This window comes from Lytechinus pictus, chromosome 13, assembly GCF_037042905.1.
Source record: "Lytechinus pictus isolate F3 Inbred chromosome 13, Lp3.0, whole genome shotgun sequence".
In the NCBI taxonomy this organism is placed as follows: Eukaryota; Metazoa; Echinodermata; class Echinoidea; order Temnopleuroida; family Toxopneustidae; genus Lytechinus; species Lytechinus pictus.
In genome coordinates, this window is record NC_087257.1 from 24,920,165 (window position 1) to 24,978,455 (window position 58,291).

Here is a 58,291-nt window from a genome sequence, read left to right on the forward strand (position 1 = left end):
TGTCAGAGTCAATTAGAAGAATAGTTTTAATGAGTTAGAATGATTTGAATAGAAATATTGAAATGTGATAATTGTAATAAGGACTCATAATCAACACTGCTTAATGAATGATGAAGGCACAGATTGTCAAACACAACTGCGACTGTCTGAAAAGTCTAAAAAGTTTCTAGCGAGTGGATGACATTTGATGGGCATGACGGGTAAAAGCTGACTTGTTCCAATGATGCTATTGAAACTAGGTCAATTCGATTAGAGGTTGTATCATATCATTCATAATCATCAAAGGAGATTTCATCAAAAACTTGTCAAACCCTGATTATATGGTTATCACATCTCTCTCTCTCCCCCTATCTTTCTCTCTGTATCTGTCTCTGTTTTTGCCCCCTTCTCTGTCTACCCCTCTCACCCCTCTCCTTCTCACTTCTTTCTTCGCTTTCTCTTTCAAGCTCGATTCTCAGCTCTCTGATCCCTCCTCTCTCTTTCTCTCTCTATTTATTTATTTATTTATTTATTCATTTATCTATCTACCAATCTTTCTATCTGTCTGTATGTCTGTCTGTCTGTCTATCTATCTATCTATCTATCTATCTATCTATCTATCTATCTATCTATCTATCTATCTATCTATCTATCTATCTATCTATCTATCTATCTATCTATCTATCTATCTATCTATCTATCTATATATCTATCTATCTATCTATCTATCTATCTATCTATATCTATCTATATCTATCTATCTATCTATCTATATATCTATCTATCTGTCTATATATCTATCTATCTATCTATATATCTATCTATCTATCTATATAGTTATCTATATATCTATCTATCTATCTATATATCTATCTATCTATCTATCTATATCTATCTATATATATCTATCTATCTATCTATCTATCTATCTATCTATCTATCTATCTATCTATCTATCTATCTATCTATCTATCTATCTATCTATCTATCTATATATCTATCTATCTATCTATCTATCTATATATCTATCTATCTATCTATATAGTTATCTATATATCTATCTATCTATCTATTTATATAATACATCCCATTCCCTTTTCAATCTATCGTCTCTTGTTTATGTTCCTCACTCACAAATATAAGGAGCTTGAATCATATTGTTTTGGCGCGCTTAGTAATTCTCTTTAATCCTCTTTATGAAGGCATTGGAACAATACCACCAACAACAATAATAAAGCCACAGTCACACAAACCAAGCTGATTCCAGACCGCCCAAAGCTGTTATGTTTTTTTTCAATGACTAACCATCGGTCGGTTTGGAATCGGCTTCATTGATGTGACTGTATAACACAGCGTGCCAACTTGGGCCCAATCAGGGATCAACGCTTATTGGTGCTATTCAAGTAAGTGACGTCATCAAGCACATCAAGAACAGAGAATTATAATTTAATCATTTAATAAACTTACCTTCACACCTATTATCATGAAATTTTCCCCCAGTAGATTATGAAATTAATATTAATGATCGAATGACGCAAATCCTCACCCTTCTTTTTTTTTAAATCTCAATGGGCTCCAAGAATGCGATGTCATTATCAAAAAGTCTTAGTTATTATTATATTTAACGATTTTTGATGTTTTTCTTGTGTAGTTGTTGATGTTTTTTTTCTTCTTTTATTATTTTCTCTCTTTTATTTTTCTATATAATCGGCAGCAATGAGAATGTTAGTTAGACATGTAGACAATGACAAGCCAATAGGATAAACCGTGATATCAATTTAGATAATATTTTGTTTGTATACTTTCTTTAGCAATAATTATATATTCCTATTGATTTTTTTTATGGGACATTGGTGTCGATACACTTGTTTCTGTGTATGAAAGTGATTTAATTTTTTGAAAATAATATAATCTATTAAAAGTTCACTTGATAAATTTTCTAGAAATTTCTTATAATACAGAAATCAAATTGACAAAATTATGAGCCATCCCACCCCCATGTGGAGCCGTGATATGTGCAAACGCCGGGATATGTGCAAACAACGGTATATGTGCAAAAATTCGCCGGGATTTGTGCAAACAACGGAATTTGTGCAAACGCCACGCCGGGAAATGTGCAAATCTGTCAAAATTTATCAACGGCATCTGTGCAAACGTGGCGACGGGATATGTGCAAATGAACAATTTTCACGGGAAAAGTGCAAACCTCCGGGATATGTGCAAATCACCGTTTTTGTCTCACCTGCATAGCAGAGTGAGACTATAGGCGCCGCTTTTCCGACGGCGGCGGCGACGGCGACGGCGGCGGCGACGGCGGCGGCGGCGTCAACACCAAATCTTAACCTGAGGTTAAGTTTTTGTAATGACAGCATAACTTAGAAAGTATATGGACCTAGTTCATGAAACTTGGCCATAAGGTTAATCAAGTATTACTGAACATCCTGCCTGAGTTTCATGTCACATGACCAAGGTCAAAGGTCATTTAGGGTCAATGAACTTAGACCATGTTGGGGGAATCAACATCAAAATCTTAACTTAAGGTTAAGTTTTTGAAATGTCATCATAACTTAGAAAATATATGGACCTAGTTCATGAAACTTATACATAAGGTTAATCAAGTATCACTGAACATCCTGCATAAGTTTCACGTCACATGACCAAGGTCAAAGGTCATTTAGGGTCAATGAACTTTGGCCGAATTGGGGGTATCTGTTGAATTACCATCATAACTTTGAAAGTTTATGGATCTGATTCATGAAACTTGGACATAATAGTGATCAAGTATTACTGAACATCCTGTGCAAGTTTCAGGTCACATGATCAAGGTCAAAGGTCATTTAGGGTCAATGAACTTTGACAAAATTGGGGTATTTGTTGAATTACAGCCATAAATTTGAAAGTGTGTTGGTCTAGTTCATAAAACTTGGACATAATAGTAATCAAGTATCACTGAACATCCTGTGCGAGTTTCAGGTCACATGATCAAGGTCAAAGGTCATGTAAGGTCAAAGAACTTTGGCCACGTTGGGGGTATTTGTTGAATTGCCATCATATCTCTATAAGTGTATTGGTCTAGTTCATAAAACGTGGAAATAAGAGTAACCAAGTATCACTGAACATCTTGTGCGAGTTATAGTAGTTTTCAAAATCAGCACTGCTGCTATATTGAATCGCGTGATGCAGGTGAGACGGCCAGAGGCATTCCACTTGTTATCCATATCAAGGATATTTCTCATGAAATGTTTCATAACATTATTGTTAAAATGAGAAACATGCCTGCATAAGGGAGAAGCTACAGCTAGTGTCATCGGCAATGAAACGCTTTTCAGAGAGACAGTGGGGGGGGGGGGGGCACCAGGCTTAGTGGACATTTGCTCCGGCGACAATTGCTCCGATGGAAAATCTAAACATTAAGCGAAACATAAAAGCTAACCTCCAAAACTAAATACACCCTAATCGTAATCATGACAATATTCTCAACCAAAAACTTTATCGCAATCCTAACACTAATCCTATGCCTTCTGAGATATTAATTGTCGCATGAGTATATGTCGTGTCACCTTAAAGGGACATGTAGTACTGTTTCGAACACTGCATGTGGCAATTCATTAAAGGGGGTGGGAGAGGCAAGCATGATTTCCACTGATACACACATTGAACTTGATCTGTTGATTTCATTTCCAGATTTCATCTGAAGTTGTCGAATTTCTTTAAAATTTAATTATGAACCCAAAGGCCCGTATTCTGATAGCGTGGTTGAACTTAACCCTGGTCTAAGTGTGGTAATAAACTGCCATATTTAAACCTAGGTCTTGATTACTATGGTATTTGATATTAATTTTTATGAATCTATGAACATTCAAACAAGACATTGTTTCCTATTTCTTTTAACACACCCAAAGTGATGTACCGACGCCAGCTTGTGTAATATCAGCCACATGTGTAAAAACACTGTACCCACTAACGTATATAAAAATATTTCCCACACAATCATGTCATACTAGCGCACTTTACCAACAAGAGGCATTAATTTTGAACTATATACCCACAAATGCGATGCACTTTACTCTCTAAATGCAATATTTTTAGGTTGCACCTCCTCGATTTTACAACGAATGTTCCATATGATATGAATGCAGGGGCTGCGATCCCGGGGGGGGGGGGGGGGCAGGGGTTTCACAGTGCCCCCACTTTTTGAAGCAATATACAGTTTTCCCTTTTAATCCAAGAACTTTGCCCCTTTCATCTTAGAAGGACCCGTTTTATGTGTTAAAGTGTGCCCCTTTACCTTTTTTATGAATATAAGTGCCCATTCTCGTATCAGCTAGTTTCCATTCCTTAAAACCGCTCTTTTCATGCCCTATCATTGCCCGTTTTCCTTATTTCGCAATCTTATCCCTTCTAAAAGTGCATATTTAAATGATAAAAATCCTTTTAAAATGTTCCTCTCGCCCCTTTAACCCTATCTAGCCCCCCTCTCAACGAGTCGTGCGATATTTTCGTCGCGCAAATTTTTCTTGACCGCGCTGCTCGCTGACTTTTACTTTCAAGTCTTGCACAACTTTTGAGACTAATTTTTTCAACCAAAAATCATAAATGTATGATTATTTTTAGTTTTGCTGGCCTAAATGTATGTATTGTATGCTGTTTATGATCTTAGCAGAGTCCCCAACGAATTTCCTTGAAAAAAACATTGAAAAACAAAAGGTCCAAAAAACAGAGAAATACATAAAAAATTGCAAAAAACAATATAATAAATAAGAAATTGATCTGATATCACATTTTTTTTAATGTAAACTTGCTAAGAACATCACAAAAGGTTTCTATGCCAAAAATTAGAAAATTTTGAGCTTTATTTATGGAGTTAGAAGAAAAGGTATGATTTCGCATACTAATTACGCATAAACTAGCATAATTACGTAATAACGATTTGCATGAAATAAATTACTATACAATTTTGTAGATTATATCCCAGACAACATGCGTGCCAATTTTCGGTGCGATCGCGCGGTTGACGGCCGAGATCTCAAGGGGGGGGGGGGGGGCTGGGAGGCCCTCCCCCCGGCCACATGAACTCAAAAAATACCCTGGCCTCGTTAGGGTTATGTTGCCCATTTTCAGAGTGAAATTCTTCTTCTGTAGTGTGTTCATTTTCACCTTTGATCAAGTGCCCCATATGAATATTCTGATAAATGCCCCTTCTCTTCTGGTTTGTTCAAATGTCCAATTTGCTAATATAAGGTAAATGTATTTGCAATTAGCGTCCTTTCTTTTATACAGGGGGATCTGAGCCGAGGGAGGGGGGGCACTTGTCCCATTAAGAAATGGACCTCGTTCCATGGACCCCAAAAGTTTTCAAGACCAAGAAAAAGACAAGTCAGAAGAAAAGGAAAGAAAAGTGGTGAAATATGATAGTGCTTTCTATGTCAAAATCTATCACAATTTTTTTTTTCATTAAAAGTTTCAAAATCTTGCTCGCTCGCTCGCAGCTTTAAAAAAATGTTGCCCCATACGCCATGTTTGCCCCCCTCAATCATTTTGCTCATTACCCTACTAGGGTACTTATGCTATTTTGTTTTTATAAAAGTTTTTTTTATATTTCAAGTGCCCTTTTCAAAAGAGGAAGTGCCCTTTTCGCTGTGCCCTCCATTCCCCCTATCAATTTTGCTCTGCCGACCCATGCTGGTAGTCTCCTTTTCCAGACTCAATGCGACCTTACCCTACAAGATGAAGGCTATTAGTCTACTTTTTAATACTCAGTCTTGGCCATATATTCTTCCAAAACAACAGGATTAACGCCATACCTGGACTAGCTAAGCGTAGTCTTTTCTCCAAACCCGGTGGTTAAAAAGAGAAATAAACTTTAAAAATTAGACCTCACCATCTTCTAAACCATTGCCATGTAATCAAGCATATGGATATAGAGTTATTATTTTCTCCAGACCCAGTCATTTAAAATAAAAAAAATCAAGAATCTTCAAAACTTCAATCCTGTCATCTTTAATACTAAGACCCTGTAATGTAGCCCATGGGTATACAGCGTAATTATACAGTGGGTGTACAGTGTAGTTGTTTTAATAAATGGGTATGGAGTAAAGACTATGCTATAGGTACCCGTGCTTTATTATAGACTATTAGTTTGGAAGATGATGGGTCTTAGTATTCAAGTTTTGTAATCACCAGGTTTGGAGTAAAGACTCTATATCAATTTTTCCCACAGAGATGAGACAGTGGGGTCGTCAAATTGAAGATCTCCTATTTTTTATAACAGCGTATGGGGTAAAGACTATGCTCTTATATCCATGCTTTCTTACAGGGTCTTATTTTTGAAGATTATAACATAATTTTTAACGGGTCTGGAGTAAAGACTACGATATGTACCCTTGGTTTATAACGGAGTCTTAGTCTTGGGTCTTAATTCTGAAGGTTTTTTAATCAAAGGTCTGGAGAAAAGACAACGCTGTATATCCATCTTTTTTTCACAGGAACGAGACTGTGGGGTCTTGAAAAATTGTTAAAATAAACGGGTCTGGGCCGTATAAGCTAAAACAACAACAACAACAACGTATTCCATAGGAATTAGACGGTGAGGTATTAAATTAATTTTTTTTTAATTGATACAACAAGGTCTAGGGTAAAGACTACATTCTATATTCATTTCTACAATGTCTTAATTTGGTATAGACGGTGAGGTGTTGCAGTTTTTTAAATAAATGGCTATGCTCCTTATGTATGCTTTAGTACAGGATCTTAGTTCAGAAGGATCTTCAAAATATTAAATGACCGGGTCTGGAGCATTAAAAGACTACACTCTACATCCATGTTATTCTAAACGATATTGGGTCTTCAATTTAAGGTTGGTGCCCCCCCCCCCCCTGCCTCTCTGAAAAGCGTTTCATTGCCGATGTCACTGTAGCTTCTCCCTTATGCAGGCATGTTTCACATTTTTAACAGTAATTTTATGAAACATTTCATGAGAAATAGATTTTATATGGATAAATGCAGTGATTTGCACATATCCCGGAGGTTTGCACTTTTCCCGTGAAAATTGTTCATTTGCACATATCCCGTCGTCACGTTTGCAAAGATGCCGTTGATAAATTTTGACAGATTTGCACATTTCCCGGCGTGGCGTTTGCACAAATTCCGTTGTTTGCACAAATCCCGGCGAAATTTTGCACATATACCGTTGTTTGCACATATCCCGGCGTTTGCACATATCACGGCTCCACACCCCATCCACACACAAAGAAAGTACTTCGTAAGTATAATTGATATAATTTGCCAGAACAAAACAATTGTAATTCACCGGGACTTTGTTTTAAATAATGACGGATTACACGGGATATTTTTCAAAAGCCTGAATCATTTCCGATTGTCTTCGAGAAAGTGTCATGTTGATCTGGATTATTAAATCTGTTTGATGACTGTCCTATTTTATAAATAATATCAAGCTACGAAAGACGCTACAAGCGGCGGGCATAATGTTAGCGAAACTTGCCTTGCAATAATTATTCTGAATTGTATAAGCTTGATTTGAAATTTGCAGATGTACTTAGCGTGATATTTAGAACAAATTATTAAAACAAAATACATTTTTAGCCAAGCTAAAAATACTGTCGAACTTTGTTAAAATTGTCAGGAAAATTTTTAATTCTATTACAGGTTTGTTTGTTTGTTATGGGGGAGGTGTTAAAAATCTAAGTATCATTGGTATACATAACCAATCTTCTTGCTCGACCGCTACGTTCCCTCGCGGTCACACACCGCCGCGGCGGTCCCTTCAATGCAATGTTATTAATTTTGATATAATTTAATGGTCATAGAGTAGAAATATCAAGCTTCATTAGTTAAAGCAATTAATTTCCTCACTCATCGCTAATTAATCACTTTACAGTGACAGCATCTTATTGGATCCTAATATGCTGTCACAGTCCTCCATTCATAACTTCACGAATAGTTTTGTAAAAGCGGACCTTGGTTATGAATGATCTCTGACCAGTCAGGTTGATTCTGACAAAGATAAAAACCAGCGGTGATAGAATGAGAAACTGGCGTATGATGAGTCACTTTTTGGCGGGAGGGGTGCGCATGCGAAAAAAGTAGGTGAAAATAAAGGAATGATTATTCATGTATAAAAACATACAAAATAGAGGAGGTTTCAGCAGGTATGAATTCAATTTTTTAATTCAATTTTAGTTTTGGCAGGGAAGGCTAGAACTAAACTTTCATGATGATTTAGGTTTGTGATTTTTTGTCACATGACAAGGGCCATTTGAATAGCCATTTGTTGAATATGAATGGAAAGTATTTTCCCCACTGACTGTTCAGTTTCCATTCACTTCACCCAAAACGTATAAATAAGAGAGGTCTGTACCTAAGGTCCCTCATTAGGTCGTGTGTGATGTCCGGGTAAAGTCAATGAAAAGCTGAGGAGTCGCTCTTTGACATCCGGTAAATCTAAATTTTGATTACCAATAATTTGAGACACACCGTAGTGAATGACAAGCGAAATTTGTACCACCCACCAAACTACTACTTTAAAATAGATAATGAGATTTCATATACTTGAAACCCAATATTCAATATGTATCCGTTATTTTGCAAATCATGATAGCTTTTAATCTGAATTTAAATCGCAATCCGCTAATCCATTCTTCTCTTATCCTTCCTCTTCCTCTTCGTCTTAATTTCAGTCTTGTTCTTATTCTCATTGTTGTTCTCCTTGTTCTTTTTTTGTAGTTCTTGTTGTTGTTGTTGTTCTTCTTCTTCTTCTCCTACTCCTCCTTCTCCTCCACCTCCTCCTTCTTCTTCTTCTTCTTCTTCTTCATCTTCTTCTTCATCTTCTTCTTCTTCTTCATCTTCTTCTTCATCATCATCTTCTTCTTCTTCTTCATCATCTTCTTCTTTTTTAATTGCTTGCTTCCTCTCTTATATTCTTCTCCCCTGATCCTCTTCATTCTATTTTCTATTTCTTCTTGTTGCTTTACTTCAAAATCACCCTGAAGTTGATATGCAGTCTACATACCAAAATAGTAAGACGAATGGATGGGACCCAAAATGATTAACATGACTATCGTAATAAATATGAAATTGACTGGTGTAATGTAAAATTGAAAAATCATGCCTGTAGTTACATTTCGTCTACCACATTTAGCAAATTCCTTCGTTTTTTTTGGTTTTGGAGGGAAGTCTTGTAAATTTCTTCAAGATGGAAGTGATGTTTTAACCTTCTCGGGAATTTCCGATCTGATTATCTATTCCGATCTCCAGCCACGAACAGACCAGAAGGGGTTGTACAGGCTGTGCCAGCAAAATGTTTATTCTAATATTGCGTATTATAATGTTTCTCAAAATTACATAGGTACTTATATGTTTTCTATCATTTCAAACTAATGATGGTAAGGTAACGCGCATTACACTCTTAAAAAGTTTACCCAATATTGGGTAAAATTTCGAACATGCATGTTTGTTGAGTAAAAAGATACCAATTGGGGGAAAATTTACCCAGTAAACATGCATGTTCCCTTCTTACCCAATATTGGGTAAATGTTTATTCTTTGTTTTTAGAGTGTAATCGAGGGGAAAGGAGTGGCACACCTGGGGGCCGTTTCATAAAGCTGTTCGTAAGTTAAAAGCGACTTTAAGAAGACTGGTGATCCTTTCTTACGCGCTTAGCCATCGCCAATGAATATACCATTTACCACAAGAAAGGATCACCAGTCAAAGTCGCTCTCAACTTACGAACAACTTTATGAAACACCCACCTGGAGTAGGCCGGGACCCTATCAGATTACTATTTATCATGACATTGTTTTTTTTTCTCTCTCTCTTTTTTTTTAATCAGAATATAAGTTCAAGGTTCCTGATCTAATGAAATAGTGCATGTAATGTGTCGCAGTTAGCTCAATTCATAGGGCGGGGCAAGGAGATTATGATGGACAATTGTGATCTATAATATATCAGTGTATGATCGTATCAAAATGACCAAATTCCATGACAGTTTATTTCGAGCCAATGAAGAAGAGAAACTGTATTTCATGTAAGTCCGATGAGAATTTTTGTCCGTTTTTATTTATTTTGCGTTTGTTTGTGTGTGAATTTCCGGGATATAACTTACTCACACTGTGCTGAATAAGTAGCAATACCCGTTTCATATGCTGTTAAAGTATAGCAGTACCCCGTGTTAAACTCAATTTGGCAAAGAAATTGAATTTTGTTTTTCTTATTCATATACTCATATGTAAGTCTATATGTTACACCATCAAAGTGTAATATGCAGTATATTCGTTCGGAGGTCTTTTTTATGAAACACTTTATACCCATCCCCGAAAAGGAAACCACCATTGATCAAACTATCTATTTAAGACACAATACTGGCACCATTTTTGTCTCGCAGTTACATGAAACGACATAATTCTAATTTTTCTATCACATCACAAGTGTTCTCTCATAATCAATTTTGATAGCATGCACTTCTGTGTCACATGACAATAAAGATATTGCGGTTAGGTGGTAATTGAAGAGTAGATATGAATGTTAGCATAATATTGTGTAAGCTTGGTAGAATGGAGGGGAAGGAAGACCATGAGAAAGAAAGAAAGATATAAAAGAAAGAAAGGGAGAAAGAAAGAAAGAAAAAGACAAAGGAATAGGAGGAGGAGAAGAAGAAGAAGAAGAAAAAGAAGAAAAGAAAAAGAAGAAGAAGAAGAAAGAGGAAGAAGAAGAAGGGAGAAGAAGGAGGAGAAGAGGAAATGAGCGGAGACAAGGCTAAAGTGTACTTAAAAAGAAAAGAAGTTTAAACAAATAATGAAATGGAGAAATTTTAATCTCCATACTTCTTCCAGAAATTAAAACAAGACATATTTTGTACTGATCGACAGATGGCGCTATGCAAACATGATATTCGGTTAGATTACTTTGTCATATTTATTCGGTTCAACTGTCCAAATTATTTGACGGGTGCAACTTGCTTTGAAGTAGGAACGTTGGCACTACAGCATGTACAGGGAGGCAGGGGGCATAAAGGCCCTTTTAGGGTGACCACCCCCTATGATTCTTTAAGTATGTGGCAAGGGGGGGGGGGTAAGGGGAAAAAGAAGAACACTAAAAAAGAAAGGATAAATACTAGTAGGTCTGCATCCCTGTGTCTCTCTGTTCATTTCATATTGAAACAAATGTTATACTCCGAGGCACATGAGAAAAATCATTTAACCGTTGGCTCAGTTCCATTGTCTTCAGACAATAACAGGTCTGCCATTCTTAATTTACAACCTTCACTTCATAATTATTTACAAAAAATCTGTATTGACACATTATTCTAAATATTTGGACTTCAATTTCCAATAACACAAAAACCATCCCCAATCTGATTCCAATACGATTTTTTTATTACATTACATCCACATATACACTGCAAAAAATCCGGTGTTGATTTAACAGCAGCCCGGAATCTATGTCCACACCAGAGAAGTGTTAAACAACACCAGTTTCGTTTTGGTCTAACACCAGAAAGGTGTTTATACAACACCTATTAGTATTTAAGCAGCATCGATTTGAATGCTTCTCTGGTGTGGATATATATAGATTCCGGGCTGGTGTTAAATCAACACCGGAGTTTTTGCAGTATAGTTACTTATCGGATTCATTATTCAACACATTATCATGATAATCAGAAAAATGAAATATCTGTTTACCACCTGACAAATTGAATTCGTAGAAATCATATTTGATAACTATTCCATTATCATTATACTACTCATAACAGTTCGTACTTTGATGAACAACCTACTTTATTAACTTATTATGCTTATTGTGGCGTTCAACGCATACTCTAACAGAATGATGTCCTCATTCCGTATAAGAGCTCTACAATAACTTTAAGTTTGATTATCATTTAATATCGTTTTGTAATTATATTCTTATCATTTTTTAAGCTACACGTATACATATTCGACCACTTCACAAAATACTCCTGTCTCACATTCTATAACAAACGTTACTTCTTTGGGTTGTTAAAAGAACCCTCCCAGACATTTGAAATGACATCAATGAAATGTTTTTTTATGATGAATTGCAGGAAACTGTGATTGTTGTAAATAATGCATCATTTTGCCTAACCTTTTCCTTCTGTTGCATAATAAATGATAATTAACGGGATATTTTACTTTAAAAACCATAATACATAAATATCAATCTAAATTGTATATCAAATCCACCGACAGCTCATTCTGATGTGTGAAGTACTCATACACATGGGACTCGACCAGGTTTTACGTTTAGCCCAATGTGTTGTTTTCGACAATGTTTAGTAATCAATAATCTTTAGAAGACCTATATCCTAAGAACTAAGCACGTCAGCCACGATTTTCCACGGTTGACATGAGAACAACGAAAACCAATTACCATTGAGGAAGAATCTCGGCGTTTGAACGTCGCGTCGTTCTGGAGAGCTTTTCATGAAATGACTTGTCGGACGTTTTATTCGACAGTTACCATAGTAACTGTGCCTCTCAGCCAATCAAAGAAAGTTGTTAGATCTGACAACTTGCAAGATGAAAAATGTCGATGAAATGCTCCCCTGTTCACAAAATCAACGCTTCTTTTTATAAAGAATGTCATAAAAATCGGGAAGGGAATGCGGTATGTGCCCGCATGCGCGTAAAGGGATTATCCCACTGGGATTAAATGCGTAATTCTCAGACCTAAATATCCAAAAATACCCTCGTACATCGATCCATTCTGTCCTTTATGTCAGCGTCAAAACGGCGGTGGTAACGGTCTGATCTTGATCTCGACGAACTTGAGCGAGTAGCTATACCCTTTCCAGGTATTCCAGACAACCCCCGTGGCGTAGTCACTCGTTGGTCCACCCAGGTAGAGGCCGTTAAGATTGACTGTGTGGCAGCTGGTGTACCACCAAGCGCCGGAGTATTCGGACGCACAGTTGCCGCTCCATCGGTCGTTGTCTGCGTCGAAGGTAGAGAACTGGGCGCCGTTGTGGGGACTCAAAGCGTCACCTGAAAAAAACAAAAAAAAAAAGAAATTGGAGCGTTGGTGAAAATGATGATGGCTTCTCTCTTTTTTTCTCAGATTGGTTTATCCTATGACTGCAGTTGTTGTCAAGCAATTCAAATAAATCGTGCATGGGTAATGTACTGACGTGTTTTGATTTGTTTTTTTAAGAAAGAAAATTATTCACAAATTTCGAAACTCCCTATGAAAGTGAAAAGTTGCCATACCGTATCGATTTTCTCACATCACAGTGATAACCAATTCATGCTTTCTTCTTTTTACATTTTGCTTTCCCTATTCTTCTTCTTTTCTCCCTTCTTTCACTTCTTGCAAAATCATAGGGGCGATCGCACCCTGACCTCCTGTACCCCAGCCCCTGTTTTCCCAGTTATAATCAAATCGATCGCATTTTACCTGCGGTTGACGATGGGTCGTACCGCCGTACGGTCAGCGAGTAATTCTTAGCCGCGTCGGACACCGATATGAAGCGGTATACCGCGTGTGCCTCTTCGTACTGGAAATCCTGCAGGTCTATCCGGACTTCTGTTGGTCCCTGGTGGGTAAGTAGGTGAATCCATTCCAAGCCAAGCCAGAACTCCCCATCCAAGAAACCGAAGCCTTTGGTGTAATCCTGCCAACCGCGGTAGAAGTTGAGGTTACCGTTAAACCGGCGTTGAATTACCTGGGATATGCCGGTTGAAAAAGATGACATGAAATGATTGCCTAAATTAATTTTCATATAATTTTAGTTGATTATAACAGTTACAAAGAGGGATGGGGAGGTCTGTCCACAAGGTATTTTGGAGAAATAAGTTTCGATTAGAGTTGCCAAGAAACACCTTGAGAGAAATTTGTAGTTCTTCTCATCACCATGATCATGCGTGACCATTTTTTTTTACATATAAGAATTTGTTGTGTTTACTTGTTTCGTTGGCATGATCATGGGGCTCAAAACACTATCCCCTCCTAGACCATGAAGACGAGTAGCTCCAGGGAGTAAGAGATAATGAGAATGACTTTCTAGTCCTTGCATTTTTCGAATTTGGAAATAGGCAGATCTGTTTCCCGTCTTATTAGGGAGATGCCAAACAGGAAGAGACATCTTCCTGGTCTTACGAATCGCGATGGATCTAAACTTGTAGTTTAGAGATTTGAATTTTATATCATTCGAAATATAATTTCGATATGAATCAAAGCAACTCTTTGTAAGACGGAGACCAGGTATTCGGTTTGGAGTCGGCTACGTTGGTGTGACCGAAGAATGAATTGCCGGTCCGGTCTTACCGTCCATCCTCCGCCGTCCCTCTGTTGGTCGCAGTAGACCTCTCTCTTGCTACAGCTCTCAAGGTCAGAGACATAGACAGTGTACACACCATCTCGACCGCCGCCAAATTCCAATATGTCCTTACAGTTCTTGGCTAATGGTACGGGCACTGCATGCAAAAAGGAATAAAATATTAAAGGGGGAACTAAATTTGATCATGATAATTTGGCATTAAACGTCCGGTCAGATCTTATAAAGATAAATAATAAATTGTACAACCCCAACTATATTCTAATGTTTTGCAATTCCTAATGTCTTCCACTTACCACCCCTCTCTCTATCTCTCGCTTCTCTGGAACTCTCACCCCCGTGAAAAAAAGCTCAGCCCTTCCCTTTTTTTAATATTTAGTACGACCATGACGACACTGATTGTTACTAAGATTCTATCGATCTTGACTAGAAGTGTCGATGCCCGTCTGACCCTCTAACTAGTCAAATATAATAATAATAGTGATGATAATATGCATTTATAAAGCGCCATCTATCTAGAAATATTCTATTCCGAGGCGCGTTGTTACCCCGGTTTTAGCTCGAGCTGCCTTTCAGCGCTCATGAATTCAAGGAAATGATCCTGCCAGGTACCCATTCACCTCACCTGGGTTGAGTGCAGAACTCATAACTAGATGTAAAAAAGTCAAATATGTGGATTGAGTTATTTAGGACGTTATGACATGATGCAGTATAATAGGGGAGGGATGGGGTACGGGGCGTTATCCGGTGCCCGTGGGCTGCACATGACTGGTTCATATGACCTGCTTGAGACGTTTATAGAGTTATAGTAATTGAACCTTTAGGGATGTATCTAATTTTGACACACATTTTAATACCTGTGGAAATGGTGGAAGCTAGCATAAACAGCATCTGAACATGGAAAGTATTAATTATGTTAATGACCAGAAGAAACCGATTATTGTCTCACACTGAAGTTCTTCGTTTATATATCAACTCAAAATAAAAATATAGCGGTTGCTTCAACGATAATAAAATGACGCCTCACAGAATTTTTCAGATATGAACGAATGACGGAAAGGTAATGTAATTAGATTATGGAATTTTGGGAGATATTTTGAGGTCAAGTCAATCTTGACGTTCATATGCCATAATAATCAATATAATGATTGTGGGCATTAACGGAAAGACAAGACAAGATATCGAGGAAGATATTTTCAAATTGAGATAAAAAGGAGATGTTGTATATGAAATCAAAGTCAAAGTCAATTTCAGATATTAACTAAATCAATCGAAAATCAGACTTGATTTGCAGTGGAGGGGGGATCAACCCTTTTATCTGCTGACAATAAATAGATAAAAATGTGAATCAAATCTGAATTTGTAATTGCTTTAGTTAAAATCTGACATTGAATTCGAATTAAAATGTGAATTTGGATTTAAATTTGAAAAAAAAGAGTTAGAATTTATTTTTTTTCAATTTCAATTTGAATACGAACATAATAGGACTACTCGCTTCGAGACAAAAAAAAATCTTGGAAGTTCTTGAGATTGACAATGTTTTAAACTTTTAATTCCATCTTTCGTCCCGTCTCATTATGAGCTGAAGAGGGTGACGAAGATAATTGATATGGCAGGAAACCTGTGTTTGGTCTGATATCCTAAGAGAGAGAGAGAGGGAGATGGGGGGGATAGTAGTCTGCTGTGCAAACCCTTCACTCGAGTAAAGGGTCTGAATTGCAGCCTACTCATGCCTTGTGTACTGAAGGCCCTCTAAACAGCAAGTTTTGTATGTGCTAGTCTTTGCATGGAGACACACTTGTTGATCAAAGTTTCAATCAGGGTCTGTGCCTGCAGACTAGGGAGATAGGGGGGGGGTATTATAGGAAGGGAGAGGGTGGATGGGTGTGAGAAAATAAGAAAAGGTTGGAGACAGGGGTACATAGGGAAAGACAGGTAGAGAGAGAAAGACAAACAGACATACGAGGAGAGAGACCAAGAGAGAATGAGAAATGGTGAAATGAGAGAAGGGTAAAGAGGTTGAAGGAGAGAGGGGTATACAGGTGTAGGGGTGATAAAACATCTCCAAAACAACTTTTTGCAATTTTTTTTCATTAAATTTCTAACCTCTTACCGGGATGTGGTGGTTTCGCCCATGGGCGTCAGCGCAAGGGATTATCTTTTGTTCATAGGGGGGACATCTATTGTTGCGTCCCCCCTAAACACAAAAGATAATCTCCTGCACTGACGCCCATGGTTTCGCCCATTGAAGAATCGGACGGGGGTGGGGTGGTTGGTTGGGGGATGGTGATATAATACCAGAAGTTGAATGACATGACATTCGAAGAATTTATTACATACACAAGAAAAGTAGTAGGACGAGGGAAATGACGAGGATTTCCTTACAATGAAATCATTGTTGATTCAAATCTGTAAGACTGAGATGCAGAAAGCTGATTCACGAATATTTTTTCTCATCCAACTTATTTATAATAAATTTGATGTGTAAAAACTATTGAGGGGGAAAACACTGGTGCAAAGTGTGATTCTTTAAAGTATATCTTTTAAAGAAAATCGTAGCTTATCATTATGTATATAAAATAAAAATGAACAAAAACTTGTTTAAAGGCTAAATAATGAAACAACCATCTAAAAAGTTTAATTTTACCTGAACTGCCGCCGTAGCTCACCGTTTGTCTGCAACACAAATCCGTTCGTTTCGGGGGCGCCCTGGGTCCGAAGCCCGTGGTGGTACCCCGCCAGTATGGTCCCGTACCCCGTCCTCCTGATATACCCCATTGCCCCGCCGCTCTGCTGAGGCAAGCAAGTACTGTTGCTACAAAAATGTTCAATTTCACCATATTCACCAATGTTAAAACTATAAGCTCTAGTCATTCATATAATATACATAACTTTTGAGAAAAAAGGTCATATTAGACTAACAGCTGACTCGCGGAATAAAACTTGTGTACTCTCTGATCAACCAAACTGGAGCTTCCCAACATACCTAAGGTATCTTGAATCCTAGTGCGTTTGTGGTGTGACTCAGCACAAGGGGGATATTCTAAATTACCCCTACGACAGAGAAGGATTGGGCCGAACGATATAGAAATAAACTTAGTATTACTTGTTTATATCATCCAGTTCAAACAATTACAGGAAAACATAATTAAACAACCTGTATTCTACAGGGCAGGCCTATTGAGCATAGTCCTTTACAAGAGCGACCACAAACATTAAAACAGGTCATATTCATTTTTCTTAACAATGAATTTTTAAACATTTGTTTAAACGTTTAAACCACAGAATCAGTTTTGATTTATCCTTCTTTTGGGGACATTGTGTTTTTTTCCAAATAGTTATACACAAAAAAGTGTCTTTTCCATAAACGCTTTCTTTCTTGGTCTTCCCTTCTTCTTAAATTCTCTCAATTTTCTTATTACTTGTGAAAAAAAATCTAAGGAGGGGAAGGTGTCGACCCTTTTCCCCATAGCCTTGCCTATTAAAGAGGGAGAAAGAGAGGGAGAGAGAAGAAGATGAAAAAGATGAAGAAGAAGAAGAAGAACGAAAGAAAGAAAAAGAAGAAGAGAGGGATGCAAATTATGTCATTGTTTAGAAAGACAGATATTAAATCTCAATATAGAATTTAATTGAGATAAGTGAGGAGATTCTTTTCGTTAAAAGAAATCGACAAAAAGAGCCCGAAAAGAGTCGAGACAAATAAACAAGTGGAATGCCTCTGGCCGTCTCACCTGCATCACGCGATTCAATATAGCAGCAGTGCTGATTTTGAAAACTACTATAACTCGCACAAGATGTTCAGTGATACTTGGTTACTCTTATTTCCACGTTTTATGAACTAGACCAATACACTTATAGAGATATGATGGCAATTCAACAAATACCCCCAACGTGGCCAAAGTTCTTTGACCTTACATGACCTTTGACCTTGATCATGTGACCTGAAACTCGCACAGGATGTTCAGTGATACTTGATTACTATTATGTCCAAGTTTTATGAACTAGACCAACACACTTTCAAATTTATGGCTGTAATTCAACAAATACCCCAATTTGGCCAAAGTTCATTGACCCTAAATGACCTTTGACCTTGATCATGTGACCTGAAACTTGCACAGGATGTTCAGTAATACTTGATTACTATTATGTCCAAGTTTCATGAATCAGATCCATAAACTTTCAAAGTTATGATGGTAATTCAACAGATACCCCCAATTCGGCCAAAGTTCATTGACCCTAAATGACCTTTGACCTTGGTCATGTGACGTGAAACTCATGCAGGATGTTCAGTGATACTTGATTAACCTTATGTATAAGTTTCATGAACTAGGTCCATATATTTTCTAAGTTATGATGACATTTCAAAAACTTAACCTTAGGTTAAGATTTTGATGTTGATTCCCCCAACATGGTCTAAGTTCATTGACCCTAAATGACCTTTGACCTTGGTCATGTGACATGAAACTCAGGCAGGATGTTCAGTAATACTTGATTAACCTTATGGCCAAGTTTCATGAACTAGGTCCATATACTTTCTAAGTTATGCTGTGATTTCATGTCGTTTACAACGCCGCCGCCGCCGCCGTCGCCGTCGGAAAAGCGGCGCCTATAGTCTCACTCTGCTATGCAGGTGAGACAAAAACCTATATATTCAACTGTTGTTTTTTAGGCTTAATTTGAATGCTTTGTAACAAAGAAAATTCACTCTATTGAGTACATTTTTACTGTTTGATCTCAAGCAATGACAATTATATAACGTTTTTTAATGTTTATGTTCATTCTCATTGATCATATAATTGATTGCATTTTTTTATTTATTGTTATTCAATAAAGAGAACCACGTGGAAGGGGGAAAATTACCAAAGACTTATTAAAACCTATATTATCTATGATATTCATTCATATAGGATTAGCGAGGATAATAATGCAGACAACGTGCAAAAAAGAAAAATATCTTTCAAATAGTGGGGCGTGTGGCAATTAAACTTGATCTAGATGACAGGTTTCTTAAGCCTTGCCTTAATTAGATAGAACTATCAAGCAATAGAGTACCATAACGCTGAAAGATCGCACGGCGCAGATTGTGATACAAAATTGTACGAAGCGGCATTTTCATCTGTTTATTTCTATCTTTTATCATACTTTTCAAAAATATTATAGGGATGAAAACTTTTTAACGTTGTAAACGACTTTATATATATTCAATCACGGGGAAGCTATTGTAAATAAGCTGTGGGAATGTGAAACATATTCGACTATTATTCAACCATTTGTAATCTTATCGGTGTATAGTGACCGCTTCATCACTTTGAATAACAAATGAGTTCTGTATGAATACCCCGCTCTCTTTCTTCGACTCTCTCCTATCTTGGGCTCCTCTTTTCGTTTCTTCCACTCCTCCTTCCCATCTTTCTCTCCCCTCTCCCCATATCTATTTGTCTATCTATCTATCTATCTATTTATATATCTATCTCTTCCCTCTCTCTTCCAATCTCTCATTCTGCATATCCCTGCTCTTTATCCTTCTTTCATTCCCCCTCACCCACTCTTCGCCCTTTCTCCATGTTCTCTCCCCCCCTCTCTCTCTTTCTATGTCTCATTATCCATTTTCTTCGCTCATGCCCCAGTCACAATTAATGGACCTACGAGGTACATGATACCGACCAAGGGTATGTCATTAGGAATAACGTAATTAGATTTGGTCGATCTGATGCGGTTTCCTCGTTGTGACTGTGGTACCCGTACCTCTAACTGTCTTCACATTCAATTTGCCCTCCATCCTTCTAATTTTTGTCTTGGAAGCAAGTTATAATGGACATGTTCCTAATTAATTACGTGTCATCAATTCACCAATTTTGCTCCCAGACGTCCAGCCATTAGATGGGTGTCATGACCTGAGATGAACGTACATACAATTTTCTTCACAAAAATTGAATTTCTTTGTTCGCTCCAGGACACACGACGGATTCAACAGCAAAGAAAATGTATTGTCTGATGCTCTTCATGAGAGCGAACAACCAACAAGTTTTTTTTTTTTATAGAAAATTGGTGAGTCAAATCAGCAGTTTCGTCCTGGACTCTGGACAAACGACATATTTTGCTTTTTTTTGTCAGCTCCGAGGACGAAACTGCTGTTCCGGTTCACACATTTTCAACAAAGTCCTCCCAACTGGTCTTAGTCTTTTGACGGACATTTTCAATACATTTACTGTGTTCTTGAATTCTTCCCCATTGTAGTTGCAAAAACTATCTGAGAATGGTAACATTTTATCACTTGTTTTAAACCGCCAATGAGACGGGGATCAATATCTGACTACAAACATTAAATGGTAGATGTGTTGTGGCTCAGTGGATAAGTCTCGGGACTTTGAATCACAAGGTCCGGGGTTCAAACCCCACCACAGCACTCGCGTCCTTTGCAAGGCGTTTATCTACATTTGCCACTCTCCACCCAGGTGTAGTAAATGGGTACCCGGTAGAAAGGAATTCCTTGAATGCTCGAGCGTCCGAGCAGGATAGCCGTGATATTTACAGCCGGGGTAATGGTATGCAGCGCTTAGAAACATTTGGTTTAAGCGCTATACAAATGTTATTATAATTTATGTTTTATTAAAATATTTGTATTGGCTTTATTTTATCAGATTATTATTACGATAATGACCATTATTATGTTTATTATTATCATTATGATAAGCATTATCATTGCATTGACGCCCAATGGCGACAATGCATTGTTCTTGTTCCGTATTCCTATTCCGTCGTCTTCTTCTTCTTCTTCCACAAAATCCCATTTGTTTAACACATGGTTTTTGTTAGCTCTACCCTGGCTCCGTCCCTCATCCAAATTCATCCAAACTTTGTAGACATGTTGTCCAGCATCCCTAGTTGTGCACCTCGTCTTCTTTTTTCCTAAATCACTCATGCATGACCATCCAGGCGCCATTTTGTAAATTTCAAGCCATTTGCATACCATTACTAATCTCGTCCTAACTCCCGCATCCTGCATGCTACAGACTTCTAACAAATTGCTATAGATAGTCAAAGAGTTGCTCGATCATCTGTGACGTGTAACTTGACCTTCAAAATGCCATCTTCATGCCCTAAATTCAAATCCGAAATAGCCTTCCTTCAAAAACGTCATATTTATTGAAATGTAAAGTCAAAAAATCGTAAAATGGCCATAACTTTCTTGTTTTTATTCTTTTCGAGCTCATATTTTCAGGAATTGATACTGGTACCATATCATACATAGGAATCAGTTTTTACGCATCACTGAATTTCCGTTACTGAAATAGCGCCCTCTAAAGTTTCAAAAACGCTTATCTTTGAATGCTCCTCATTGCGTCATGCATGGCCAAACCCGTACCCTTTTTTAGATTTAGGGTGTTCAAGATATGCCCTTTCATGCCATTTAGAAAAAAATATACCTTACCACTGACGAAATATCTGAAAAATGCTCCCGAAAATCAGCAAAATACGCAAAAATGCACTATAATGCCAGCACAACTTCAACTTGCTCTTATTTCCTTATTATTGAAGCTTATCCTTTCTAACTTGGCAGATATGAGTATTGATATATACTTCAACCGTTCGTCAACCTTTTGTAACAGAAACTGACAAAAATCTGACGTCAGCTTAAAATTATTGTGCAAAACCTTCATTTTTCATGTCTTTCTTTATATGGCATTTACTTCCGGTCTATTGCTTGCGCACAAATAAAAGTGGTATCAATGTCACCGCATTGGAATGCTCTTTCCAGTGATACCAAATACGACATAGGTTACAACAGAAAATTTCAAGATAAATCAATCTGAACACATGGTATACTGCTCACAATGCACACATTATCAACAACAGAATTGTACACAATGTCTATGAGATCGGTTTCACGCAAAAACGAACTTAACCTATGGGGTGCAATGTGGTCTAAAATGGTTGACTCGAGAGTGTAGCTTCCTATGGAGTGCAAAATCTGCCAAAATCCAATTTGATTAACATGTAATTTTTGTTAGTCCTCCCCTGCCTCCGCTCCTCATCCAAATTCATTCCGATTTGGTAGACATGTTGTCCATGATGCATTATTGTGTACCTCTTATTTCATTTTCTAAAATCATTCATGCATGACAGTGCATGCACCATTTTGAGTGAGTGACATCATCATCTCTCTCATTTGGATGTAACTGGCTCGTTCATATAACTATTTTGTTAAAAATAAGCGAAACTTTGAAATGTCATAACTTTCTTATTTTACATCCGATTTTGATGAAATTTTCAGCATTGTGCTTGTCTGATTTTTCCCTATTGATTCTAATCAAGATTTTTCTGAGGTAAACTTGACCTTTCAATCAGACGCGTCAATGCATGCACATCGTTCGGAAACGATTGCAGTTCTAGTTATAACTACTACTGTTACCATTAAACATATCGCAATTTGTATTGTTACTATTATTACATTTTTGTTATTAGTTTTAACATCATCATAATTATCATTTCGACTGTTATTATCATTATTATTGTGACCATCATTACGATGATTATTTGGATCTGGATAATTACTATGATAAGGATCTTGATTAATGATTATTGTTATTATCATGATTATAATCAATATTGTGACAATGATTATGATTATAATCGTTGATATCATTTGCCTCTGCTTGTTTTATCACACTCCCTTTACTCATCATGTTATTCCATTTTCCAAATCATCTCCAAAACTACATGATAAAAAAGATGCAAAAAGAATGATATATTGCCGGTGACATTGTTTACGAACAAAATGATTTATAGATATACTTAATTCAATTGGCTGGAAGTCTTGGTCATGTTGGTTGAGAAATGAAATCCAAGTTTCAACTCCGTCGGAGCTTGTGTTTGTATAAACTCACGCAATTTACAAGATAATTGTCTGTAAAGTTCTTCCTTAACTCAGGTAACGAAAGTACGTAGATCATGTAGATTAAAACGTAATGACATAATCACTCTAATATCCTTTGAGGTTTCTGGATGAGAAACTTTAACTGTAGGTTTTTTTTTTTGTAAGTCAGGTGGGTCTCATTCCCATTGTGTGGGGTTATTTTGGCGATGTTATTAGGAAGGACTTCATTTTGATTTGACCAGAGGCATGGAAATCTATATTTTGTCGCAAATTCTGAGTGCGTGAGTGTGTGTGTGTGGGGGGGGGGGGCTGAAAAATGTGATGAGCCCGGACCTCCAACTATATCCTTTTAGAAAGTTTGGCAACATCTTGTCCCTATATCAAGGTTGTCGTAATAGAAAGTACATTACTGAAGCTCAAATCTCGAAATGGTTTTGAAATACAGGATTATGTACTTTTTTGAAATGTTATTTGTAAGACGAAAACGCCCACACCCTAATCAACTAACCCCTAGTTATTTGGAAATATATACTAAAAAAACCTCCAAGAAATGTCCAAGAAAATCAAGAGCCTGCAACAGAAAAGATTGTTTGTCGGCAATGTTAGGCCTTTATTGACACTCTATAATACTAACTTTCAAAATTATTTTATTTCTCTTGCCTCGATCTCATTCTCTTTGCATGTTTTCTTGCATCATCGAGATAATAAAATAGATTTAAATCAGGTAACAATAATCATTTTTATTGACACTCTATAATGCTAACTTTCAAAATTATTTTATTTCTCTTGCCTCGATCTCATTCTCTTTACATGTTTTCTTGCATCATCGAGATAATAAAATAGATTTAAATCAGGTAACAATAATAATTTTTATTTTGCAATTTCGTTTATTATTGGTGGATTTTTTTCTTAGAGATCAGACCAAGTTAATACATTCATCTTTTCTTTCTCTCTATTTTTAGATCAATACTCTTTGTTAATTCACCATTCTCTCAGCACACCCTGAATCATATCCACAACCTATAGGATTGGTATATCCAGACGATATTGTCACGGATGTTTGGGGGAAGTTTCGGTTTAAGAGGGTGTCCTTAGGTTACCGTTATTATCTCTACAAAAGAAAATGTTAATGAAAATATGACGATTCAGAAGAATATTGAACACTGGTTATATAGCTTTATTATTTTTCCTGCACTTTCATAAGAATAATGACAATATGATTTTACGCGCATGAGTTTCATTCCAATGCACTGTGTATTAAACTTGCAATATGGCTCGTAAGCTTTCCAAGGATATAAGCTGTCCTATATGCATTCATTTCTGTGCTCAAGGGGCCACAAGGACCCACAACTCAACGAGATGGCAATGTACCTTGAAGTGGTAGCGATAACTTGAAGTAGTTTTCTGTGGTCGCGACTCATCGTCGCGGCTTTTCCACGATGTTTTTGCGATGTTCATATGTTTCTTTTTTTACATTCCAACAGAATGTAAAAAATCAAACCCCGCGAATCGTCACAGAAAAAAGTTTAAATTCAGGTTCAAGTGCGAATTCAAGAAAATGACTATAATAAATAGCCCTACATAATGAATGAAATATTATTGAGAAGTGGCCGAAAATGTATGGAACCTTGTAAAAGGCTGCATGACCTTGCATCTCCGCGACCAGAGGGGACTCGATAAGTCGCCAACAAGTGGTAACCTGATTATAGTTACCTCCGGTCTCCAGGTTGCTGGGATCTCCATGACACAAACTCCGATAAACTAAGTAAGTTAAAAAGAGTTTAAAGTCTGGTCGGAGTCGTTTTCTTTTCAGTGGGAATAGATGGGATGAATATTCTTATATCCTCAATGTCCTGTTCATTTATTTACATTTCCGTCACACAACAGGTAGTCCCACCTCTTCAACTAAAGTCTTCCTCAGTTCGTACCGCATCCGCAGATTACTAGCTATATCATCGGACGAATCTTCATCTCCACGTACGGAAAGAACGCCTGGCGTCCGTCGCGGTTCCACACAACCCCTGCGGTTCGCCTTTTCGGTCCAATCCCCACGAAGCGGTAGCGCATGTTTAGATTAGACGTGAAACAGTCGTTTCCGTGGTACCACCAGCCACCGCCGTTTTGCCGTGCACAGTTCGTAGCCAGCATGCCGTCGTTATCACGATCGTATGTCGAGAAGGGCATGTTGTTGTGTTCACTGAGACCGTCACCTATTTATCAGGATTTAAAATGACATATATTTTTATGGTATTTGAAAAGGATATTTGGTATTAAAAAAATCGCCAATAGGAACACATAATACAGAATGCAGCGAGAGGAAGAGCAACAAACGACTTGAGAAAAAAGATTGATTTAGCTCTGGGGAGCATTTAAAAAAAACTTGCTTGTCAGATATTTTACTCGACAAAGTATGTCTTACAACAGTTACAATAGAAACTGTGCTTCTCAGATAATCAAAATGCCCCCTCCTTCTGATTGATTGTTAGAAGATAACAGTATTTTTATGATCAAATAAAGCATTCGTACGCGTATAATAAAATCAATATAATATGAATTAATAAAAAAATGACATATCTTAGATATTGCTTCATATTAAATATTTGGACCCCTCCTTTACAATCCCACCCAGCCCTCTCTATATACCTACAAATCAATTTTCCGTTTTCTGTCTCAGTTATAATGCGGTTTTTTTTTCAGTAAACCAATTAATGACAATAATCAACATCGTGAAAAAAATTGAATAGAAAATTGAAATGAGTTACCTCCGTTCGAATTTGGATCCATATCACTGATTTTCATCGTATAATTCCCGATCTCATCGCTGAGCGTGAAAGTCCAATATCTATACAAAAACAAAATATGGTGATGGTAGTAATTATAACCATTCAAAAACATAATGCACATTTAAAGAAAACAAACAATGGACAAAGAAAACATCAAAGAATAGTTTTTTATTGTAATGGTCCTTTTGTTAAATGTTTTTTTTTAAACTTCCGGATGAGATGATGGAGGAGAGGAGGAGCGATGGGGTTCGGATGTAGAGTGATAATGATGTTATGTAAGTAATAACGTAAATACCGACATAGCACCACATCTGACCCATTGCAATGTATTACCCATTTATTTTGTAATGACCCGCCCCCTTATGCCTAAAATCATTTAAGACATAATGTTCCGCTTTTATAGCGAATATAATCACATTTAATAAAGTTATATAACTGTATAATTATACAAAACCAAATGTTGATGATAGTATCATGCTAAAAAAGAAAAAACAATACGAGGGGGGGGGGGTATCAGTCCCTAACCTCCCCCACCAGTACATAACATATCCTCTGGGCTACTTACTTTGTGAATATTTCTGTCCACTGTGAGTCCCTCAGTTCGATCCTCATTTCGTGTCTCCTCTGCATTGAGATCCGGTATATCCAATCCAAGCCTAAGAAGAACTCCCCCTGAAGATTGCCAAAACCTCTTACGTAATCGGTCCATGGTCGATTGAAGTTCTCTCGTCCTCCCCACCTCCTTTGGACTACCTGCGTATTTAATTGTCAAACCATATCATACCGCTTGAAAGACTGAATATTTTTATTTTGCTAATCATTAATTGAATATTTGATACATTTTGGTAGGCTTGTGTATGACTTATTTTGAATATTTATATTTTTTTGTTATACTTCTATCAAATGAAAAAAATATTCAAATCTATGTTATTGCATGCGGAGAACGAATGCTTGTGGTCTTAAACAGGCAAAAATATCTAAAATCTTGATTTTTTTAAATTGACTAGTGATTAAAAAGGCAGTGCCATAAGGGCAGTGACGGATGTGCACCCCTTTTATTTTTAATGTGAATATGTCTTTCATACACAATTTTGCCCTCCCCCCCCCTTGAGAGTCACAGCAAATATTTTTAATGGGAATATGCCGTTCATGCACAAGTGATGACGTTTCTTTTTTTTTTTTTTTTTTTGCTTGTCAAATTTTCCTTAGGAAAATGTGCCCCCTTTTCGAAAATCCTGGATCCGCCCCTGCATACGGGGCAGACCAGGAGCCACTTCAATGAAGGAAAGGGGAAAAGGGTAAATATAACGATTTCAATGCTTGTAACAATATATTTTTCTTTTATATCGGGTTGTATTTCACATTAGCAAATTTTATTTATACACGGTCAAAGTGGAATCATGACAAAACAGACAAAGAAAATAAATAAATACAAACAATGTTAATTTGTATCTTCGTACCGTCCATCCACCCCCCTCTTGCTGTTGTTCACAGAAGACATCTTTTCTCCCACACTTGTTGATATCAGATACGAATATGGTGTAGACCGCATCTTGCCCGCCGCCGAATTCTCGAATATCAAAACAGGTCTTGGGAAGGGGCAAAGGAGCTTCAAATAAGAATAGAAGAGAGGAGTAGTTGAAGCACATCAATTGATTTTAGTAGTGAGAAACTTTTTTTATGCGAGAGAGTTTATATTTATCTATTTATTTATCAAAACATCATTTTAAGGTTACACTTTACTTTTTTTTTTTGTATCATAACGTTTAGTGTATTGGCAAGCCTTGTATTCATTGAATTTCTATATAAAAGAAAAACCATCAATCAAATTACATACAACACATGCAAAGAAATAACGACGTATTGTTTTCGAAAACCTGCCATTTCAATCGTTTCTTTGTAATCACTTTGTAAATTTGTTGAAAGTTTGAAATGAAATTTAATTCTCATATGTCATTGTCGGTAACTCGGTATAATCAAAGTTCTTTCCCACAATTCTAGCAACTCTTTTTTGTAATCTTAACAAAATATTCCTATTATTTATATTATGTTTCTGGCTGGTATGTCGAAAGAGTTGAAGAAATATGAGATCCTTGGAAATATTTTTTTAAATAGTATGTCTAATATTAATAACCAAGATAAAAAAATAATGCCCGAGCATCGCATCACTGACTCGACACAAAAAATTATGTGTTTGATTGAATAAGATCACTTACTTGTGCCCGAGACACCTCCGAAGCCGCTGGTTCCACAGCACGGATCATCAACGGGCGACCCTACCAACTCATCGCCCAGTAGCCATACTCCTTCGCAACTTGTCCAAAACAGAACCAGAAAAACACAAACAACATTCCAAACAAACATTTTCCAAACAAACATTTCCACTTCATACGATGGGTGCGCGAGATAGAGTGGCGAGCAATGTATGGTGACGTGAAAATGTCTGATCAAAAGCAGAAAATTTCCCGGCGCATATGAACTTGTGGAAGAATGCATAGTTCATGATATTCGTTCCATTAAAAGGGGGAAGAGGTAATTAGAGTGCGCGTTAGTCTTTGCAATATTCAACATCCTCACATTCGATGCGTTACGTGGTCTACCTGATAGATTGTAAAACACAGGTCTCAGGGGTGGCGGAACGTATTTTCGTTGGGGGGGGGGGCACTGAGCCAAAAAAGAGCATTCATATGTCAAAATCGGCATTTTGGTGCAAACGGATATTTTCACCATGAGATTATCATCTGCGTGAAGTAGTTGTGTGTTTTGTAGTGATTAAGTTGAGCAAAGCCTTTTTGAAGTAATTTCTGATTGATAAAATAGATATTTAGGCTTTATTTGAGTGGCGAGCAATGTATGGTGACGTGAAAATGTCTGATCAAAAGCAGAAAATTTCCCGGCGCATATGAACTTGTGGAAGAATGCATAGTTCATGATATTCGTTCCATTAAAAGGGGGAAGAGGTAATTAGAGTGCGCGTTAGTCTTTGCAATATTCAACATCCTCACATTCGATGCGTTACGTGGTCTACATGTACCTGATAGATTGTAAAACACAGGTCTCAGGGGTGGCGGAACGTATTTTCGTTTGGGGGGGGGGGCACTGAGCCAAAAAAGAGCATTCATATGTCAAAATCGGCATTTTGGTGCAAACGGATATTTTCACCATGAGATTATCATCTGCGTGAAGTAGTTGTGTGTTTTGTAGTGATTAAGTTGAGCAAAGCCTTTTTGAAGTAATTTCTGATTGATAAAATAGATATTTAGGCTTTATTTTTTCCGCGAGCGAGTGTAGCGAGCCAGCGGTTAAAAAAAATAAAAGTTGTGAAACTCGCTTTTTGTCAATTATGCGCTAATTGCTGTTAAAAGGACATCCTCGCGAGATGTTGCGAGCGCGAATCGCAAGCTCAGACTTTTGGACATTTCATTTAATAAGACATGAAAATGACTGATAATAGGATACATATCTCACCAATCGAATAATGCAAACGCGAAGCGCGAGCTGAAAATTCGGATTTTCCAACCTGAAAACTTGACATTCTAAGTACTTTTTGTAACCAAGAACAAAATTAGTACCTTATTAAACAATGATTGATGCAAGCGCAAAACGCGAGCAAAGAATTTGTGATTTTCTAACTTAAGATGTATTGTGTTTTGCTTCAAAAAGGGTTTTTCATTTTGAAAAAAGGCACATTTTATTTTGAAAAAAAGGGCACTTTCCATTTTGAAAAAAGGGCATTTTTCCTACGAGGAATGGAGGGGGGGGGGGAGTGCCACCCGGTTCCGCCGCTCCTGACAAATCTGATACAGAATTGATAAAATTCGAGGGCGGGGAACCTAAACACTACAATTGTCACGACCCAGACAACAACAAAGAAGAGAAGGAGTAGGAAAGGAAAAAGTGTGACTATATTTTTTTTAATAATGCCCCATATAGTTTTATGTTCTGCTCCTCATTTACAATTACATCTGTATACATCAATATCTATAATCAAAAGCAATATCCATGTACATCAATATCTACATCTATCTATATTAATATTTTTGCATATATTAAAAGTCTGTTTGACCTTGATCCAGTACATCCTTGCATTGTTTGTTTGTACTTACACTATTATGCCTTTGAGGTATGATATCTATTGATAGTATTGTATCGATAATAATAATAATGTTCAGTTTTTGTATAGCACATAACACATAACAAATAGTCTCTATGCGCTTGGGAAAACAAAGGAGAGGAAGAGAGGTGTTGGTGAGTTCATTTTGTTGAGGCTAGGTACAATTTGAATAAGTATGTTTTAAGAGCTGTTGTGAATTTGTTAACTGAATCGATTGTTTTAAGGGAATTTGGGAGTTTGATCCATAAAACAGGGGCTGCATGAGTAAACGAACGTTCGCCATATGATTTTGTTGATATTTGAGGTACGACTAATTTATTCATGCTTTGTGAAACTAAATTACGTGTTGGCTAAATACACATTAATTTACATTAATATCTACTTCAATATATACATGTATATCAACACCAATATCAATGTACATAAATATCTATATATGAATATTCTTGCATAATATCATGAATATATTAAAAGGCTGTTTTACCTTGATCCAGACAGTACATCCTTTTATTTATCTACATCAACATCTACTTGTACATCAACATCAACTGTACATCAATATCCACATCTATTTATATCAAGATTTTTGCATCTAGTACATCCTTCTATTGGTTGTTTGTTCTTTATGATTTTGAGGTATGATATTTATCGATAGTTGTATTTACATCTACATTAATATCTACATGTATATATCAACACCAATATCCATGTACATCAATATCCACATCAATCTATATCAATCTTTTCTATTTTTGCATCTAATGGGTGTTTGACCTTGATCAAGTACATGTTTGTGCTAGCGCTCTATAAATTTTATATATTATTATTGTTTTGTAAGACATTTTGCCTGGATGAGTGTGATTTTCCTTGGTGATATGGTAATTAAGTTCGAGGTCTTTAGGATCAAGAATGACCAAGAGTATGTGCGCCAATGGCGGGAAAGGCAGTCATATACTATGTAAAGGAGATCATTAAGCCCAGGACATTTAGACACTGTGTGAAGCTACCGTCTTAGCCCTATTATTACCTTACTTTATAGGCCTATGTACTTGTGAAATATTGCTTAATTGATGATAACTTTTGAATATATTTTTGTTGATATTAGTGTACTCTACCTTTTGAACATTAGGAAAGGACAATTCCCAAACAGAAATTAAAAGTTGAACCAAAAATTACAATGTCTGTACTATACTATTAGGCTATTTTATTGTTCAATTAATTTCTTTCATTTCAAAATAGCGACAACTACTCTCAGGCAAATCGGATGTTGGCATATCATCCAATACATCCTCTGGTATCCCATCATTCAATTCGCAGAGGCCAGAATCGGGGTGAAAGTTGAACGATATGCAGTCGTTGATGCCTGTGCACATCATCGCGCACTGAAGCGAAGTCTTCACACGCGCGGTGGAAATCACGTGATCCCTCACACAGACGTTGACACCGAGTGCGAAGCGTTTTGAGTTCATAATCGGCGATATCAATGGGTCCGTGATCGGTTCGTCAGTGGTTATCGATTGAGTAGTGGTTACTGAGTTAACGAAAGATGATGATAATGATGATGATGATGATGTTGATGATGATGATGATGATGATGATGAAAAGTCTGTGATTGATTCCGCAGTGGTTGTGGACTGAGTGGTTGTTGCTGAGTTTGCAGTCAGCCGCGGCGTTGTCGATTCCGTGGTCAAATGATCAATGGTTGATGGTGTCGTGATTGAGGACGTGGTTGTTGCGGAATCTGGGTTTTATTGAAAATAAAAGAAAGAAAATTAAAAGAAATCCGAAAGATGGAATTTGGCAAAATGGACCTACAACAAGTTTACACATATCTTTAAAAGAAACTATAGAAGATAAATATTCTTTCAATACTTTTTACGTTTTTTATCATGCCATTAACATGATTAAGAAAAAATACAATCGCTTTAATTTGGAAACCGCCTACAGATAATATATATTGTTATTTTCTTTCAGTTACACTATATATAGTCTCATGAAATATGTCACATTTTATATCTTACCTTCAAATGGTATGTTCACCACTTCATTTTGGAAGGAAATCAACATGTTCATCTCGTTACGCGATGTCATTCATCGTTTGAAACAATAAAACAGTCCTAATTATTCCGCCAGTAAATGAGTGCAAAAAGATACGTGACATTTTCTTCACCATTCATATGGCCATGCAGGGACGTGATAGGGAGATATGGAAAAAGGTGGTTCAGTGATTACCCTCCCTACAGTCAATGTTAGAGGGAGAATTATATGCACACACATTGTCAATCAGCTATCTTTGAAATGGGTTGGGTAAAATGATTACCTTTGCATTCTTTTTGATAGATAGACTAGACCCATTCTGGAAAAAGAGGCCTATATAAACTTTAAGAAGCATTTTGGGGTAAAAGTTGGAAACCGGACTATATCACACAATTCAAATATGCTGAATCTGATAAGATCGGTTCCCAAGCGAATTTCTCATGTTTTGACCACCTAATTTGCATAAATAAAATGGCTGCCAAATTGACAATTCAGAATCTTATTTCGACAATGTTCTTTAATTATATTCGCTTTCACAGACATGAATACTGCAAAATCCTGCATACATACGTGTACCTTTCGGGAAAATTTGTTATTTTTGTTTGCGGCTAATTAATTATGCAAATTTATGCATATTTTGGATCATTGTGCTATAATTTGATAATTTCAGCTCAAATGTTTATATTTTTGGTACAAATAGCATTTACATCATTATAAATAATTGTACAGCCCTTAGAATATAATATCACAGTGAATAATAATGTATTTTATTGTTTTTGAATTTCTTATGTATTTCTTTGTATTTTGTACCTTTTGTTTTGTACATTATTGATTATCAATGGCAGAAAATAATTAGCTTCAATGATTTAATTATGTAATCACTTTTTTATTCGCATATATCCATGGGCATAAACAGATGCACCAACTCCCACACCCACATCTGCATACAAAGGTAAACTCTTACGCGGAGGGCCTTCCCATTTAAAAACACACTGGTGGAGATCCAACGAGTTTCATGAACCTATCTGTATTCAAGCGAATGTCACTATTAATTGCTTATATTTTTATTATAAAATGGTATCTTGAATTATGATATCAATCAATTCATCATACAATTTTAGATGATGAGTTATTAAATTTGAATCATAACAGTACTGTAATTCTCAACTCCTAATAGTCAATCAGTTGCATTTAATATCCTTTGGAGTAGTTATGTTCCCGACCAACAGAATCTGATCACACATACATGTATATATATTTAGTGTGTTTTTCTTCAGCAAAAGGAAGTGAAAACCGTCTGCTGAAAATGAGATGTCCTGTGTTTTTCTCCATTACGCTCGTCAAATTGTCCCAATATTGAAAAAAAAATTATCAGAACTGAACCCACATATAATCCATCTAATCCCTCATTTTGTCTATCAATAAGACCGTTTTCCGTGTTTTAAAAGCCAGACTGTGATGTTCTAAAGTCCCACAACGAATAAGTCACTGCATATCCTTTTAATAATTTTTTTTTATCATTGGACTTCATTAACGGATTACATGTGCATCTCCATAATATATCTTTTCCAATGCAGTACTGCACCTGTCCTATCAATGATTGCCGCTTCATCCAACTTAGAGGCATCCAGCTTCCCCAGCTTGATATACACCTTTACCTTCGGGGTGTTGAATGATCAAATTCAAATTCAAATTCAAATTCAAATTTATTTATTTCACTTCCATCAATTGTACATACATTAATTGTATACCATATATAAACATAAATATTTGTATACGTTGCAAAAAAAAAGAAAATAATGATACATATGTTGTGAAAAAAAAAAAAAAACACTTAGACAATTTGGGCAACACATTGTAGGTTTTAAATAAGTATACTATTTTTCAATAGAAATTAAATTAAGATGGAAATGGAGGGACCCACTAAAAAGCAATGCTTGTACAATGTGGGCCCCTAAAAAAATAGATAACACAACAAATAACAAAATAGCAAAGTATAAATACAGATAATCAAATGAGAAAAAAATCAATAACTGAGAGGGAAATACTCACAAAATAAATACAAAGTTATCAAAAATATACAGTAAGATAAAGGACAAAACAACCCGTCCTAAAAATATCCACCCTTCCCCACCCCACCCCCCCCCCCCCAGAAAAAGAGAAGGGGAAAAAAAATAAAAAAAAATAAAAAAGGGGAGAATGCCCTGAGAAGATGGATGGGTGTTGCTGTATGTAGATAGAACACATGCCGTCGTGGACTCAAGCAAACTGGATTCAATGATGTGTATAAAAGGAGAAAAAGTATATAAAATAACCTGGAAAGAATATAATGCACGAAAAATGTGATTGATGCCGTAAACAAATAACCGGTAGGAAGCGGATAAGCGGACAGGAGAGGAGAAAATAGAGGAGAGGATAGACACAATAATGTATGAGGTTCAATAATGAGCACATCGGAGAAGGACTTGTGTCAGATTTTTTTTTAATAAAAAAAGGATAATAATTAATGTCAGTTATCATCGATTTGGTGTTCCATTGGATGGCTTGATTGATAGGGCAGCCTCATATTATAAAAGTCATCTCTAATTGTTGAAATCAAACCAATTAGTACAAGTATTCTGCAGAGGCAGTTCGTATCGAAGTCATCGTGTTTGTGTTCTTGAGATATGTCCGATTCTCATGTCACAGATCCATAGAGAAAACCTTAACTTTTGTCTTGAGAGAGAATCTGCTGTCTAACCAGATCTTGTTTCAGGTGTTGAAATGCTCGGAGTGCACCTTTTCAATACCGCAGTGAATTGTGTAATGTCTTCAAGGTCATTTATCGAACTTCTAATATTCACACATCTTCATATCTTCATAAGATAGACTATTTCAAATTGATAACGAAGATATCTTTCAGAGGATGGTGGGTTCCTGGCATGTTTGGCGTTCCTGTAGGTGATTATTAATCCACTTATTTTGATCGGTTTTAAACCCAACAGCATCCAATAGCTTACCCAGCTCTGATAGGCTGCATGCGAGTCTGAGATATCACCATCAAAGTCTAGGTCGAGAATTTCTTCGATTGTAGAGCCAGGATTTCTCTTTCTATGAGGAAAGCAGTTGCCTAATAAAGTTATGTTTGACTTGTCAACCGGTTTTGATACCAGTGAACATGTCATTCTTCTTGGGAGACTGACAGTCTGTGGAATTGATGATTCTGCACTCCAATGGCAGGTTTCCTCTTACCTTGCCAACAGAGCTGTATGAAGCTGTATTCATCACTGGCATGCAGTCTCCTGTGAATAACCTTTGATATGGAGTTCCTTGGGAGTCTGTCCTTGTCCCTTGTTCTTCAAACTGTACATCACTCCTCTTGGCTCTGTAATGTGCCCGGTAATGTGGCAACATGGTCTTGGTATACACTTCTATGCTGATGACATCCAGCTGTATACCTCACTTTTGATCCAAAAGGTAAATATACAGAGGTTCGTGCAGCTGCTGTTGTCGGTGCTGCCAATGAGGATTCGATTTTGGGATGAGGGTCAACTTCCTGGAGCTTAACAATAAAAAGCGAAGTATCTTGTTCCGTCATCTCCATATATGCGTAATTATTATGACTACAATTCCAGTCTTAATAGGTGAGGAAGCTATATATCTCTAGTATGCAAGGCTAGATCTCTTGGCGTAGTCTTTGATAGAACAATGAGCATGAAGAAACACACATCACATGTCTGCCAATCTGCATATTACATGCTCCACAGAATTGCTGAGATCAGACATTGTCTTACATTAGGTGGTGCAGAAAATATCATCCATGACCGGATAACCTCTAGACTGGACTTCTGCAACTGTCTCCATGCTGGTTTACCTTCAACAGGCATCTCTAGCACTTTTTAACCATAGGACACACTGTGAGAATTTGTTATGCATTGGGCAGTGACTGGGCTGGAAACCTTGTTTTGCCCATGTTTTAACCATGGAGCTAATCTGTGTTTAGCCCCATGTTTTTATTTCCTCTTCTGTATTTAGTATCGTTCGTCAAAGAATCTTCCAAGGCAAGGATTGGATAAAAGCTGTGGTTTTCAGTTATCACTTTTATGCTTTTCACACTGCATTTCCTTGACCCCATACTATCCTTAACCCCGGACTATCCTTAACCCATACTATCTTTTTTTTTTCGATTCACACTGTCTTTCTTAACCCCGTACTATTGCTTAGCCGGGGTTAACGCCTTAACCCCGGGCAATCACACAGCTCATAAATATTGATGATTTTACCATACAGAGCGCGATTAACGTGCAATTTCGACTTCTGTGATTGGCTAATGCTTAGCCCTGTTTCGTTTCACACTGCATCTCTTAGCACCGCAATTGTGGTGCTAGCACCACAATAAGCCGGCTAACTCTGCTTTTTTGCAGGGCCAGATAGTACGGTACTATTTACCGTGCTAGCCCACTTTGCTAAAACGTAGTGTGAAAACGAAGTGGGCTAAGCTTAACCCCGGGAAATTGGTGGGGCTAAGACCCCCCCCCCCCCCTTAGCCCCACCAATTTAGGACAAAAAGTGCAGTGTGAAAAGCATATTTGATGGTTGACTTGGGGAAAATGTATCGTTGCCAAATAAATAAATAAATCGGTAATGACCAAAAAAAAATAGTAAGTGATCCAGTAATACAGACCCTTTGCATTTATTACAAATTGTTTTTTGGTTAATTGCCATGATTGCAGTTCTGATGTAGCTGAATCAAAAGATATAATTTTGCTACAAGGATAATAACAATGTACTGATACTTATATCCGATTGATAAACTACACTGCGTAAATCATACGTTTAATTGATTATTTGATCTGTTATCAAACATTTTAATATATCTATTTTAAGAAATTTAAGTTCAGCATGATTACAGGTTTTCCAACTTCTAAACTCTTCTTTTTCTTACGGGTTCATTGAATTTGGTAATTGTCATGATTATAGGATCAGCATCAATGTCTACTATACCTTGCAAGTATATTACTTTCTATATACAGGTGTGGGTGTGGGAGCATGTGTGTGTATTTGTTCCTGAGTACAATTAACAGTTGTGGCAAAAGAAGTTTATCAAATGATTCAATCATTGAAGCTTAATATTTGTCTGCCATTGAAATGAGTTTTTTAAAGATCTCATATCAAACATATATACAAAGCAAATGGCAGAAAATACAAGAACACAAAAGAAATATCAAAGAACAATAAAATATATATAAAAATTGACTTGAGTATTATATTTAAGGGCTAAACAATTATCATACTGATACAAATGCTATTTGTACCCAAAATAATAAACATTTTAGGTGTAATTATCAAATTATAGCATAATATTGCAAAATATGCATAAATTTGCATAATTAATTAGTCGCAAACAGAATTAACAAATTTTCCCAAATGGTACATGTTAAGTATGCAGGATTTTGCAGTATCCATATCGGTGAAAGCGAATATTATAAAAGAATATTGTAGAAATAAGATTATAAATTGTCAATTTGGCAGCCATTTTGTTTATGCAAATTAGGTGGTCAAAACATGAAAAATTGGCTTGGGAACCGGTCTTATCAGATTCAGCACATTCAAATTAGGTGAAATAGACCGGTTTCCAACTTTTACCCCAAAATGCTCCTTGAACTCAAGTTCTCCCCATATTGGTCTTGTCTATAGAAGGTGTGTGTAGAATTGTGTTTCGGCTAGAAATAACTTGGTGGGTACCTCGAAGAGCTGTCCGTAAGTTACGAGCGACTTTATACGAACGACTGGTGATCCTTTCTTGAATATTATGCGCACCGGCAATTTCATTAGTTTGGATTTTGCTCATAAGAAGGTCGCTCGTAAATCGTAACTTAGTTACGAACAGGTTTGTGAAACACCAACCTGGTGGGTGTTTCATAAAGTTGTTGGTAAGATAAGAACGACTGGTGATCCTTTCTTTTGGTAAATGGTATACACTATAGGCGATAATTTAGCGGGTAAGAAAGAATCACCAGTCGTTTTTAAAGTCGCTTTTAACTTACGACCCGGGACTTACGAACAGCTTCATGAAGTGGCCCCCTGGAACGAGCGTTTCCTAGGATAATTATTTTGTTTCTACCTCTACCTCTCTACCTGAAATAAACAAGATCAATCTAGGTGCATCTGGTAGCGCCGGGGACGACGTGGGTGTCTTAACTTGTGTAGCCATCGGTTCTGTAGCACTCGGTTTCAACCGGAATAGTAACCCCGTTGAAAATTCCGTGAAGTGAATTGCATCCTGTTCTCCTCGTAGGGCTATTCCATACGGATCAAATGAAGTTAGATCTTTGACATGGGTCACGTGAATGCGACGATCAGATCCATCAAGATACACCGATTCAATCCGCTGAAGAGCCCGGTCGCCCCAATATACACGCTCCTCTGTGGGTGAAAGTCAGCAATTATAATCGACAAAGAATTGTTTTTTTTTTTCGAAGTATAGCAAGCCAGTGATTGCGTTCATGAAATCAAACATACCCTTATAGTATGGGAGCGAGCAGCTTCTGCCTAGCCGAGAAGGTTACCAATTTTCATCTTCATTGCAATATAGAGTAAGGAAATGCGCGTCTTGCTTGTCGTAGATGGTGGGTGTAGTCAGGAGGGGTTTGAAAAGGACCCCCCAAAACTAGGCTAGCCTAGCTGAAAAAAAACCTCATTAAATTGGTGGGATATTGTCTTGCTTGGCATCAGGGTCATTGAAAAAAATAGTCCCAGACATTTTTGGTGGTGGGGTGTAGCCGCCAGACGAAACAATAGAATTTATCAATCTTACGGGGTCTGATTTGTACACTAGCGTAACGTCAAACTAAAATAGCAATGTATTATCTCTACGTGTGTAGTCTCACCATTCAAACCCTTAATATTTTGTTTGTTCTGAAACCCTTATGCACCAAAACTTTTGAATGCAGATGCAGAAAAGGGGTTATTGGGTGGTGGTGGTGGAGGGGGATGGTTGAGGGGAAGCGGCGACGGAGGAAGAAAACATAGGAAACGGTTTATCTAGCTTGGGGAGAGGGTCCTTAAAAAGGACAAAAGCAACCCCCCCCCCCAAAAAAAAAAAAAAAAAAAAAGATCGTCACAATAAGTAAGTTAACATGGTTCTAGACTTCTACCGGGGGCCTAAGAACTTTCTACCGTGGCAATTCAGTACGATGAAAATGACGTACAACGTAGACAGCATGTGGGTACTATGCCGACCATGCAGCTGGGAATTGGTGTCTCATCCCGTCTCCCCTGCTCCTGCAAAAAAAAAAAACTTGAGAATTTTTTTTTTCATAATCATTTCATCTCTATGTAAACATCGATCAGGGTATGTGATTTCACTTCACGATCGCGATCGCGATAAGTAGGACAAGACTCGTGGTATTGCTCATGTGAGAGCAGCTTTTCAGGATGAGCCCTATTCAGAGCTTGCGCATATCCATAGTTAGTCCAGATTGGACCTTGGTGTTTGGAAGTTCCCTTTCCCACAGCTAACATAGAGGCCAATCTCTCATCAGCGCCAGTCCAATCATCTTCTTCTGGGGAGGGAAGATGAGTGGAATGGCGCTGATTAGAGATTGTGAGACATGAGCCCTCTATGTTAGCTTTGGGAAAGGGAACTTCCAAACACCAAGGTCCAATGTGGACTAATCCATAGTGAGATCCTCGAAGTGTTTATTCGGCCCCGTTGTACAAAGAGTTACGATTGATCCGATCAATCGTAACTCTATGGAAATCCATCAGTGTCATAATTTTTTCTACAGGAAATTTGCAAAATGTCTTTTGTAATCAAAGGAGAACACCCCAAATTGTCAAGAAATCAATGAATTTATGGATATGCATTCATATCTAGAATTTGTTTTGAACAAACATGCATTTCGTATGTTGACTTTGCTGGCTTGCCATAGTTACGATTGATCGGATCAATCGTAACTCTTTGTACAACGGGGCCCCCAGGCCTGGGTGATATCGGGCCAGGAGTAGGAGAGAGCACCAAGATTGAGTTGGTGCACACAAGTGCGAGAATCTCGTTCTTTTACTAGTGAATAAAACAGTTGATCGTTCTGCTCATGGGCTTCCTCAATTCTTGATAGGAGATCACTCCTGCAGACATGGCAGAAGGTCCCTCCCCTTAAATTAATTCTAGTCTAGAACCACGCTTAGGGCTATGCATGCCGTTTTTAGGCCGTTTCCTAATGATGACGATCTTTCAGCCCTTTCTCTCTTTTTTTAGTTTTGCTTGTGTCATTCTTAAGGACCCCGGCCCCTCCCTCCCCAAGCTAGATAAACCTTTTCCCTTGTGTTCTTCCTCCCCCACCCCTCCCCTTCAACCATCCAATTTACCACCCCATCCCAACCTCACCAAACCACCACCCATTGATTAGCCCCTTTCTGCATCTTCATGCAGTAGTTTCTGTGCATCAGGCTTACAGCACAAACAAAATATTATCTGAAGTGTGAGATTAAACACATGGATATAATATATTGACAATATCCCACAGCTTTCATGAGGTTTTTTTCAGCTAGGCTAGCCTAATTTTGGGGGTCCTTTTCAATCCCCTCCTGACCACACCCACCACTTACGACAAGCCAGACGCGCATACATAATATACATTGCTATATGAAGATGAAAATTGGTAACCTTCTCAGCTAGGCAGATGCCCCTGGCTCCCGTATACCCAGTTGTTGTGTATCCGGACGATCAACTTTAGAAAGTCATTTGGGAAAATTTACAAGCGAAGTTTCATCAATTTTTAGTACAAATTGTCAGGAAATATTATAGAGAACAAAATAGAAGATGATTACAAGTATAGAATCCATATTTTTAGTGTAATCCAAAGGAAAAAAGGAAGGCTTCAAAAATATAAAGTGTCCGGACACTCGATCCCCCCATCCTACTATTAAACTGGGGCCGTTTCGATTATGAAACTACTTACAAATTTTCTATTTAATATTTACTATAGTCAGATACCTATGCTTCTCAGCCAATCAAAACTTTTTATATCATGGCAACTTGCCAGACGATCAAGACAAGTGTCCCATGTTCAGGGAATTTCAATGCGATATTCTAAAGTTACACTTATTTATTTATTTTTGTTTTATTTAGACAGGGTGGTCTCTTCCGTACATAGAAACTGCTTTTGGAGAGATCCCTGTTAATATGAAATGACAAAATCGCATTCGCATTTGAATATCGAAATAATTTTTATGACGGTATTTTGACTGGAGCTTTGTCTGAAGGACTGTATTTATTCAAAGTAAAAAAAAAAATGTGTATTGTTACTGAACTCTAAAGTTTGATTTCAATTATCATCTAAACAGGGTTAAGCAAAAGACGATATTAAATATTATTCAGTTTGAATAATTTTCTTCCAAAACATGCTTTTAAAAGAAATAGGTTCTTAAAGATGATTTGTCAGAATTGTTTATGGGTCGCTGAATGCGTATCCGACGAAATATTTGGCTCAAACTTACATGAAAATAGTGTTATGCTGATCAAACTTGATCAATGTTTTGTCCGGACGCATTTTCATCAGCAAACGTCATTACCGTAGTGGGTGTGGTTGAGTCTGCAGGCAAGACTACACATTGAATGAAAACGATCACTCATTGCTCATCATCCTGTCTAAAGATTTCAACTACAACACCGTACCATAGTTAAAACATGGACCTGTTGTAGGTCCATGGTTAAAACAAATGAATGTTTACCCTTGTAGTCGAGCGCCAAACTCATCATGTTGGCGATACCACTCACGATGACGACCCGTCCTGACCCGTTTGAATATGACCGTTCAATCGTTTTCATGCCGGTATCACACCAAATGACAACGCTATATGCAAGAAGGAAATCCAAAGAATGAATATTAATACATTTTAGTGCTTGGTTTTATTTTCCGACCTGATCTGCGCGATCAAGCCCGATCGAGTGTTTTGACCGGTGACACGACAGTTGCTCCGGGCTTAATTTCGTCTATACGGTATAGTAGGTTTAGGGTTGCTGTAGGGTTTTGTGTAAGGTTAAGGGTAATGATTAGGGCAGGCTATTGTGTTAAACCCAGGGTTGAAGTTGACCATTCCATTAGTGTGTGGAATTTAGAACGGAGCAAATGTCATGGGACCATTTTGACCCGCTCGGTATAGCTCCGCAAATAAATCGGCGTCATTCGGCAATCATCGGCATCAGTTTAACTTAATCGACATAGCTCTGGTTATCGTTTCTGATATTTTAAATACATGTTCAAAATATTCGAGAAGAGAACCAGTGGTCATCAACTTGATTACTCCCCGATCAAAGTAGATTGACCCTCTATATACCCCTTATTATTCAGGTGAGAAATAATAACGTCATAATTTGGGCCGCGAAGCCCCCATGGTTACCCCATTGCCACATTGGCACCACCCCTCAGTGTAGAATTTTAATTCTTGCAGTATCTCAATAAAACGTGGAATCTAAAATTAGAATGACATGAATGACGTCATGATATGGAAAGCGTTGTTTTTACATTAAAAAAAATTGTCTTAATCATCTGATTTATGTAGATGATATTAATGCAAGATGTGAAATTTAAGAAACTGTCATTCTTTTACGGTAAAGATGATGCTCCGTCCGTATATAGGACCGCGTTTTACAAAGGGCATGGGTTAATTGATTACGCGACCGCACCAATCCCGAGAACGAGATGAGATCAGAGCCCCGTAACACAAAGGTTAGCGATTACTCGCTAAATGAAATGGCCTATCAGGATCGCCGTTGCATGCGCAATTTGATCAGTAGACTGACTGAGAACCAATAAGAATCTTTCGAATTAGCGACTAATCGCTAAACTTTGTGTTACGGAGCCCAGATTGGTTAGAAAGCAGCCGAGAGAAATATTAACCATATAGGAACCAGAAAGGAGAACGGATGCACTTTATTTAATTACCCATTTTTGTTGGACACAACGACGTCGTTTGGTAAATCGATACCGATGCCGACCAACACCCCTCGATTTGTACCATCGAAGTCGACGAACTCGATCTCTTTTTTGCCTTTGTCACACCAGAAGACTCGGTTGTTTACGGTATCAATAGCGATTCCTCGTGGAGCTGAGATTAAGTTATAATTTTGATGATGATGGTAATAATGATATAATGATAGTGAGAATAATACTAAGAATAAATGTAATACACTGTCAACTTACTATTTCATATTCTATAGGCTGTATCTCATGTATATTCATTGTATTACCATGGAGCTATTCACAGTGGAATGCATCTTGACAATGAGAGTGCACTTTGAATAAACCACTTCATCTTCAGTTTTCATACTACCAAGTCATGTGTACCTGTCTCTCTCATTAACATGAATATTATAGTATCTGGAAGTGTTTGACTATTAAAATAGTTTGTTCAGTATACAATGATAATAATAATAATAATAGTGATAATAATGATAACAATAATGATGATAAAACCATCTCTACTACTAGTAGTATAGGATGCACGCTGAGAGTCCGTTTGAGGAGCAATTATTGAGGATATATCGCGGGGAAAAAAATAGAATAATCCCCCGAGAACAATAAAGAGGGAAATTCCAAACAATAAGTGAGGAGGATGGTACATCGATGAAGATCAATGTAAGAAGACGGTCTTTTCGCACGTTTTCTTTGTTTGCGATGAGATCAACTAACCAAGGAAGAAAAAATGGAATATTTGCATAGTGCTCTCCCTGAGAAGTATAAAAATTAATTTTCAGTAACAATTTACTGAATGCATGTTTAATCCTTTCATAATGGCGCCAACTTCGAAATCGAATCGGAATACCACCGATGAGGCCATTGAAAAAATAATGACCAGTGAACGATTGACCAAAGCTATCAGAAGGGATGTCAAAGAAGCGACCAGTGAAGAATTCGCCAAACTAATTGGTCAACTTGAGAAGCAAGAAAGCAGAATTATGAAATTTGAAACTACTCGGGACTCGTAACAAAAGGAGATCAAAGAGTTAAAAGAGGCAATTGGTGAATACCAATCCCGCTTCTAACGCTTAGAAAAGGAGACATACGATCTAGAACAGTACAAACGGAATTGCTTACTCTTCTTCGGGTTCCCGGAGACAAAAGGAGAGGGCACCACCGAAGTAGTGTGCAAAATTGCGAGGGAAAAACTACGCGTTGATCTGCACCGAACACATCGTCTCCGACGTCGTAAACAAGGCGACGCGTCTGATGGGGCGCCAGCTAGATGATTTAGACTCATCTTGCTCTTATTTCTTACAAACATCAGCAGCTGCAGGACAAGGTCAAGGAATTACACAAATATCAAGCAAAGTGGGACTCAACATCCATAAAGGAAAAACAAAGCTTCTGAAAGCCAACAGCAACTCCATTACACCAGTTATTATTGAAGGAGAGGCCCTAGAAGAGGTAGAATCTTTCAGGTACCTAGGAAGCATTGTTGACAAACTGGGAGGGACAGATGAAGATATAAGAACTAGAATCGGTAAAGCGAGGGCAGCATTCATACAACTCAAGAACATTTGAAGTTCCAAGGAGATCAGTAGAGCAACCAAACTGTCTGTATTGCTCTGTGGCGCAGAAACTTGGAGGACCACCAAAACTATTCTGCACAAGATTCAGACATTTGTCAAAACATGTCTGAGAAGAATTCTCAGGATTCATTTGCCAGAGACAATCTCCAACGCAGATCTCTGGCAACAAACAAATCAAAGACAATTGAGATCCTGAGAAGAAGATGCGGGTGGCTTGGCCACACACTGAGGAAATCATACAACAACATAATAAAGCAGGACATAACCTGGAATCCTCAGGGGAAGTGATGTCGCAGCAGACCCAGGAATACCTGGTGGGTGTTTCATAAAGCTGTTCGTAAAGTTACGAACGACTTTAGGAACGACTGGAACATGTTCTTAGGTCATAACTCAATTACATAGGGATATCACATAGCACAAGAAAGGATCACCAGTCGTGAGTAAAGTCATTCGTATCTTACGAACAGCTTTATGAAACACCCACCTGGAGAAGGGATCTTGATGCCAACATCAAAGAGCTTGTAATGGGGTGGCAAACCGTGATGAACGCAGCCTAGGACCGAAGACGCTGGCGTGCTGTCGTCAATAGTAGTGACGGGCAATAAGTGAGTAAGTAAGTATGTTAAGCAGGGCCCGCTGGTAGAACAGTTTCAGAACTTAAGTGGCTACCCTGGGTAAGATATGACGTTATTATTATTATGAAGTTCTCCTTCCGACAAAACACGCCCCACCACGTTTTCATGGGCATTCTTCTTTTCATCTCTTTCATTTTGAGTTCTCGTCCGAAAGTCATGGTGGATGACGTCATAATTATTTTTGGTTTGAAAAGAATCCGATTTGTATTGCACATGTTGCATAACCGGCTGCAGTGGTGGACCGTGACCCGAAGGAGACAAATAAAATTATTGGAGAGGCACTGTATTCTTTGTGAACAATGCTGTGCCCCTCCAATGCTTTGTCTCCTCTGGGTCACGGTCCGCCACTGACCGGCTGCATGTCATCGCGTGCCAGGAAAATCAATGTGTCATTATATTATTTTTACAAACATCTTATATTCTTCCCTTTTCTGACGTTAAAATATCTATCTTTCTTTCTTAGAAAGTGTTTTAATGATTACTATATTTAGAATCTATATCTCACTCAATGAACGAATATATTACTACAATTATTTTCATCTCGAATCGAATCTTTTCACCTTTTGACTCTTTATCGAATTTTACATTTACATCTAACTAAAATGCACAAATCTATTACTATCATTCCATTTCGAATCAAAATCTATTATTTTTTTTACTCTTTATCATCAAGTTTTATACAACTCACCAAACGATAATTTCTATACACTTTTTGACTTTCTACAATCAAGGTTTAAATTCGCATCTCAAACCATCAACTTAAACAATCTCAAACCTAATCGAAACCAGCCATGTAACTACATGTAATAGGAATTTTTAAAATCATGTTTGAATAGATATCGGTCAATCAATATAAATGGATGTGTGCGTTTATTTCTCTTGCTATGTATAAATTGGGATGAAATCATCGCACAATCGTAATTTTACCCGCCCTTCTTTTTGCGAAAATGTAATGGCAAGAGAGTAGCTTTCAACGTGAAAGCCAAAGATGTGCTTCAGTGTGTTCATTACTCTATCGGTCAGAACGATCAATATCCATAGATACAATCCATGATCACTATTAAGTGTGATATCTTAAAAGCAATTCAGTATTGATTTTACTCGCTATTGTGCAGAAAAATCAGCAAATATACAACATGAGAAGATGACCTGAATAGCTTCACCGATTTTATTACTCCTCAAAGAAGGGTATGACATCATCTCCCCCTGCATCTGAGAGGACTTTCCAGTTTTGCAGACTTGTAAGTTCTGACAATATGCAATCCTTGTTCGAGACCAAGTAAATTAATCAATAATGCCCAGTCATGTTAACTCTTCATGCGTAGCAACCTTAAACACGAATTCATAAATTGTTACTAAAAAATATTTTTTCGGATACTTCTCAGGGTGACCACTATATATGCAAATATATTTTTTCTTCATCGCAAACAAAGTACACGTGCGGAAAGACATTGATCTTCGTCGATGTATACCATCCTCCTCACCTATTGTTTGACATTTCCCTCTTCATTGTTCTTGGTGGATTATTCTATTGTTTTTCACCGCCAAACTGCTCCTCAAACGGACTCTCAGCGTATATCCTACAGTACAAATACTACTATATACTACTACTACTACTTCTACTACTACTACTACTACTACTACTACTACTACTACTACACTATACTGCTGATGCTGCTGCTGCTGCTGCTGCTGCTACTGCTGCTACTACTACTAGTAGTAGTAGTAAAAATAACAATAATGATTTTAATAATAATAATAGTAGTAATAAATGATAATAATGATAATAATAATAATTATAATACACAAAGTTTGGAAAGCGCTTTATACATTTATTTTCAAAGCCCATTAAAGAAAAAAAAATTTGAGATAGTACAAGAGTTAAGAAAGTAAAAAAACGAATATGAATGCAAGACATAATTAAAACAGCTAATTAAATAAAGTATAGAACTAATTTTAAGCTTAAAAACAAAGGATCGATGTTTATTCAATTATAAATCACTTCAAAACTAAACAACCGAGGAAGGTGAAAATAATCATGCCAATTGAAACCCTCTTTATATTCAAAACCAGTTCTATATAATCAACACGTAATATTTCAAAAGTCCCATTTCGGTCGAATAAAAGTGTAATAGTAGAAGACGCCCCCGTGCAGTTAGCGGAATACACACGCACGTTTTAGTTCATTACGTCCGAAAAGGATTAAATAAGTGTATATACATGTAGCATTTACACAGTAGAGTCTCTGAGTTCCACTCATCAACTATTCAATTCGTTACTTTCAGATTTTTTTCTCCCCCCCCCCCCTAGGTTTCGTATTGTAATCATGTAAATCATTTATAAATATTTCGATCTCTCAAGATTTGTTTTACTAAAAACTTTTAAAAAAATAGTCATTCATTGATACGATCATAAAAGCTCTATGATACGATAGACTTACCACTCGAATCATTAATTAGTACGCTGTGTTCTGACCCATCCAGCTTGGACCGGCTAACTTCGAACGCTATTCGATCAGTCCAGTATAAGAATCCGAATCGATAATCGAATGCCATGGCAAACGGATAAGCGGTAAAGGGTATCGGCATTAGGGTAAACGTTGCTTCGTTGTATTCGGTTTCACCCGGTTCCGCCTGGTAAATGCCATTGTTCGGCTTTGCGGTCATCAACATCAATTCTTGAACGGGCGAAATGAAAACATGTGAAATTTTAAAGAAATATGAATTGAAATAATATTGTCAAAAGTTTTTATTTCTTTCTTCCATGGGCGGATATCCCAGGAGGGGGGACACAATATCAAATGTCCCCCTACTAATTTTGGTCATCATTCAAAATCGAAATAAAACATGTATTTTGGACGAGATGACCTTACTCTTGGTCCACCCTACCTTTGGCATGTTTGGGGAGAGATTTCCGCCCCGTGCTTTCTTTCTCCCTCTCTTGGCGGGGAGGGGCTCTATGGATCCACACAGGATTGACATGGTTGGCCTGGGCCTCGTCACACAAATGTTAGCGATGTATCGCTAATTTTAAAGAACAATTTTGATTGGTTCCTGGTCAGTCTGATCAGCAAATGCGCACGCAACGATATTTGGCCGTTTCATATAGCGATTAATCGCTAATCTTTGTATTACGGGGCCAAGGTGGGTGTTTCATAAAGTTGTTCGTAAGATAATTATGAATGACTGGTGATCCTTTCTTGTGCTATATGTGATATCCCTGTATAATTGAGTTATGACCCAAGAACATGTTCCAGTCGTGCGTTAAGCGTGCGTAACTTTACATACAGCCTTATGAAACACGCACCATAAGAGAGAGGGGCCACTTGGAAAAAAAATAGAAGCAAGAAAGAAAGTCAGCCCCTTGGACATGTTGGATCCGCGCCAGTTTGATGTTACTAGAATAATGACACAGTAACAGTTCCCCGAGACGGCGGCCGTACAGCGAGTCGAAAATAGCCGTTTTATTCCTTTTTATTCAAACCACCGGCCTGTATCTGGCACAAAACTGTTGTTTTCGACTCGACTTACGGCCGTCATCGGGGAAATGTGACTGCGCCATAATTCACCATCAAACATAATTATCATTCAGCACCTTCAAAGAATACGCACAACTAATTAGTCTGAAAACAAAATTGTAGAAAGGTAAAACCTCACCTCCAAGAGCAGGAGAAAAGAGGATTATGAAGGTGAACCGTAATCCTTCGAGATTCATCACTGGTTGTTGTGGTATAGAAGTTCATTCATTAGACACCTATTCTAAGGTTCTTCGGTTCGAATTGCAGTTTGACGGTACTGTTACTGCTATTTGCATGAAATAACTGATAGGATCAGTTTACATGCCAATTTATGGGGGCATCTGAATTCCGTTGTTAAAACGTTTCCTGTAGGTGGACAAAAATGAAATAAGTTTTTATTTTTCATCGGTACTTTATCATCACCGTTATCGTCGTTGTCGTCATTGCCATCATAATGACTTGTAATGAAGATAACAGAATCACGAGATAAATACATGTACTTGTCTCTTGTAAACATAGAAAATTGACTAAGTTGCTCCGAATTTCTCATCGGACGAGAATGATTTTTAAAATTAGAATTGGAGGTAAATCTGCTTGTTTTACTCGTGCTATCCCATGTATCCCGTGCGCCTGATGCTTTTTGTGGCAAACGACTTTTTCTCATAATTATGTCATCATATTATGACCTGAATTACCAACATTGATTCTCTCAAGATCAAAGTCAGTCAGTTATATGTAATATAAAATGCTTTTTTTTAATGGCCCATGATGACTTCTTATATTTGTTTCCTTTTAAGGGATCGGATGTGAAATAATTTGTATAGGCCTACTGAAGGTACAGTAAAAACCGTTTTCATTTTTTTAAAGAAAATGAAATTTCTTTGATATTTTTTTATCATGTAGGAAAGCTGCTCGCATTATGATGTCACAAATCAAATAATTAAAATTCTAGTACATTTTGAATTCTTTGATGGATTTTTCTCAAACCTTCGGCAATATTTCTTATTATATTTCTGCTATTTTTACAATAAATATTTTGTCAGGGTGAATTTCCCTTTAAGCACCTACAATGACATCACCCTGAATACCTGGGGGGGGGGCATTTCATGAAAGGACTTGTCGGACGTTTTATCCGACAAGTCGCATTTTATCCGACAGTTACTATAGTAACAGTGCCTCTCAGCCAATCAAAATCATGGAAAGATGTCAGATCTGACAACTTGTCGGATGAAAATATTGATGAAATGCTCCCCTGATCGGTATATGTCTTTCATGGTAATCGACCCATGATTGAACTTGATATTATGATAGCTACCCCGTTTCCCGCATGAGGAAACAAGTTCGAACATTGTACGGAATATAATACTTTGATCTACAGAATACACATGATAGGCTGACATATGGTTCTACTCTGTGTAACTAGGTAAGTGATTTTATATTACGATATGATTTATACTGAAACAGCGTTGAAATATATATGAAATGTTGTCACTCAGCGATAACTGTTAAATGTTTTCACGTGCGTATAAAACAGCATTGCTAAAATGCGGGCTCATTTGTTTTTAAATGTGGATAAACCAGACCAAAGAGATTTTATTTTAAACGGCACAAAATATCCTCAATCGCATACAGCAATACACAGAAAGGAATAATAATCCATGCTTGTAATAATAAAATGAAGCTATTTCTTTGGTGCAAGTAATTTCTAGCACCGCTTATAAATAACATCGAAATAGGAATATATAACATCAAAATGATACCAGAATGGTCTGGGATAAAAAAACAATCTTATCATGAATGATCCTTTCATGTTTTTAGATGCTTTTCAAAAAAATATTTTACAATAGTATGTGTACACTGCAATTACGTTTTACCCACATATTATATCATTTTCTCTTGCCACGCAACGTTTACCATTTCGTTTTTCATGTTCGTTCGAAAAATAATTTTATACTTTCAATGCATTGAGTTATCAGTATAATGCTTTTGGCCGTTCTTTTGTATGTGTTTCTTCCCCTAAATTCTCATTTACTGTCAGTGATGGGATCAAAGTTCAAGTACTACCCAACAGTAGCAATAAGGGAAACGTTTTATTATTACATGAAAGGATGTTTGCGTATTTCTGAACATGGAGGTAAAAATAAATGTTCTGAACAACGGTAAGGTCTGTATTACACAGTTGTTGAAATGTCTTCGCGCAGAATGGAGAATTCGTGTATTTACCAAATATTGCTTACCCTTCGGTTTTTGTCTCACCTGCATAGCAGTGTGAGACTATAGGCGCCGCTTTTCCGACGGCGGCGGCGTCAACATCAAATCTTAACCTAAGGTTAAGTTTTTGAAATGTCATCATAACTTAGAAAGTGTATGGACCTAGTTCATGAAACTTGAATATAAGGTTAATCTTATCAAGTATCACTGAACATCCTGAATGAGTTTCACGTCACATGACCAAGGTCAAAGGTCATTTAGGGTCAATGAACTTTGGCCGAATTGGGTGTATCTGTTGAATTACCATCATAACTTCGAAATTTTATGGGTCTGATTCATGAAACTTAGACATAATAGTAATCAAGTATCACTGAACATCCTGTGCAAGTTTCAGGTCACATGATTAAGGTCAAAGGTCATTTAGGGTCAATGAACTTTGGCCAAATTGGGGGTATTTGTTGAATTACCATCATAACTTTGAAAGTATATTGGTCTAGTTCATTAAACTTGGACATAAGAGTAATCAAGTATCACTGAACATCCTGTGCGCATTTCAGGTCACATGACCAAGGTCAAAGGTCAATGAACTTTGGCCGAATGGGGGTATCTGTTGAATTACCATCATAACTTTGAAAGTTTATGGATGTGATTTATGAAACTTGGACATAAGAGTAATCAAGTATCACTGCACATCCTGTGCGAGTTTCAGGTCACATGATCAAGGTCAAAGGTCATATAAGGTCAATGAACTTTGGCCAAATTGGGGGTATTTGTTGAATTACCATCATATCTCTGTAAGTGTATTGGTCTAGTTCATAAAACGTGGACATAAGAGTAACCAAGTATCACTGAACATCTTGTACGAGTTATAGTAGGTTTCAAAGTCAGCACTGCTGCTATATTGAATCGCGTGATGCAGGTGAGACCGCCAGAGGCATTCCACTTGTTTTCTTACAATAGCCATTTTCTTTTGTCTGGTTCTCCTTAGCAAAAGAATCATCCAGGGCCGAATAACACAAAACTTATTGACCAACCCGTTCTCCCCACCTACTAAGGCACACCCCCCCCCCCCATTTTAGCCGTCAGTCTCGGAGACCCCCATTTCATGTTATAAAATTCCAGTTCACAAGCACTCCAATTTGCAGAGGTAATCTAGTTTTTAAGCCCATAAGGGCCCGTATTCTGAACTCAGGTGTAAAGTTGTGGTTTAACTATGGAGAGCCAATTAGGGCACAAATCTCTATTAGTACACGTTCAGTTTATTAACTCTTATGACACTAAAATCATTTAGAACTTTCTTAGAATGACATCTGAAATATTTCCTTTATTATGAAAGCAAAGGGAATCAATATAGTAAATATAAGAAATATACAATATATTAGCAGAATTGTTAAACTTTTGGCTCCCCATAATTTTAGACCAGACTTTGACCATGGTTTAAGTTAAACCCGACTTCAGAATACGGACCTAAGGGTACGATTTCAGATTTCGGTACCGCACACCCTTATACCCTGTCAAAATCCGAGTGCCCCCCCCCCCACACACACACACACACACACACACAGGACTGGATTGCAACCCGTGACTCCATAGGATATGTCACATTCAGTGTATCAGAGAGGGGAATTAAAGTCACTGGTTTCATTGTCGAGTATTTCAAACAATAAAACTTGTTCTACACTATTCCTTCGTTACCCGAGACCGTTCAACAGTTCAAGGAATATCTTTCAGTCAGATCCCATACAGCCAGTAGCGTAATTAGCCCCCCCCCCCCAAAAAAAAAAAAAAAAAAAAAAAAAATGAGGGTGCTAGACATGGCGTATGGGGCAATTTTTTTAAATACAAATACAAAAATCTATTTAGAGTTTGACATAATCAGTGATAGTACTCAGAAAATAATACAGGTCTGTATTATATTTCACCCCTTTCCTTTTCTTTTCTTTCTTTTCTCCTTTTGTTTCTTAGTGGTGAAATCTTGGGGTGTCCACGGCCCCAAGCACCCCATCTGTACGCAAGTGTATACCACGGGAACTCGATCTTCTGATACTCATGTTCAGAATGCTTCATACCAAGTATTCGTGTGTGTTTTTCTTGAATCGGGTCTTGATCATTTTTGTTGCCTATGCATTTTACAGCCGATGAAGTAAATGATGGAAGGGGAAGAAAAAGCATTCTACAACATCGAGGACTATGAGCAAGAAGCAACAAAGATTCTTCCTCCAGAATTCACTATGTACTATAACTTCGCCAGAGAGAGGGGGTGGTGCTACCAAGATTCCATGAAAGCATTTTCAAGGTAAGGTGTTGTCAAGAGAGGGACACTTTTGATTTTAAGAGGACGCAACTCGATTAGACTATTTAAGTCGGTTGAATGACTATCGGACGAATTAACCGTTTAATTATCGCACTTTCGGCACGGTAACGTAAATACCCTAATAAGGTCAGTGAGCGGTAATTTTGAAGAAAAAAAATAGATGAACCATTAGTCCAATTAATGTATGCTCAATGAAGATTCCTGAAGTTTGTGTATACGAGTGATGGACGCAAGGAGAAGATCATTGATCAGTAATGTGGTCGGTTTTAACCCGACAACCCAATTTCAGTTCTGGTACCGAGTGTATTATTCGAATCACTCCAATCCGTTGTTTGTCCTTCAGATATCGAATAAGGGCGCGGAACTTGGAGGATGTATCGCAACGATCTTTGTCCACCACCATCCTAGGGGAACCTATCCCTTATCCTATTGGGGTTGCACCTACTGCCTGGCATGCCGCGGCACACCCGCAAGCGGAAACGGAAACAGCAAAAGGTAAGAAGCAAACGAGAGAGAGGAGAAGGGAATGTTCAAAAGCAAGGGGGAGGGAGGATGCAGTTTCCATACAATTAATTCTTCATTACGGTGTCTTGATAAAATGGCCAGTCCACATTTTCTTTACCATCTTGAAAGTTGTTTTTACATTTTGAATGTTTTTTATACCACTTTGACACAATAAAAATCGAATGTACGTTCCAATCACGTTCTTATTCACCGCCGTGCTCTATATACTCTATCACGAACATAAACTTCCTGCCCCATTTTATACATGGTTTTCAAATCTTAAATTTAAAGTAGGATAGATCTAAACAATCAACCTGAATGTTCTATATTGTCATTCAGTAACTTCTTTCAGCCTCTCGGATTATCGGATATTTTTCGTTTCATGCCTAATTCTTCCAGGATGTGGTTGTAAACATGTTGAGAGAAAATCCTTTCATTTATTACAATTACTTCATAGGTGTGGCTAAGGCCCGTGCCCTTTTTATCCTCTCAATGAATTCTACTTCATCCATTGCCGAAGTTGCCGAGGCAACATCGAATAGCTTGAAATGGATGCAAATCTATCTTTGTACTGATCGCCTCCTGACCCAACATTTGGTTCGTGAAGCAGAGAGGGCGGGCTTCAAGGCGATAGTGATAACTGTGGACTCGCCACGCTCGGGGAGGGACAAGAAATGCTACGACATCCTGGGAAGAAGTACTAAGGCAAACTCATCATCTTTCTGGTATGCAGCTCCTTATATTAAGTCTGTATCGTAGGCCTACAGGTTAGTTCAACGAACGTAGAGGGTGCCAACATCTAAAGTGTTGACACCCACTACGTCCGTTGGATAAACATTAAAGAAACTAGTGGACAATATTCGCGGAGGCAACAAAAACCAAGGGACCATTTCGTGAGGGTGGTCAGCACTTTAAAATAAAAAAATGTATTGTCAAATGCCCTTCGTGAGCAACCAAGTAGTCTTTGTCGATAATTGGTGACTCAAAACAGCTGCAGTTTCGTCCTGGAATCTGGATCGTTTTTTGTCAGCTCCGAAACTTATAAGGACGAAACTGCTGTTCCGGTCAATCACTTTTCGACAAAGACCTCTCAGCTGCTCATAGTCAATTGACGGGAATTTTCAATACATTTACTGTGACCTTGAATTCGTTCTGCGTCTCGGTGCGAAGCTCCCTATTGTCATTATCCAATGTCTACTAGAGTAACAGAGACGTGTTCTTTTCAGCCAATCAAAACAAAGAAAAGTTGACTGATATCTTGTTGGGAGACTTAATGCAGACGAAACGCATACCTGATATGGAACAGATAAGAAATTTTCTTTTATAAAAATGCTTGTGTCCAGTGAAGAAATCGTGTCGTCTTCTACTCGTTCTGCCTTTTTGTCTTATTTTCACAGCATGAAAAACTTTGATGCCGATATACCGTTTTCCAGGGAAGCCAAAGAGTCGGGGGACATCAATTTCAATAATTACAGTTCACGTGTGCAATTCAATAATAAAGCCACGTGGGACGATGTGAGATGGATGAAATCGATCACATCTCTGCCTATCGTTTGTAAAGGCATCCTTTCAGGTACCTATAAGTCGCTTGTTAGATTTTATTCATTTTCCGTCAACAAAATGCAAACAAATATTCCAAAGTCAGAATAGCCTATTTACAGAATTTTCAATCAAACATAAAAGTACAATAATAAACATGATTATTTAGTAATTGGATCAGTGACTGATTAACTTAAAACTTAGGTTAACTAGAACCAATCTGACTAAGCTGAGAAAAGAATCAAGTAACAAAGCAGAGGAGGGTTGCCTAAAAAGCAGTGCTCATCATGCTCATGCACCATGTTCCAACATTCGGCCATAATAAACACGTAAGAGTATCCTTCCGGGTCAGTATGAGTTAATATATATGATCATCATAATACTCCCCAAGGAATAGATGATTTTCGTTATAACTTCTGCATGTCGTTCATAAGGGTAATTTTTCAGGTAAGTATGTATTATTATGAAATGACTCCTGAGGAAGTGGATAATACTTGTTTTTTCTGATTATCTGTTATTACCGCAACTATTATTTCTTTATCATTATAATTTTCACCATAACGCCTTCAGCTGAATCGGCACAGGAAGCTGCTAACGCTGGGGCTGATGGGATACTAGTGTCAGCTCATGGTGGAAGACAGATGGATGGTGCTCCTGCTCCGGTAAGAGCACCCCCTCCCCTCTGTCACCCCTGATAGCCCCCGATGAACATGATGAAAATAAGATAAATAGATTGATAAGTGAATTCGTGAATATATATTAATAATGAATGAATTGATAGAGATATGGGTTGACTGAAAAATGGAAAACTACTTAAGACTAGCTGCTATAGATTGTAATCTGTTTTTGTAATAAGATTTGTACCTAGATTCAGAATTCAATTTGTATTTTTTTGTATCTAGTTTACTAAAAGTATAGTATATCTTCATTCGTAACTTGATTCCTAACTAGGCTTGTCACTAGATTTTCATCTGAATATCTGGCTGCACTTCCAACTGCATTTGTAACTAGCTAGTAACTTTATTTTTAATTATTCCCCCCTTACTTTTCAGATCGATGCCTTGCCTGAGGTAGTCGAAGCAGTACGTGGTCGTGGTGTAGAGGTATATATGGACGGAGGAGTAAGGACTGGGACAGATGTCTTCAAAGCCCTTGGAAGAGGGGCAAGAGCAGTATTTGTAGGGAGACCTATTCTGTGGGGACTAGCTTGCAAGGTACTATCGCCTTCCCGCACAAAGGCCGTTAGCGCGTAGTGTTCACTGCACGATAACGGCCCTTTCGCGGGAAGGCGACGTAATATTGTGACATACCGTATATTGAAAAGATAAGAGAAATTGGAACGTTCCTGACTGAGTTTAACATATTTTATGAGATAAAGCAATGTTTAGGAGAACACATTTTCATCTCTTACCCTACTATATTTTCAATATCCAAAGAAAAAAAAATTATATTGGGTTGTTTCCCCAGGGTTCCATTCCTTTTTTTTCATCTCTAATCCTTTCAATTATAAAATATATAAAATCATGAATGTGATCAATATTCTTCTCAGTTTTTACCCTTTTATGCGGATCTTTTTGTGTGTGTGTATTTCCAGGGGGCAACAGGCGTTACTCACGTTTTGGAAATTCTGCGAACTGAGTTAGAGTCAGTCTTTGACAATAGCGGTAAGTAGGCCTACAATCATGGTTAACATTATCGTTATGAATAATATCTTTATTATCACCACTGTTATTATAATTGTCATAATTATTATCATTATTTCAGTTCAATGATAATGAATAGGAAAATAATGATAGCAATGAATATAATAGAATAATATAATGTTAATAATGATAATTATGATGATGATGATGATGATGATTATGATACTACTACTACTACTAATGATAATAATGACAATAACAGTAATGATAATAATAATAATAGTAAATGATAATAATAATGATAATAATAATGACAATAAAGATGCCGGGGTAATAATACCAAGCGCTTTGTATCCTCGGGCAAAAAGCGCTATATAAATCCAGCTATTATCATTACTATTATAATAATGATAACAATGATGATGAGGAGGAGGAGGGGGGAGGAGGATGATGATGATGATGATGATGGTGACAATGATAACATTGATGATAATAACACAAATAATTGCAATATTAATGATAAATAACCACAATATCACGCTATTTTTGTTCATTACAGGCTGTACACGTCCTGATATGATCCCACCCGGTATGGTCGTTCATAAATCATATTACCATCATCCAATACAGAGCAAAATATGAAATAAATAGTCCTAAAACAAACAAATACTTGCCTTTAGATCTTCTGACTGGTCTATAACGTAATGGTTATGTTTCACCCACCACAATCAGCGATCGCCTTTATCGAGCCAAGCATATACTTCAAATATTCTTCACAGGTCTTTTTTTCTTTCCATTTGTGCATTAAACGCTGATGAGTGCAAATCGTGAACCTTATGCTTCCGTCACATTTTCCCTACGTCGGCCATACGGCGAGTCCAAAACAGCCGTTTTATTCATTTTTATTCAAAATTAACACGGTTGTCTTCGACTAGCCGTACGGACATGACGGAGGGGAAACGTGACTGCGTCATTGTGATTACGTTTGTATTCAGTGCTTTTGCAGAAATGTGATATTTTTTTTATAATAAATAATTAATACGATTCATACAAGATGAAAAAACTGTTGGTCCAAAGGAGCCCTCCCCCTGAAGTGTCAATCGCTCATTCAATATACTCTCAATTTAACTATAGATGATCAATATGAATGATCAATATCACTGCATTAATTATATTGTTCCGGACACAGTCTGGCGTTAGGCATAATTTATGTGAGAGAGACCTTGCCATTATATGACTGAAAAGCAAGATCTTGAATGGTCATAAGGAACAAGATAAGTATAGACATATATAT

General features: G+C 37.4%; 4 protein-coding genes across 5 annotated transcripts; 1 reads left to right on the plus strand and 3 right to left on the minus strand.

Moving 5' to 3' along the window:
* Positions 1–10,033: 10,033 nt before the first annotated feature.
* On the minus strand, positions 10,034–17,308 carry LOC129275239 (microfibril-associated glycoprotein 4-like). The gene is made up of 4 exons (XM_054912033.2): positions 16,935–17,308; positions 14,278–14,426; positions 13,408–13,675; positions 10,034–12,998 (listed from the first exon to the last, which is right to left on the minus strand). The coding sequence occupies exons 1-4, from the start codon at positions 17,125–17,127 to the stop codon at positions 12,739–12,741; spliced, it is 870 nt and encodes a 289-aa protein (XP_054768008.2). The 5' UTR covers positions 17,128–17,308; the 3' UTR covers positions 10,034–12,738.
* A 6,017-nt stretch (positions 17,309–23,325) lies between these two features.
* LOC129274712 (ficolin-1-like) lies at positions 23,326–28,510 on the minus strand. The gene is made up of 5 exons (XM_054911470.2): positions 28,165–28,510; positions 27,409–27,557; positions 26,514–26,701; positions 25,928–26,007; positions 23,326–25,375 (listed from the first exon to the last, which is right to left on the minus strand). The coding sequence occupies exons 1-5, from the start codon at positions 28,442–28,444 to the stop codon at positions 25,113–25,115; spliced, it is 960 nt and encodes a 319-aa protein (XP_054767445.2). The 5' UTR covers positions 28,445–28,510; the 3' UTR covers positions 23,326–25,112.
* Positions 28,511–29,840: 1,330 nt separating this feature from the next.
* Positions 29,841–57,978, minus strand: LOC129274275 (low-density lipoprotein receptor-related protein 1B-like). 2 transcript variants are annotated; one of them, XM_064108764.1, is made up of 7 exons: positions 57,672–57,976; positions 48,926–49,152; positions 47,710–47,946; positions 43,028–43,190; positions 41,814–41,935; positions 38,217–38,504; positions 29,841–31,803 (listed from the first exon to the last, which is right to left on the minus strand). In XM_064108764.1, exons 2-7 carry the CDS (start codon positions 48,981–48,983, stop codon positions 31,274–31,276), a joined length of 1,398 nt encoding a protein of 465 aa, XP_063964834.1. In that variant the 5' UTR covers positions 48,984–49,152; positions 57,672–57,976; the 3' UTR covers positions 29,841–31,273. The 2 variants fall into 2 exon arrangements, with proteins under 2 accessions (XP_063964834.1, XP_063964835.1); XM_064108765.1 differs by lacking the exon at positions 47,710–47,946 and having other exon boundaries at positions 57,672–57,978.
* LOC129274274 (uncharacterized) lies at positions 50,096–57,834 on the plus strand. The gene is made up of 9 exons (XM_054911111.2): positions 50,096–50,209; positions 53,133–53,293; positions 53,655–53,806; positions 54,273–54,540; positions 55,213–55,388; positions 55,925–56,016; positions 56,407–56,568; positions 56,949–57,018; positions 57,557–57,834. Exons 2-9 carry the CDS (start codon positions 53,145–53,147, stop codon positions 57,637–57,639), a joined length of 1,152 nt encoding a protein of 383 aa, XP_054767086.2. The 5' UTR covers positions 50,096–50,209; positions 53,133–53,144; the 3' UTR covers positions 57,640–57,834.
* Positions 57,979–58,291: the final 313 nt, after the last annotated feature.

Excerpts from the sequence above, each read along its gene's own strand:
- LOC129274712 (XM_054911470.2), bottom strand. The coding sequence starts at position 28,444 with ATGCATTCTTCCACAAGTTCATATGCGCCGGGAAATTTTCTGCTTTTG. Across the intron at positions 27,558-28,164 it reads CGGAGGTGTCTCGGGCACAA|CTCCTTTGCCCCTTCCCAAG; the intron begins GTAAGTGATCTT and ends TCTTATTTGAAG. Across the intron at positions 25,376-25,927 it reads GGATCCAAATTCGAACGGAG|GTGACGGTCTCAGTGAACAC; the intron begins GTAACTCATTTC and ends CCTGATAAATAG.
- LOC129275239 (XM_054912033.2), bottom strand. The coding sequence starts at position 17,127 with ATGGTGAAATTGAACATTTTTGTAGCAACAGTACTTGCTTGCCTCAGC. Across the intron at positions 14,427-16,934 it reads GAGCTACGGCGGCAGTTCAG|TGCCCGTACCATTAGCCAAG; the intron begins GTAAAATTAAAC and ends TTTTGCATGCAG. Across the intron at positions 12,999-13,407 it reads CGACCCATCGTCAACCGCAG|GTGACGCTTTGAGTCCCCAC; the intron begins GTAAAATGCGAT and ends TGTTTTTTTCAG.
- LOC129274274 (XM_054911111.2), top strand. The coding sequence starts at position 53,145 with ATGATGGAAGGGGAAGAAAAAGCATTCTACAACATCGAGGACTATGAG. Across the intron at positions 53,807-54,272 it reads GGAAACGGAAACAGCAAAAG|GTGTGGCTAAGGCCCGTGCC; the intron begins GTAAGAAGCAAA and ends ATTACTTCATAG. Across the intron at positions 55,389-55,924 it reads TTGTAAAGGCATCCTTTCAG|CTGAATCGGCACAGGAAGCT; the intron begins GTACCTATAAGT and ends TAACGCCTTCAG.
- LOC129274275 (XM_064108764.1), bottom strand. The coding sequence starts at position 48,983 with ATGAATCTCGAAGGATTACGGTTCACCTTCATAATCCTCTTTTCTCCT. Across the intron at positions 47,947-48,925 it reads CTTTTCTCCTGCTCTTGGAG|AATTGATGTTGATGACCGCA; the intron begins GTGAGGTTTTAC and ends CGCCCGTTCAAG. Across the intron at positions 43,191-47,709 it reads ACTAATTAATGATTCGAGTG|CTCCACGAGGAATCGCTATT; the intron begins GTAAGTCTATCG and ends ACTTAATCTCAG.